Source organism: Mus musculus, chromosome 14 (genome assembly GCF_000001635.26).
Source record: "Mus musculus strain C57BL/6J chromosome 14, GRCm38.p6 C57BL/6J".
NCBI classification, from domain to species: Eukaryota; Metazoa; Chordata; class Mammalia; order Rodentia; family Muridae; genus Mus; species Mus musculus.
Window position 1 is genome coordinate 46,465,241 of NC_000080.6, and position 64,007 is coordinate 46,529,247.

A 64,007-nucleotide genomic window follows, 5' to 3' on the forward strand; every position below is an offset into this window, starting at 1 on the left:
CTTTGGCCATTGGCTGACTGGACATTCACTCTGTGCTCTCTCTGAGATTAACATAAAAACAAGCGGTCTCTGCACAAGCACATAGAGCTGGCATCTATGAACAACAAAGCAATTTAGATAAGACAGCAATGGGTTCTTGCAGAGGCATGCATACAACTGATATTTCTTATTTTGGCTTCTTTGTAAAGACTTATTTATTTATGTATATGAGTGCCCTATTTGCACGTATGTCTGCATGACAGAAGATCCCATTACAGATGGTTGTGAGCCCACATGTAGTTCCTGGGAATTGAACTTAGGACCTCTGGGAGAGTGGTCAGTACTCTTAACCACTGAGCCATCTCTCCAGCACCTTATTTTGACTTCTTCAGTTCTTGCCCTTGGATGTTCTTATATTCATAAGTTTGCGTGAGTCATCTTGTTACCCAAGCCCCTATCTGGGAATTAGCTGTCAGGCTCCACAGGAACAAGCCAGGAGACACACATTTGTTGTGACACTCTATTTATAAGCAGCAGAAACCCTAACTGAAGAAGAAAGTGGTCTCATTGGCTTTGCCAGAGATGGGCTGGACATATCCATGCAGTCTTTGTTCAGTTGTCACTTGGTCTCCAGCTGTACATGTCAAATCACCTAAACACACAATTTGGCACACAACCTCAGCACAACACACAATGGCAAAAGAATCACTTCTTTAGCATAAAAGCCACATTTATTAGACTCGTGGCATTGGTGGCTTCTCTTAAGTGCACAGACATTTTTTCTTTTCTTTTTTTTTTTAAAAGAAAAGTCGACTCCTCTCATGGGTCTTCGTCTTGCTTTTCCCCACATGCTCAAGATCCATAGGTGACAGAACAGTAAATCCCCAGATGTGAGCACCACCCTGGAATAGAGAACCTCACTAGGAATGTCCGCTGCTCCACTCTAGCCAGATCTGCCTGTTCACACCCTGGCTTCCCCAGGCTTTCCAAATACCAGCTGAGTTTCCTATCACTTTACTTTTACCCTGGTGAGCTAATTTAGATACTCCGTTTCCCCTCTTGTTTTGTTTTCCAAACATTACCAGGTTTTCACCTACTCCTCCTTGGATGAGCAATTCTTTCCAGGTTCCATTTGTCAGCGAGATGTTTTTCTTACATACTAAGTTGATTTTCCATTTTTATCTATCTGATATGAGAAGCCAGACAGGATTGTCACCTGTTTCCTAAAAAAAAAAAAAAAAAAATCCTTCTTTTCATTCTGTTTTGTATTATTAACTAGAAGTAAGACTGAACTAGAAAGCTATTTACATTTGAATGCAGATAGAGGGATATAGCTGTATGTGTAAGCATGGCTCAGACAGAACTAGGAAAAGAATGTTCTATTTGTGCTGCTCCTGTAAAAATTAGCTAGTACTCTGTCATGAGTATTATTCAGATTGTTCACCCATTTATTTTTTTGTGGATAGCTACTGCTATTTGCCATGTGCTACCCCTTTTTCTAATGGAGTTAGTGGGCAATGAATAATGAATTTAGGGGAGCCAGCTTGTTGTCACACACACCTGTAATCCCATCACTTGAGGGGGAGGAGCATCATTGTTCTGAGATTTAGGCCAGCCTGGGCAATATAGCAATATCCAGTCTTACAACAAAGTAAAAACAAGAAAATGAACAAAAAAACTCGGGGGTGGGGGATGTTGAAGGTTTTGCTGAGATTGGCACAAGCTGGTCAGCGGGTCCTCTGTCACGGACGCTGTCTAAAGTTCCAGGCTCTGAAGCAATACTGGAAATAGCTCCTACTAGTCTCAGAAAGGACCTGCCTCACATCAAAGTGCCCCCAAGAGGAAGAGCTTCCTAGTGGAATCTTAGCTGCTTCTGAGGAGCACGGTACTTCAGGGCTGGGCAGCTGCAGGTGGATGTGTGACAAACCCAGCTGAGGCTACCAGTAAGTGGGGTTTATCAAATTTACTGTTTTTAATTTGTTAGTTGACCTGAATCTTTAGAATATTTTTTCTCGTCTACGACAGGATCAAGTCTGGGGTCTGATTTTTATCTACATTTTCTAGTTATTGTCAACCTTTCCCTTTCTAGCTTCCTTTGATCTGGAACATTCTACAGCTTCTTTGTTTATGACACTGACATTGTTGAAGAATGCACTCCTCACTCGCCGCTGATTGTAGTAAAATTCTGTTTTGTTGTTGTTGTTGTTGTTTGTGGGGGGGTGTTTGTCTTGTTTGTTTGGTTTGGGTTGGGTTTTTGTTTGTTTTGCTTTGGTTTGATTTGGTATGTCTGAAAGTCCTTGTAGTTGGGCTAAGTTTTGCCTCTTGTGGCCCAGAACTGCACGGACCACTAGTGCTGTCTGCTTCTCTTATACTGTGCCTGGACTGCACTGGTAATGTTTGTTTTGATGACTTGATGACAGCTGTTCCACACTCTCAATTACATAGTTTTCGTGTGTCCCTTTTACTTTTGGAACACAAAAGCAGTCCATGGGAAGATGAAGATACACTAAAATGACACAGATCCCCTTAGTCTCATAAAAACAACCTCCTGTAGAGGTAGCTTGGCTGATAAGTTTTATCTGGGCCAGTCTTCACTAGCATGATTGTAATATCCTTATTTACGCAAAATGCCAGGTAAATGCAGCTTTGTGTAGTTCAGCCACATCTGATCAAACTGTGCCCCAAAGCACTTCCTATGTGAAAGGATATTAGTACCCTGTGTTTGCAGCATATATGGCTATACTTCTATACGTATAGATCATAGCACAGGAGACTAATGATCGTAAAGTCTGTCTTGAGAGAAAGTGACTGGGGAGCAGATGCTTGAGAAAGTTAAATGTTCACGTCTGTAACCTTTGCAAGTTCTAGGACAAACGGGTACCTGTGACAAATCATTAGCAAATAAAGGAAAGCATTTCTTGTAGAACTTGATCAGTTAACCCAGATCAATTAGGGACACAGCTTGGTTTCCCACCCATTAGGCTTCTACGCCCCATTTGAAAGCTTTGTAGGCAGCTGGCATACCCTTGAGCAGTGAAAGTTCTGGGTGATCATCATTACTTTGGCTCCTTTTGGCATTCGGGCTTCTGAGTGGGGCTGTAACTTCTGAGCCCTAACTCTCCATCTCATCTCCAATGCTAGTGTTAACATTGTAGCACCTTGAGGATGCAGTGTTGCCCCATCCTTTCCACTCATATGGTTAAGGCTACAAAGTAGCAATGAGATGTTGTAAACTAGAGCATCAGATCAGTCTCTTCTGTTTCTCAGTCTTATGTTCATGTGACAATGATGGTTTATTCGGTCCCATGATGGTATTTTGCATCCTAAAAAATTATTGCCTCGCCTACTATTGAATACTTCTCTTATTTAAAGAGCTGAGAATAAATGACTATTGAATGCTCAGCCATAGATCTTTATTACCCCCACCCCTCGCAAGGCTCGTGGAATACACGGACAGAAAGACTGGAAGAGCCAGAGGAGGGTGGGGAGCTGAGCAGTGTGAAAAAGGAACTCTGTCTTCCAGATACAACATGGCTGTTGAACTATTAAACCCTCAACAGCTTTGATTTCCAGCACTAGATCTATACAAGAGTGGGCCTGTCAACATTCTCTCATGAAGGTGGGAATGGCTCACAGGACCCTACCCTGCCTGAGTATGTATAGGCAGCTAATGGTTAATAGAGGAAAGGCGACATTTACTTCTGAGGCATAGCTACTGGTAAGATACTGGTACTTCAGAATCGTCTCCCATATTCTTGTTACTAGGCCTACTGAAAACTCATGGGGACATCTCCCACCACACACATACACACAGGGAGAGACACACCCAGACATACAGAGAGAGACTCACACACACACACACAGACACACAAACACATAAACACAATGCCCATACACAGAAAGAAACTCATACATGCACAAACAGTCATACACATACAAGCACACAGGCACACACACAAACATAAACACAAGGTACATACATGCAGAGACTCTCACACACAAACATGCACAATACAAACACACAGGCACAAATATTCTCACACACATACAAACACACAGATGCACAAATTTTCACTCACATATACAAACACACAGATACACAGACACAGACATACACAATGCACATAAACAAGGAAGTAGTGGCAGAACTAGCTGAAAGGGGAACCGTAGGAGTGGAGGGGGCAAGAAAGAGTAGCAGGTGGTTGCACATGAGTAATTTACATTGTGCAGACGTACGGAAAGGTCATGATGAAACCTATGACTATGAATAATTGACATAAAGCCCTTCAACATTCTCTGTAAATACAAAACATCTTACGTTTACTTCTTTTAGGAGAGACCCAAGCTAGCTATCATTGTATTCCGGAACCTTGAAATGCCGTGTTGTTCTGGTTAGCACAGAGCATCTTAGAACCCACAACCCATAGGGAAACTTCATGGACAACCACAAGCTGCCCCACTAAAATTCCTCTGCCGGCCTCCACATTCATCCCCAGGGGTAGACCTCAAATTCCAACACTCATGAGTTATATGGCCACCCTGTTAAAAGATCCTATGCTTATCCAAGAGGTGTATGGGAAGCCCTGACTGTCTCATCTCTGATGAGTCCCAGGGATGTGCTGCGCTGGCTGTCCCTGGACATATAGATCTTAAGCTAGTCACTGGTGGCCTCAAGGGCGGCAAGGGAGTGTGATGTTGCCACTTATTTCTCAGAGTTATTATACAGTACAGGCGTGCAGCTGGCAGTTGTAAATGCTTGTCTATTCTGTCCTGCCGACTGCATAGAATTACCTTGTTAACCCTCCCTGAACCTCAAGTGTCTGCCTATGGATGGATTCAGCCATATGGCAGTTTCAGGATTTTATTGGAGCTGCAGAGATGGCTCAGTGGGTAAGAGTTCTGCTACATAAGCCTACTGACCTGAGTTCAAATCCTCATCTGAAAAACCATTTGTGTTCTCATGTATGCCTATGACCCCAGGGCACTAACGAGTGGAGGCAGGAGGATTGCCAAGGCTTGTTAGCTGCCAGCCGAACCAGATTCAATAGAGGACTCTGTCTCAAAAGAAGGGAGACAGGAAAAGAGCAGAACTTCCAACAATCCTCTGGCCTCTGAATGTGTATGCATGCCCCCTATCACACATACAAGAAGTGAATTTGATTAATTCAATAAGTCACCATATACTATAGGCTATCCCCAGTAAGACTATATATTTATACAAAGCCACCTGTTTACCCTAGAGCAGAGTAAATTTATGAATTGGTTTCCTTTGATTGGAATTTGATTCATATTGGGTTAACAACATAGTATAAGTTATCTATGCATCAGCAACTCCCAGAAAGAGAGAACAACACAGGACACTCCTAAGAGAGGGTGCCTTGTTTGATTTACTCTGTACACGTAGCAAACACTTACTGAGTATCTCACATAGGCAAAGCTTTCACTGTTGTCCCACCCCTGCAGGTTCAGGACCACCCATGTTTTCTGCTACTATTTCTGAAAAGCAAAGCATGCAATGTACTTTCTCTTTCATTTAGCTCATGTATGTCAGTTTTCTGTAACTATAGCAAAATGGTTAAGGTTGGATAACTTGTAAAGAAAGGAAGATGGTGTTTAGCTTACATCTTTGGAGGCTGATGGTTCAAGCATCGTGGGGTCCCACATTGTGATGAATGTGTGTGAACATCAGGGTCAGGACATGTGCAGAAGGAAGAGATTTCATGACCGACTAAGAAGCCAGAGGATCATATTCAGGAGGTTAGGGAGGGCCCCACAAAAAGTCTGGGCATTCCTTCTGAGGGTATGCCCTCTGTGATCTAAGGCCTCCGATTAAATCCTACTACCTCTTAACAGTTCCATATTAACAACCACGTTTCCAACACAGGAACTCGGGAGAACACACATAAGCCACATCCAATCCCAGCACAGGGTAAAAGAAGAATGTTAAAAATCTCTGTTCTCTCATTATGGTTTTGGGGTTTTAATGAGTTTTGTGCTTTGAAGTAATATTCCAAAAGAGATAAAGGTAATCTCTCCGAAGCTCAGAACTCAGAAAGGGCTGCTGGTGATGCTACCTGGATGCTTCCTGCAAGGCTGGCTTGGATTAAGTGCTTCATGTGGCTTAAGTCATTTAAACCTTGCAGAAACCCTGTAATATCAGTATTATTAGCCTCATTTTGCTAAAGGGGAAACTGAGACTTCAAAAGATAAAGCTATAGCCAAGCCCCAGTTAGTAACGGTGGAGCCGAGGCTCAGCCCCAGGGCCTTCTAGAGAGCTGGCTTTCTCCCTGTGCAGTGCTACACCCAGGGCCCACTCCAGAGTCCGCCCAGGCTTGTGGAGGCACGACCTCTGCATTAACTCATACCAGCCTCGCTTTTGCAGAGATGTCTGGCAATCAACGACTTTCTCCGGTCTCTAATGGAATCTTATACAGTCCCTGGCTTCTAGCTAGCAGGGACCTAGATTTTTTTTTTTAAAGGAATTTTCAAAAGGAATTTATCTTCAAACTTCAATCTTACGTTTACTATCTGCAGCCTATCCCATGTTTAAACTGCTTCTCTCTTGCATGTATATGTCGTCGTGATGATTAATTATGACTGTCAGCTGGATAGGATTTAGAATCACCATAAAGCCAAGTCTCTGGGCACAGCCGTGAGAGATGTAGATTAGGTTAACTGAGGTAGGAAGATGCATCCTGAACATGGGCTGTACCCTTCCACATGCTGGGCATCCAGAATGGAATAAAATGGAGAAGTCACACCGAGGAAGTGGGCATCATTCTCGGCTTCCTGATGGGATGGAATGTGACGAAGTATGCCCCCGCCTCCCGTTGCCGCACCTCTTCTACCATGATGGACCACAGACCCTAGAAGACCCATGATGGCCTGTGAGCCCTGTAGACCTTGTCTGCTGAAGTTGCTTTTGTCTTGTTGCAGCAACAGAAAGCACAGCTAAGATGTGTGGTGCCATGGCATGGTTGGCTTGCTTGTGTTTGTTTGGACATCTGCTTTCATCGCCTAGTACCTGAAGCTGCTTACCTACCTTTGAAAAACGCCCCTTGTGTCACACATACCCCAAAGACCAGATGGTTGCTGGCTCTCCTCTTGTCTAAATTAGACATGTGACCTTGACTTCAGCCAGGCAGACACTCCTGTCTAAAGACAAGAAGTGAGGTAAGTATGTGGGTGGGAGTGGGCGGGGGTTGTCATCCTGAAGACAGTGTGGGGGCAGAGGGGGCAGTCATGGTGTCCTCCTCAGATGTGACTAGGTGGCACTTTGAGCTACCTCAGCAGACTGTCACAAACTGAGTATTGCCAAAGAACAAAAGTTGACTTGCTTCTAGATGCTAGAACATCCGAAATTCAGTGGGCAGGCCCATGTCCTCGCTGAAAGCTCTATGCCGTAGGCTGCTTCTGCTCTTTCTGGTTTCTAGCCATCAGTATGTGCATGGCAATGCCAATCTCTGCCACCATCTCCTTGGGAGAGTAAGTCTCTGCTGCTTTTCCTTATAGACAGCAGCCACGCTACATTTTAACCAGGGCACACTGTCAAATGCCCACTTTTCTCAGCCCCTCACCTTCACAGGTTCAGGTTGAAGACTCAGTGTCCGGGGGTGGGGGCAGGATCATCCAACCCATAATCTGTGCATTCATTACATTTCTCTCAGCTCTGGAAGCATACCTGGAAGAAGATAACGTAAAGGAGGATTCATCTTGTTCCACAGTTTCAGAGGATTTCAGCCCCTTGTGGCAAGAAAGAGATGGATGCAGGAGGGGTTCCATCAGTGGCTAGTGGCTCTGTCAGTGTTTAGTGGTGACCAGACCATGAGGGAAGCAGACACCACTGACTAGAACAGGAAGTGAATAAACACCTTTAAAAGCCTGCTCCAAGAAGCAGGTGTGGTGGCTCAGGCTTTTAATCCCAGCGCTTGGGAGGCAGAGGCAGACAGTGCTCTGTGAGTTCGAGGCCAGCCTGGTCTATGAAGGGAGTCCAGGATAGCCAGAGCTACACAGAGTAAAGCCTATCTGGGGGTATTGGGTACTCCAAGTGACTTACTTCTTCCAGTCAGGCACTATCACCAAAGACCTCACGGCTTTCAAAAACATCACAAAGTGGGGACATTCCATGTTCAAACCATAACATCTGATGCCCTGACAGTGTCCTGGCAATGCCATTCACCTCAGCACTCTCATAAGCAACCTTACTGTTTTCCTCACAAACCTTTTACTGCCTAAGTCAGCAGAATTTGTTTTTCTGCTGATGGCTGTAACCCCTCGTGAATTGTCTCTACTTCCATAAGTCCCTTAGCGTTTCCATCTAGACCTCACTGGGAAAAACAGAAAAGTGAGTTTCTACTGACAATGACCCGTTTTCCTCAAAGAATAAGGTCAAGATTCCTCTCCTGCTCCCTGGATCCAACAGACTGAGGGGACAATGCCTCAGACCTACATACCGGCCAAGGACTCGTGCCAACTGGTCTCAAACCTCATTACTAAAATGCAGGGGGAGCCTTTTGATACCCTAAGTTATGAGTTTGTTCTCAAGCTGTGTCACACTCTGGAGTAGAATCCTATTAATTTTTGCCTTTGGCCAAAGGATGGTGTGAGGCCTGTTTGGAGGGAAGACCACACTGCTTGCATCAGACCCTCGTCTGCACAGTTTTCAGCAACCCATGACAGAACCACCAAAGGGGCTAACCAGCATTTCAATTGTGTTTGGTCTAAGGTTTCCAAAGCCTCATCAATGCTATTAGGAACAATAACAGTATGAAAGCGTTGCAGAGGAAATAAAACATTATGGGCTTCTAAGAAATGTGGTAATAGAAGCCAGCTGGGTTTACAAAGACAAGTCTATGTCATTGGCTTCAAGGGAATAAAAACACATTTCAAATTTTTGAATAAGTCAACCTCCCAAATGGCCATCAGGAGAAGAGCAGCAATGTTAATTTTGCATTTCTTGGCCTGGATCCCTTTGGTAACTTTTCCCTTGCTACCTTAAGGCAATTAGGAAAGGGATACGACCCACATTAGTTCAGCACCACCTGAAGCTATCTTTGCTGTCTTTGGCAGAGAGTATATTTTAAAATAAAGCCAACCCAGGAAAGACAAATGTGAGTGACACATACCAAGTCATTTCACCTGAGTTGCCCAGTTGTCCCTGTCCATTTGCCTCCCAAGTGCTTAATCCCAGGGTTTTTTGTTTTTTCTTTCTTTCTTATTTTCTTAGGCTAGTTTGACCAGACTTTTGTCTTATAAACAATAATGTGCTACCAAATGTCCAGTTCTATATTGTCCTCCTGTCCCTGGACTGTCATTGATAAGAAAATATTATAATGGGTACACAGATTTCAATTGGGATGGTGGTTTCCAGATTTCTCTCATCTGATATTGGAAATGTGTACATCTCAGAAACCATCTTTAGGCATGTGTGCACAGGGTAAATTATACACAAGGCAGGGTATGCAAACTATCTGACTGGAGTAGGAGAGTCTTGCATCTGACAGAAGCCCTGTGCATCATTGCTTCCCTACAGCAACATGAGAATTTACCTCCTTGAGTTACAGCACTGTCTAGACTCCCATCAAAGCTGGGCTGTCCCTGTGGTTCTGTATATTCACAAAACAGGGAACATGGCTCCCAGCTAAACCAAACAAACCACTGATCCTCTCTTCTGCTTTACCCAATCCAGCCTTGCTTGATTCCCACTAGAATGGTCTAAACAACCTCATTTGTTACTTGTTTGTTTCACAAATACATGTAGGCACTCCACTATACATTAAACCCAAGAGCAGACACTGGGAACTTAGCAATGAAGATCACAGAGACAGGCCTCTGGTGGAGAAGGGTTGTCTGTGATCTGCATGACTTTGGGATTGGGTTGGGACATCAGGAAATGAAGAAACTACAGACACATGAATAGAAAAGCTGGGATCACATAGGGCATTCAGACTGATAGAGATACCCCAGTGCCAACCTGAAAATTCAGTGAATTTATTATATACAGAGTGACAGAGGAAGCCGCTTAATTAATCTCAGTGGGGGAACAGTCTCAGGCTACAGTCATCCTAGAGATGAAAGCTGTGGTTGATGCTTCCTTCATGTACTGATGTTGGCTAATGGTCAAAGGTTTATCAACATCTGTCTTGGACCAAGGGAAGGTCTTGCTGTTCCCATGATCTGAGGGTTTGGGGTCTTTGACATGGCCACATCCATGCTAGCCACATATATTAACTCAGGACCTTCATTTGCTCCTTGCATCCATCTCTGCCTTTGTGAAGCTTCTCCACTGGGAAGGCATTGGTGGGAAAAAGAGAAATGGTGGGAAAAAATTAAAGTAGGCATGTGTCAGGTAAGAATAAATACTATAGAGAAAGGTTAATTGGAATGTAAAAGATGGGCGCACCAGGCTAGTGATTACTTCATCCATGGTGAAGTAAAGAGCCATTCAGGAAGAGCATGCTCAGCCAGAGGAACAGTACACTCAAAGGTTAGTGCCAAGGTCAGCCTAGCTCCTGGGAGGGAAGGGGAACAATGTGGTGAATTTCAAGAATTACTAAGAGCAAAACATGCTGGAAAATGTTTAGAATACTTGTACATCATCACCAAAACTTGGAACTTGATTCTGGAGCCAGAATTTAAAAGCTCTAGAGGGTAGCTGAAAAGGATGCCCAAATTTGGCTTATGGTTTTAAAGGCCATGCTGTCTGCTGTGTTGACTCTATCACTGGTGGTAAGGCAAGAAGCAGACACCACGAAAACCATGACCACAGCAGTAGAGGTGGAAAGAAATGGTATATTCTGGATATATTCTGAAGGTGAAGATATCAGCAACAGAGGATGTGAGTAAAAGTTCCTACAGATCTCTCCAAGAGAAGGGCTGGTATGGAAATGAGGAAGTCAGGCATAGAGCACAGAGCTTGAGGTGATAAGATAACTGTGTTGATGGGTGGCTACTTTAGTGAGTCTGGAGGTAAGGGAACCATCTTGTACTGGAGACATATACTTGGATATCCCTGGAGTGTAGATGAGATAAAGTTTGTGAAGCTGGGTGCTGTCATTCAGGAAGTGGCTTCAGTGGAAGAGAAGTGGTCCAAGGACAGTGCCCTGGTATAGTCTGGGGTGCAGACTCTGGGAAGATAAGGAGGAACTAGAGAAGGAGAAGGACCTGTTAACACAGTAGGGCGACAGTAGAAAACAAAGGTCATTGTCATTTCATAGGACAGTTAGTAGCATCATACCAAGTGGCAGACCTGCGACAATCAGGGTTCACAACTCTCCAGTTCTGAAAGTTCTTGGCATGGATTCAGGAAGCACAGCACGGCAGTGAGTTGGGGAAACTCTTCTGTGTCCTCCACACCCCAGCAGAGAAGGAGCACAGATGCCATCATCCTGAAGAGCCAGAGAGGAGCTTTCAATACGATCATGGACGATGACATCAGGGCTTAGCATCCTTCTGACCTTGAAAGTTATAGGGAGGAGGTGGCAGAAAGGCAACTAAAGGGATAATGTCTTTAGCTTCTTAAAAATGAGAAGACGGATATGGCTGTCTCTTGTGAGACTATGCTGGGGCCTGGCAAACACAGAAGTGGATGCTCACAGTCATCTATTGGATGGATCACAGGGCCCCCAATGGAGGAGCTAGAGAAAGTACCCAAGGAGCTGAAGGGATCTGCAATCCTATAGGTGGAACAACAATATGAACTAACCAATACCCCCCCCCCCGACCCCAGCTCGTGTCTCTAGCTGCATATGAATCAGAAGATGGCCTAGTCGGCCATCGGTAGAAAGAGAGGCCCATTGGTTGTGCAAACTTTATATGCCTCAGTACAGGGGAACGCCAGGGCCAAAACGTGTGAGTGGGTGGGTAGGGGAGTGAGTGGGGGAGTGTGTGGGGAACTTTTGGGATAGCATTGGAAATGTAAATGAAATAAATACCCAATTAAAAAAAATGAGAAGACAGAAGGGATCCAGGAGTAAATGAAGGTATGAGTAAAAGGGGAAGTGAATAGGCACTGTGTAACCCCTGGGCCATTTGAAGGCCATGGAAGAATCAATTGGTCGCCATCTAACTGTGGACATTGTGGAGAAGGATAGCTCAAGAGTGAGCAGTCACATAGAGTCATTTAAAACCCAGAAGATACAGCTCACAGTTTGAGCAAGAAGATCACACACACACACACACACACACACACACACACACACACACACACACACAATATAGTTGTAACATAAATTTCAAATAAAATCATGGATCTTTGGACTTTGAAGTAGAAATGATTCTCTGGACTCTTATATCATCCCTACATTCATCAACACTGAAAATCAGGGCCCTGGAAAAGTAAATCAATTGTTCAAGTTCACACACCTAATTAGTGGCAGACATGTCTAGACTTCATCTTTCCTTGATCCTTACCCTATCCACTTCCTTCCCCACGTCCTGGCTGTTGACTCTCCCTCCTTCTGTATACTCACCTTTGAGTCTCCTCGCACAGAACCAGTTTCATTGCTTGCTTTCTGTGATCAAGACCTCCGTTATCTCTGTGAGTGCCAGCATCTCCCCAGGGCCTCAGCCGAGCATGAAGTTCAGTGAAGCCTTAGGGCTGGTGCAGTGGGATGCATCCAGACCCAGGCAGGGAGTGTGAACTCGACTCATCCTGCAGGAAGAAAGAGGGGCCCAATTATGGAAGTACTGTGGATGATCTCCCAAGACTCGGTGGTCAGCAAGCAGCAAGGGCTTAAGGGCTTGGTGACAAGGGACTAATGTTCGGGAGGGCACTCTGCTTTTCTCCTGGCAAGCCACCGTTTGGGTCTGTTCATTGGGCAAATGAACATCAAGTCTTTGCCTTCAGATGAAAATGGATCTGAACCAATAAGCTTAAGGAGAGCTTGAAGCCTGGGTCCCATCTGAAGACCATTTGGACACAAGTGGTTAAAGTTCTTCCAGCAATGGCTTTTGTTATCTATAAAATTAAGACTAAGCCAGAGATCAAGGAATTTCAACTGGAAGCCATATCCTGTCTCCAGCCTCCCATCTTGGTGTAATTTAAGTGAGTTACAGGCCCCTTTAAATGCCCTTATTTGAAACAGATATTCATCCAAAGAGGCAGTCTATAAACATTTGGCACATCTTGATGAGCACTTCAGCTGTCCTTCAGAGGCAGTGGGAGCAACCTCAAAACCAATTACTATGCTCTCCTCCAAGATGTCCGTTAATTGGAAAGAGGGCCCTGCCTCTGGCTTAGTATGCCTTCTTTTCTTTCATGTCCCACAGTTGTCCTTTCTGGGGGAGCAGTAGTAGAGTTCCAGGCAATGATTTTAAATTTGGAAATTATTTAAATACAGAGGTACAGGGTATCAACAGGAACTAGAAATTACACACACACATACACACACACACACACACACACACACACAATGTTTCTGTATCTACATATAGCAAAGCTATAGAAAGGTAATATGCCCATAGCTTTTGATCAAATTCTATACTTGTAAGTAAAACAAAATAAAACCCACAAATGGGCAAGATTTAGCTACATGAACAAATTGCTGTATTTTGGATATTAAACATTTACATACATAAAAGTCTTGGTCACAAGTGTGACAGTATTGGGAAGTGTTTTTGGCCTTTCAAAGAGACCCACAGCAGACCAAAAGCTTGACAAAAAGGACTATGGGGCTTCATCCTATGCAGTCTTGTCCTTTGCCCTGTCCTATGGTGTGGGCAGTTTAGTGTCATCTGTGCCACTCATACCAGAGGCCCACAGTCATTGGATTGGAATCTCCAAGACCATAAACCCAAACAAATCTTTTCCACTAGTAAGTGAATTGCATCAAGTATTTTGTTAAATAGCCACGTGAATATGATATAATAACAATTACAGCATTGCCTACAGTACCAAAAATGTTGGAAACCACACAACAGAACATTGGTATGGCATATTATGGATTGTACAGCAATATAAAGAGAAATGAGTAAAATATTCACAATATATGAAATTTAAAAGTAAGGTATAAAATGATACACACAACAAAATTATATAGTATGTACATGTACAATCATATGAAAGGGGCTGAAAGGATAATGAGTTATTAATAGATCAATGATAAATTACAGACACTTCTTTTGTTTATCAATTCTTCTTTTTCCTATCTTTGTTTCTCACCTGAATATTTCTCGTAACAACTTTCATAAAGAACAGCTTTCAGAAACAACATTTCTAGGCATCTGGAGTGGAGCAGAATCAAGCAGACAGGACATCAATATAGTTCCTATAAAGAACTCTGGACCTGGGACAGTCTTTGGTTGCTTTCTCTGAGATGAGGTAGAAAATTGTGCCTTTGTACCCCCATAATGACAAGTCACTGAATGTGAAGTACCCCAGGGAAAGAGCTTACTCTAAAATGTACCTCTATTCTGCTGAGAAAAATTCACCTGTGACCTCTATTTGCAAGAGGTGTTGGAGCATCTGGGGAAATGAGTGCCTACCTTCAAGAAGGTAGTTAGTGCACTATTTAATTTGTAGAATGCATTCTAACGCACTTTCTTTACTAATATACCCCACATGGGAAAAGCTCCTTTATTTTTATATGGAAACTTACAGTACAAAACTTGATAAGACAAATAGCTCAAGTCATGACTTTCTAGCCCATGGTTGTTTAATTTCTTGCCTGCCTCTCCTGCAATTAACCATACTGGACAGGAGAATACCAACAGATGACTCCGAAGACCCGAAGTACTTCTCCTTGCAGCTCGTCTACTTTATTCCTAAGGTCAACTAGTCCTACTCTTGGTGATTCTATTCTTTGTCTCATTGTTTCTTGGTAGTGAGATTCCATAGTGACCAGACAGCAATAATAACTTAAATATAATGACATCTTTTTCTGTGTCTTTTTGTAGAAGCATTCTTCTCTGAGTATCAGAACCTCTAGATTACAACATCTAGAATTGTGGAGATTAGGAATACTGATTCTCCAAGAGGCATCATGGTGTTTGGGGCCATCCTATTACTACTGAGCCCTGTGTATTATTCCCCTTGAGAGCATAGCACCATGTGGTAGGTCACTGCACATTAAGTATGTCCCGTATCCTAGAAGATGGCATCTCATCCTTGTTAGAGGACTCCAGGGTTGACATCTGAATTACACTTTTTAAAAGTTCTTTTATCCAGCTGCTCAACTAGAGGCTACTGGATGCTGCAGGATGTGATGGGGCCAGCGCCCCTTGTGGTATCACTGTTAAGCTTTCGGTATTGTAATTTGTTCCCTAGTCTAACTCCTAGTGTGTTAGGAATGATCCCATATTTGTAAGTCAAACCGTATTTGAATCAAGATAAAGCCCACTCTAAAGAGACTAGCCAACTTGCATCAAGTGACTCGTTTTCTTGAGGCAGGCTTTGTGTACTTTATTTAATGGCACCTAGAACCAGTAGTAAATGCTAAATCAGTCTTGAGGAGGAGAAACTCACGTCGTAGTGTCCATTCTGAGAATTGCCGCTCAGGAATACACTGTGCTTTCCCTGGGAGAATGGGTAACAGAAGCTGAGGGACCATCACTGGCAAAGGAGTCCACTAATTGGGTTCCTCCCATTTTTTGTTTGTTTGTTTATTTTTAATTGTTTTTATGGTTAATGTTCAGGAATACTAAAACATAGCACAAACCCTTTCACACTTGCTCATTGCAAACGTCCACTACTGTTCCCCTTCCCTGTGTCTGCTGGTCCAGTGATTCCAATCATTTCTCCAGACCCCTGGCTGATTAACCCACTTGCAACTGCCCATGAGTCGGTATATATTCTTCCCTTGGACAATTCACTTACCACCCAAAGAGAAAGCTACATGACACTATCCAAAACCGTGTTCTCCAGAAAGACCCCTCCCCCATAGACCTGTATTTTAAGTCATCCACAAGCAAGCTTGGAGTTTGCTTTCTGTGTCAACTGGTCATAACGAGTCATAATAGACCATGTATGAGACCACAGGTGCAAGGTGAGAAAAGTAAAAGGGTTGTGATAGATGATGTGGGAGTTGTTTACAGCCCAATTGTGCCCTCTTATCTTCCTCAATATCAGCTCTTACCTATTCATCTGGAGGGGTGTTACCATGTCCCGATTTAAGACTTGGTGAGTCTGGTAGAAACTAGATAAGCTGATAATTTTACCCACACATTCTTGCTTTGAAGGGATTGGGCATGTAAATTATACAAGGATCACTGGAGACCATGATCTGGAGCCTTACAATGACACCAATCTCTACTATTCTCTCTGACCCAAAATTCTGTTTTCCCTTGGTGACTTGGCTAGGAGCAGGGGTTTCAGGGGCCTCTACTGGATTATTCCCAGTTCAATTCTTCTTACCAGGGAGGTCAAGAAGCTTAATATGGGGCTCAGCCAAATACCATGTCATTCTACTCCAAGTATACATCCAAGAATTGAACAAGTGGCTACTGTGTAGATTTCTGAGTCCAGTGAGTCCAGGAAGGTAGCATAGGTCACAGCTCCAAGATTGCCTGGTCTCCAGACTCTGCCTCTCTAACAGGGCAGTCATAATAGTCTTGCAGATCTCAGCTAGTTCCAGTTTACTGCATACCATGTCTAACAGCTTTGCAATGCTCACAAGATTTTTTTCTTCATTCACGAAGAAATCGCTTATGAAGAAACTCACTTTTGCTGAGTATGTAAAGGGTCTGCTTCTCCCTGGGGACCTGGCTGTGGCTTCTGGCTATGAAGTTTAGTTCAGCCGTATACTGGCTTCATAAATTTTTAGATTTGTACGGATTTTAGATTTTAATTGACATTGAGATCTAACTTATACAATGATCTTTACTCCCTTCTTAATATACAGTATGTTTTTGTAGGTCCCAACATGAAAATACCACTAAGATTTAGATCATTTCTATCATCCCCCAAAGTTCCTTTGCACCCTTAGTGGTCAATTCCTTCCCATATAGTCTTCACTTTTCTGCTATTAGGACAAAACACTCGAGAAAATCAACCAGGGAAAGAAAAAGGTTGTTGGTGTGTTTTGTTTTTTTATTAGATCACAAATTTTGATGTTCCAATCTGTGATCCTTTGGTTCCGTTGTTTCTGGGCATACAGTAAATGGAAGTATCATGGCAAAAAGTGGGTGTTGCCATACAAATGTTGTCTTTGATGAAGAATCTGTTCCAATCTTCTGTCCACTTTTTACTGAGAGTTTGTCCTCTTGTGAGCCAGCGTTCCTCAGATCCCCTGGGTACAAGTCCTTTACCAGACAGCTGCTGTCCAGGTGTTTCCTCTCAGTCTGGTTTCTCTTTGTTGTTTCATACAGTGTTGCTAGATTTTTAGGTTTTGAGAAAAAGACCTTTAAATTTGATAACATCTAATTTATAACCACTTTTCTATTTAAATCAATACTTTTTATATTCTACCTAAAAAAAAACAATCTTTGCCCAATTGAAAGTCACAAGGAATCTTTTGTTTTGTACTGTGTGTGCATAGCAATTTTGTAGCTGCATGTTAAACTTCTTAAGATCTATTTATTAAATCCTTACATGTGTTTTGCACATAAGCATGCATGTCTGTGTACCATGTTCGAGCCTGGTGCTCCGAGGTCAGAAGAGAGAATCAGAACTCCTAGAGTTAGAGTTTAAGTATGGTTATGAGCTGCTATGTGGGTGCTAGGAACTGAACCTAGGTCCTCTGGAAGAGCAACAAGTACTTTTAACCGCTTAGCCGCCTTGCCAGTCTCTACAGTTGTAGCGTTTATGTTTAGATCTATGATCCCATTTCAACTTAACTCTTATATATAACATGAGACAAAGGCCAAATTTTCTTTTCTCTTCAATGTTTGCATTACATCCTACAATCCCCACCTAGGTGTTACACCAAGCATCACAGAGAGGTCCTTTTGCTTAGGCATCCAGCAATGGCTTTAGTAGAGAGGCCCCATGGGCTAAAAGGGGTCTCAGCTGTCAAGAATCTCGACTCTGTAAATCTAGAGTCTTACTCCACTGACCTGTGAGATGGAAATTCCAACCTACTCTGGAGCTCTTTTGAAGTGGTTCTTGAGTCCTGAACCCTTGCTCAGTGTTTCCCACGCACTAGCTACATTCTATAACCTTCACCCTACCTCAACATTCCACTGGCTTTAGCAAGATGTTCAACTCCTTTGCTCTCATCTCTGGTCTCCCCTTTTCTCCGAACTTCTTAGACATCAGAGACATCACTACACCACTACACTGTCATTTACAATTAATGAGAGTCTCAGAAGAGCATCCCAGGGACCAGCTGCCTCCACCTGCTACCAATGGAGATCCCACAAATGGAGTCTCATTACTAGCCAGGCCATGCCGATCATACTCTCAAATCTTATTTGTAGAGAGTGCTTACTAACCAATCCTGATGCCATCTGCCAGAGTCCAGGCTTCGTAGAAGACAGATTCTGAGAGATTTCTGTGAAGGAAGTTCACTATAGAACACTTTCAGTGACTCACGGGAATATGTTGTTGGCAGAGAAAAAGGTGGAACCTTTAGGCCTTCGACAAGGTTGGCAAGGATTCCGCATTAGCCCTTTAGAGATGTTCTAAAGAGAAGTTAGTGTTTAAGGCCTTGGAATCTCCACTGGACCAGTCACCAGATGCAGGTTGCCCCTTATGACGTAGTTCTGTAATCGTTCTCTAGGGCAGCCATCCCAAAACACTACAATCTCAGTGGTCCAAACATCAACTTATTTTCTCAGAGCTCTGAAGTCTAGAAGTCAAAGGTCAAGAAATCAGTTGGATTGCTATCTTCTGAAGCCTCTCTCCTTGGCTTGCATATGGCCTCTAATATGTAGCCTCTTTACAAAGATGTTCTCTCTACAGATATATCCTCATGTCTTTATGTATCCCAAACTACCCCTCCTATAAGAGCACTGGCTATATTGAGGCAAGGTCTTCCAACCTCATTTAACCTTAATTACATCTTTAAAGGATCTGTGGCTAAATGCTGTATTTGTTTTTGAGGTACCGGGAATTAGGGTTCTTAACATGAATTTGGGGAGACAGACATGGGGCACAGTTGAGCTCATCAGAAGCTCCTACTAGGCAAGGGTAACATCTGGAGCCAGCATTGAACAGACCATGACCATTACCACCCCCGAGAGCTGTGGGGCTGTATATACTATCTCAAAAGACAGCATCTTAGAAAGCTGTGCATTTCAGGCTGAAGGAATTGAAGAAACTGTAAGTGTATGGATCTGACCTTCCCCAAGGAATCACACGAGACTCTTCTGCAAGGAGTACATACTTCTTATACCCATGAGAAAGGAGCATCCTAACCAATGAAGTTGAGGGATTCTCAGATGTATCTGAATGAACAGGCCTTGAAAAGACGTCCTCAGTTTGCCGCTTCAGCTCATGCCTTCTCCACCCATCACGTCCCCATGACTTCCTACTTGGCATCCAGCCTAGTGTAAAAACCTAAGGCTTAACAACTTAGGTCTTCATTTCCTTGTGAAAGGCTCTTATGTGGTACAAATTTCATATTAATACATTTTATGATTTTTCTATTGTTACATTTTCTTTTATTATAGTGGCTCCGGCTGAGAACATAGTAGTGTAAGAGGAAAAGGATCTTTACTTCTCTCATTCGCAATAGAAATGTAGGTAGTGTGCAAACACAAAGTGATATAATTCTCACTAGTAAGAAACCCAAACCCAAACCCAAGCAGCCATGGTGTGCCAGGCTCAGGATGGTGTGCCAGGCCCTGGGCTAATTCTGCTGTATGCCTAACTGAATCTTGATCTAGACAAACTTTGTGTCTGCTTTCCTGAAATCTCTTCAGTACAAAACAACAATTTCAGAGACCTCAAAATACAGTACTGTCCCTATAACAAGTATTTCCAATCCCCTAAAGCACACCACTTGTCCCTGCTTGAGTCACAATGACCTTATAAAGTATCTGATGAGATGTCTTCACTCTTTTACTACACAGGAATTATTCCTCTATAACAGTGGTTCTCAACCTGTGGGCCACGACTCCAGCAAAGGTAGCATACATCCTGTAAAGCAGATATTTACATTGTGATTCTTAACAGTAGCAAAATTACAGCTATTCAGTAGCAACAAAATAATTTTATGGTTGGGGATCACTACAGCATGAGCAACTGTATTAAAGCGTCACTGCATTAGGAAGGCTGAGAACCACTGCTCTCTAGAGTATAGACCATTCCCAGAGACACCATTCCAGTAGCATTGATGATCAGAGAACTATACACTTGAGTGAGTTCCTAGGCAGATGGCAAATAATAGTTGGGGACAGTGCCTTGCAAAGTTCTGAGGGTGCTAGGGTTTGTTGGGAAAAAATATCTTTTCAGTTGATTAATGGAGTGAGTTCTTATCAGGCCTATCTGGGCTATAACATAGCTTTAAACCTAAGAAGTCTTTGTATTTGTGTTTGATTCATGTCTATATTATTTTTTGTTAGTTTTTGAAGACATTTTTATTTTATGTATGTATTTGTCTACACATATGTATGTTCCTGGTGTCCATAGAAACCACTGTGTTGAATACCCTATAACTAGAGTTACAAATGGTTGTAAGCTGCTATGTCGTGCTGAGAACTGAACCCAGGTCCTCTGGAAGAGTATCAAGTTCTCTTAACCTCTGAACCAGCTCTGAAGTGCACCCCTGCCCCAGTTCTGTCTCTCTATATTAATGATGCTGTGGTGGTTTGAATAGATTTAGCCCCCATAGACTCATGTGTTTCAATACTTGACTACAGAGAGTGACACTATTAGGTGGGTGTGGTTTTATTGGAATAGGTGAGGCCTTCTTGGAAGGAGTGTGTAGCTTTTTGTAGGTGGGCTTTGAGGTCTCTTATGTCCATTATGGGAGATAGTCTCTTCTTGGCTGCCTTTGGATCATAATGGAGAGATCTTGGCTCTTTCAGCACTAAGGCTGCCTGCACAATGCCATGCTTCCCACCATGATACTAATGGACTGAACCTCTGAAACTGTAAGCCAACTCCAATTAAATGTTTGGTTCTATAAGAGTTGCTTTGGTCATGGTGTCTCTTCACAGCAATGAAGCCCTATCTAAGACAGATTCTTATTAATCAGCTACTATATGCTTAGCATTCGAGACAATATAGTGGATGAAAAATGTACAAAACACTAAATGAATCAACAGAGGTGCTCATCGGACTCACAGTTCCATCTAGGGCCAAAATAGAAATGATAAAAGCACATGTAAAACAATGCTCAATTAGGCTGGTGAGATGGTTTTGTCAGCAAAGCACTTGCCATTGAGTCTGATGACCCAAGTGTGATCCCCATAGTAGGAAGAGAGAGCTGACTCTTGCTAGTTGTCCTCTGACCATCACATGCAGCATGGCACACCTCTGGCCCCTTAAATAAGTAAATGAATGCCCTTAAAATATATTACTAAACTGAAAATTCAATTTGACTCTCACGGTTTTATATATCCTCCTATACTGCATTCTGGGAATTCTGGAACCTCTTATTAGTCATTTGCTGGGTAGGGTGTGTCCATAAAGGCTGTCCATTTTCTTGAAGCAAAGGCATAGGGTGGTGGCTAGGTTAAGGCATCTTTTCCAGCTTGTTTAAACCCAACCAATATGCTGGAAGATGTGATCTTGCCTGTTAAGCTAGATGTTGCAAACACCAAGCCAAGCCAGAAGGTGGTAGAAACCTAAGCTGTTCCAGGTATTCTCAGAAAGTATACACCAATTCACCAATTATAGAGTAACCATGGTGGCAAATCACCATAATCATTACCTGAGCCATATACCTACCACTCAAATCCTTTCATTATTCAGTCTGCATAGTAGCATTATGACGTCAGTATCACTTTCCTCCTCTCTATAAATACAGAAAGCTAAATCTTCAATAACTTATACAAGCCACACAGAAAAAAATAATGTAGTAGGAAATGAAGTACAAACTCATCTGCCTGCTTTTAAAGTCAGAGTCTTTCTCCCAGCACCATTCTTCTCTAATTATTAAATACCTGATTAATATTGCTATTAATTCTTTCTTATCTTCTAGGGATAGGTCCAAGCAAGGTTCTGGTCCTTGGAAGATTAAGGTAAGTTATGTAAAACAGTTAATGTTTCTTTATAGTATATTCAGGTTAGATCAATTTGTGATATTCAAAGTTTTCTTCTAGCCAATGACATTTGGTGGTCAGATCTTGCTTGGCAGGATAACACGGTGATATCTTCTGAATGAATAGTATAATTTTGATGTAAAAATGGGTGTTATTGTGCATATACTGTATTAGCTAAAGTATGAGTCAGGATAAGCTAACTGCTATAACAACAGATGATCCCCAAATCTCAGTGGCTCAACATTATAAAAGTTTAATTTTTATCCATGTGGTCTCATTAGGATATTCATTAATGGCCATTTGTTCTGAGTAGCTCTCTAAAAAGTGATGACTCAGGGATCCCGTCTCCTTTCATCTTCTGAAGGCATAATTGTCACAAGGCTTTCCCTAAGGCTGCCATGAAAGATGAGGAGAGCACAACCAAGGCATAGTCTCTCAGAGTACAAAGTGCAACTAACAGAGTAGTTAATATGCAACACTGGCATCCACAGGCCATCCTCTGAAGCTTAGTAATGGCCACACCAAAATTCAAAGGAGTCAGGAAGTGGAAGTTCCCAGATAGGAGGCTCCAACCTTGCACAACTTGACATTACAGAAAAAGGGACATATGTATTTGAAGGCCAACTAGCTATTTCTACCAAAGCTGGTATGAGATGATTTGAATATAGGAAAAGCTTATAAAAAAGCAAAATTCCCCTCATAGTGTCATGGACACTAATAACTGTGAATCTTGTCTTGTTTATTTTATTAGATGAACTCATAAGCCTGTCATAGGTTGAACTGTGCTTTCCTCCCCTCATCCCCTAAAAAGAGATGGCTACTAGGAACTTGCAAATGTTGTCTTTTGTGGGGTTGGGAGGGTGTCTTTGTGGATACTAAGGACCATCAAGTAAGGTCATCATGATGTAACCGAGCATGCTGTAAGTCCAGTGACTCCTGCCTTCAAAAGTCACAAGAAAGGCCAGAAGATGAAAGGAAAAGTCTCAGATACATTGCCACAAGCCAAGCATTACCTGGGGCTACCACAGGCTGGAGAGAAACCTTTCTTCCCCTTAGCCTTCTGGGCTCTAATGACATCTGATGTTGAATTCTTGACCTGGAGAACCACCAGAGAAGAGATTTCTGATGCTTCAAGTTACACATTTGTTATGGTAGACACACACACACACACACACACACACACACACACACACACACACACACACAGCAAAGAATAACCAAATACATAGCCTAAAAAGGTTTGATAGTAATTGGAATTGTGTTTCTTCAAAGTTCACATTTTAGAGGACTCATCTAGCAGAATTGATATCTGTGATCGCTATTTTTCCTTGTTAACTTGACTACCACTGGAATTAACTAAAACCTCAGAAGGAACTTTGTTCATGATGCCTTGTGACCTCAGATTTTCAGCCTGCAGAACTATTGGAAGTAAATTTTTATTGTAAAAAGCATCCATCTGTCTCTGGTACTGTTATGATAGCCTTGGGAGACTAACATGGCATGGCAGAGAGACTTTCTGAACGTAAACTGAAGGTGTCCAGGGTATCAGCCATCGAGAGAGCACATCTCAATGAGCTGATGAGCTAAGAGCTGCAGCTTCCTACCTGCACACTAGGGGAGGGTTTAGAACATAAAACCCTATTTGCTCAGAAACAAGGTGGGATTTTCAATTCTATTTCTGAAGTAGTGAATATAACCAGTAAATGTATTTTTCCTTAAAAATCTCATTCTGAAATGATGCTTTTTAATATAATTGATATATCTTATAATCAAGGAGACCAAGTACATTGCAGTGTATACTACTAAGCACTTCACATACTCCAATAACCTAGAAGTGGGGTGCTATTTGTGGACTGTTGGGGCCCACCTGTGCCAGTTCATAAAAGCTAATTGTGCTCATTTTTACTCCAGTCCAGCTACATCTTGAGGTTAGCACAGCTGGGTATTACATCATTGAAAGTGTTAGTTACCAACCAACCTATAGCCAGACTAGGCAACATGGCCATGCCTTCCACATAAAAGAGGCTAAAGAGATGATTACAGTCCTTTAATCCCAGAACTTGGGAGCCAGAGGAAGGTTGATTTGAGTCTGAGGCCAACCTGGTCCAGAGAGCTATTTCCAGGGTAGCCTAGGCAACAAAGATAAACCCTGTCTCAAAAAAGAAAAAGAAAAAAATCAGGGGTGGGGGGAGGCTCAACAGTTTGCTCTCATTAGTACAAAGCCTTGATCCAAGATTTCAACAAAGACCCATCCCAAGTACGGGTTCTCAATACTTGTTCAGAATGCCAGCCAATCAATTAGCATTTAAGGTCACAGCTCAGAAGCCATTCTGAACCTTTTTTAGTAACCATAGTAACAAGGTTTTCCTCACAATTCATTAGATTTTATATATCCAACTGTTACTCTCCTGTCTAGAAAACATGTCAAAATGTAAAGTTGTCACCATGTGAAATGAAAACCATTTACAAGTTATATGGGACTCTCATTGTCACATGGTTAGTAATTGTTAGTGGACATTTTGAGTTCTCAATTAATAGTACCAAAGATTCATTCTATCAGAATTTGGTAACTCAGCAACGTTAACCACTTAGATCTCCACATAAGGAGCTGTTGCAGTTTAGAACACACACACAGCACGCAAGCTGTAGCATGTTATACTTTAAACGAGATATTCCTTACCACTCTCCTACAGTCTTGTCTTGAGGATGGTGTCAACAATGGGCCATCTGACCTTGTGACAAGAGAGACAGGATGTAATCTACCTTTATTTCTACTTCAAAAAAATGAGCAAGTATGCACCCATGGACGAAAGGCATTGCCAGCACTTAAAATGCCTAGAAGTGCTCATTTAACTAAGCTAAGGAGAAAAGGCTGTCTTAAGGATTATTACTTCCCAAAGCCAGAAAGTCAATAGCATTTACTCTTCTGACAATTCACAAATATTCATTATTTAGGAATATTTGACAAAGGGATGGGGAGCAGGGAGACTAGGATATCCCTATTGTCTAAAGTCAATGGAATAAATAATTTTTAGTCACTCACGTTTAAAACTAAGAAGAAGAAAAACAAAACAAAACAAAACAAAACAAAGCAATAAAGTCCTTAGAAGAAAGGAGAATGATTGTTCTGTCCCCAAACCCTGAGCAAGCATACTTGCTGCCTTCCAGGTTCCTGCTAGTGGACAGGAAAGAAAATAGATTCTCTCTTTCTTTTCCTTAAAAAATAAAAAAAAAATAAATTTTAAAAAATTACAGAATCTGGAACATGGGGAAGCTTGGGAATAAAGCCAAGTATCATCAAGTAAGTGGTCTAAGAAGTGCTAGAACCTGGGTAGAGAAAACTTGGCATCAGTCTTATACACACACACACACACACACACACACACACACACACACACACACACCACCCCATTCTGTATTCCTAAAGTTCTCTTGAAATGAAAACAAAGAAATCCATCTAAAACCAACCTTATGATGAGCAAAGTGTAAACGAATGAGAAACAGATGGCTTGGGATTTCCATGGGGCAGGGGCAAGGGGTCTCTAAATGAAGGGCAAGGTGTTTGGGGCACCAATGCACTCGGGGCTTGACTGGCAAATCCTTTGTACCCAGAATGCAAGCAAAGTTGGTGCACCCACATCTCCACACGTTGGCAAGACTAGATTTGAAAGGGTTCTGGTGCCAAAAGAGCAGGCTCTGGAGACCCCCCGGACATTGTTCAGCACCTCACAAATCGCATTTTATAGGTGCCAAGGGCACTTGCAAATCTCACATGTGCAGCCAGAAGTTTTCATTCAAGGACCCAACTGTTTTGGCTTTGATCAGAAACCACAGCTTGGTGTAAACATGTCTCCTGCCACATTTTATGATATTTACACATTGCATGAATCCTGCTGGTCTAAGGATCACAAAGTGTTCTGTAGGCAAAGGCCACTGAGACATATTCTTCTAATCTCTGGGTGGAGGAGCTAGGCTGGGGCAGGAAGGGTAACATGGCGAAGGTCATTCCCTAAAGGAGAGGGGCTAAGCTCTTCTCTGTGCTGTGCCCAGATAAGCCTGAGCCCCTGCTTCTCCCATGCTCTTTCCTCATCCTGCTTAGGATCAGTGTCTCCCACTGTCTTCAAATCATTTACATATCAAGTTACAGCTCAGAAGGAACATACTCAGGATTTTATCATTTGGGGAAAGTATAGTTCCCCCCACCCCCACCCCCACCCCCAACCCAAGACCACGGTTATTTGAAAACCATCCAGGCTGACTTTAAGGTTTTGAAAAATAATTTATTTGGCAGTCTTGAGGACTAGGGTTTGCCCATTTGGCCAAAGTCACATTCCTTTCGGTGCAAATGCTGCCATTAATGGGCCACATCATCCTCCACTCTGAAGCAACAGAAGCGGCCAGCTGCTGGCCAGCGAATGAGCGCTGTCTCCAGTGTAAACGTGGCTGATATCATCGCCATCAGAAGGTCATAAAACTGATTGATTATAAACACAGCTCTCATTTGTTTACAGTTGACATTTTTGGGTTTGGGGTAATTAGCTCATTAGCCATCCGTCTCTGGGGGTGAGGGCTCACAGGTGCTGGCAAGAGCCTTGCAAGGGAAACCAAGCCAGGAGGGCTCCCGAAGCCTCGGCAAGCAAGCAGAGACCTCAGCAGAAAGAGGCTGTGGAAAATGCTGGTCCAGTGAGGGCCAGGTGTCCTTATGATAAAAACTTACGTGCCTCCATGGGGTCACCCGTGTAGGAGGCTTTGACTCTAAGGCGGCTTCTTCTAACACAAGGTAAAAGTGAAAAAAAATCTGAGATATGTCAGAAATGTACCAGAGAGAGGCCTTCTGTGAGGAGTCTACATCTGGTGTGGGACTTTTAAGATCCCTCCCTTTCTATAGGCCAGTGAATCAGATAAAGACCATCCTTGCTGTGGTAATCAGTACTTGGGGTATGGTGTTTGTTTGGTTGTTTGGTTGTTTGGTTTGGTTTTTTTTTTACTTATAGTTAAAAGAAACTCTTTAGTCTTTGGAAGAAGTTGCTTCTCAGACACTCACTCACTTATGGAAAGTGGGGTGAGTCCGGCTGGACCTTTTCCCACAGACCAGATTCTCATTCTGCTTTGAGCTGTCCACCATCAAGGTGGGTTCTGTCTGGACAACTGAGTTAGTGAAGACTGGCTAATTAGTCAAGCAAGCCTCTTATAAGAGCTTCCCCTTAGCACCAGTGAGAACTCTAGAAATCCCCAAAGCCCGGAAACCTCCATAGGGCTATCCCTTTAAATACACACCTTGAAGAAAGGACTAGGCTTTGGTTTTGGTTTTTAATGTGGTTTTAAGTGATCTCTAAATCAATTTACCAGTATGAGATTCGTTTGATATTTGAAGTGTAAACTGTTAAACATCCAATAGTCCAGAGTTTGAATTCTATTTTCTCTTCATAACACTTTAACAAGTAACAGCCATATCACCACCTGTCCTTACTTTTTATTAGTTTTTAAAGTTTTCTGCCACTTTATTATAACAGAGATTTCTTTTTTAATTAATTAATTTGCTTTTAATTAGACATTTTCTTTATTTACATTTCAAATGTTATCCCCTTTCCTAGTTTCCCCTCCGAAAATCCTCTCCCCCACTCCCCCTGACCCCCAGCCCACCCACTCCCATTTCGTGGCCCAGGCATTCCCCTATACTGGGACATAGAACCTTCACAGGACCAAGGGCCTCTCTTCCCATTGATGACCAACTAGGCCATCCTCTGCTACATATGCAGCTAGAGCCATGGGTCCCTTCATGTGTACTCTTTGGTTGGTGGTTTAGTCCCTGGGAGCTCTGGGGGTACTGGTTAGTTCATATTGTTGTTCCTCCTAGAGGGCTGCAAACCCCTTCAGCTCCTTGGGTACTTTCTCTAGCTCCTTCATTGGGAGTCCTGTGCTTCGTCTAATGGATGACTGTGAGCATCCACTTCTGTATTAGTCAGGCACGGGCAAAGCCTCTCAGGAGACAGCTATATCAGTCTCCTGTCAGCAAGCTGTCCTTACTTTTTAAAACTTAGTTTCCCAGTTGCCTCATTTGCATGATCTCTTCCTGCCTTCACAGGGAGAGCTGGCATCAGGAGATCTGCATTTCATAGGTTCAGAACCAAGCCCAGGAAGACGGACTGCTTTACCCAACCTCTGAACGACATCACTCTCTTGGTGGAAGTTCTGAGATGAAGTCCACTCCTGTAAACTCTTGTCTCTTTCCCAAACTTTGATGCCTGCCGCAGGAGGTTTGGGAGCTAATTCCTTCCTGGCAGACAGAAGTAGCTGCATATAGCAATGAAGTGACCTCCGAATGTTTGGTTTTGACTATCATTAAACCCAGGAAAGAGCACTAGAGCTCTATCCTGGAAGGCTAGGGTCAGAGCAGTTACCTGTTTCATTGTGTTGTTAAGGCTCAGCTCCCATTATCGGGTAGCACTGTGTTGATTGTTTCAATATGCTTAGTCCTTCCTGATGGTTCAGTGACTTCATTTGCTAAATGGATTCACTGGGAGTTCACACAAAATCTTTGGTATTTAGGAAACCTTAAGCACAAGTGGATTGATTACTGTTTTCCAGATAAATTGATTCTTTTCTCCTAAGGGACCTGTACAAATCAAAGAAGAGAATTTGAGAACTCCCTCTGACACTGTTCATGTCTTTCCTTCTTTCCCTCCCTCCGGTCTTTCATTCCTCCCCACCCCCTTCCTTCTTTGATTTCAAGAAAGCTGTCTTTCCCAGGCTGATCTCATGCTTCTTCCACTTGACCCTTCCTAGAGGCTGAATTCACAGGCAGGCATTCACCACACCAGGCTGGATTTGATGTCCTTCTTTGTTCTAATGACATGGGTGCATAGCATTTTCTTCCACTCTACCAAAGAAGTCTGTGAACTTAGTCAACGGTCCCTCTTTGCTGTGTCCTTGGCACATGGATTGGCACACAGTAGATTTAATACATATTTGGATCAATCTTACTAGACTTATTGGATTAGAGACCCAGGTCAAATAAGAAAAGTAAAGGGACCTTATTACATAACCCAGGGGATGGCCCTTAGCAGAAAAGCCCCCTGGTCAAATCCGATGCTCAGAATCACAAGTATGATGGTTTGTATACGCTTGGCCCAGGAAGTGACACTATTAGGAGGTGAGGCCTTGTTGGAGTAGGTGTGTCTATGGGCATGGGCTCATTCTAGCTACCTGGAAGCCAGTCTTCTAGCAGCCTTCAGATGAAGATGTAGAACTCTTAGCTCCTCCTGCACCATGCCTGCCTGGATGCTTCCATGTTCCCACCTTCATGATAATGGGCTGAACCTCTCAATCTGAAAGCCAGCCCCAATTAAATGTTATCTTTATAAGAGTTGCCTTGGTCATGGTGTCTGTTCACAGCAGTAAAACCATAACTAAGACAACAGGCATGGACAGATATACTTTGTAGTTGTAATTGGGGGGAAACTGGACATTTTTACAACTATTTGACACCCCCGTTTCCTAAGTTCCTGGCAACTGCCCTACATGCGCCTCTTTTCAGCATCAGCATCTCTTCATTTGTTTCATGTTACTCTCCAACTACCTTTCACCCATTGCTAAATATCAAATCCCTGGGTTCATGTGCTTATTCCCATCCTTCCCTCATTATCCTTTTAATGCCTCTTCACACTCCATTTTATCTCTGAGGGAACTAATATTCAACAGCAAGTACTAGAGAGGCACCACTCTCCCCCTGCCTGGAAGCACCTCCCAGGGAGATCAGAGATAATCCAATTATATAATATTAGGGGGAAGTCAAACAAGCCCTAGGCTTCCCTGCTTAGTTCTTTGATGAAAACACATTATAAATGCTTTTCTTAGCAAGTCCCACAAAGAGCATGAGGTGTGGCTTGGGTTTGAGGCAATTCAGTAAGGAGACAGGCAAGGTTGACAGAACTTCCTCCAGGTCTCTATCTCAGCTCTGGTGACCAGACCAGGGTTATCAGGACATCTTGGGATGATAAGACGTTAGGAAGTCAACCACTTCTAAACATGCCCCAAGGGATTAAATGGCAATTGCTTCCTTTACAATGAGAATCACTTCTCAAAGGCTGGGCTCTCCATTCTGTTTTCTCCCTTTGGCAGAAATACTTCAGAAGCTAAGTAATACCAATCTACTTACTCAGCCCAGAACTAGAGCAAGAGTAGCTGATTGGATTCAAGACGTCTTTATCTATTTTGCTTGGAAAATCTAGAGATAAAAGCAAAAACATAGAGGAGATACTAATTTTATAGATGCTGTCACCTATGACTTCTTCTGCCACCACAATCTTCTTCCACGTGAGGACCATACGTTAATTCTTAATTGGGGTGTTCTACTTTAATAGCTTTAGATTTGCTGCACAGATGGCTAACTTGCACCTACTAAGGACTAGGTACTATGATAGGATCTGGGGCTATAAAAACAATTGAGACAAGATACAGATCATGAATCCAGAAGAGGGAAATGGCTGTACAAACAAATACTTTGTTAAGGGAACTAATGACCTATTATTTATGACAAAAATAATACATACTAGAGATACTTTCAAGAAAGTTCATGCCAGATACAGGATTGACTTGCAACTAGCTCAGGATGGAGTTTGGATGCTGAAAAGAGGTTCTTATTGACAAAGGCTTGGGTTGGATGCACTAACCATAGTAAGATAAAAGGACCAAGAACACTGAAGCCAGAGCCAGAGGGAACACCGAAGGCAATGGTTATCACTAAACAGCCTTCAACATTTGAGGACTGCTTAGTGATTTGTTCAGAAGTCCAGAAACTGATGCAGGGTTGACACGGAAAGAAACAATGAGCTAAGTTTTCCAGATCTTAGTGCTAGAAAAAAATGATTTGGAAACCTCCTCGTGCATGTTGAGTCGCCTTGGTAGTAAATAGCCTGAATGAGCAGGCACAGAGGAAACCAAGGGAAGCCATGGGAAATGGTGTAAAAAGTGACAACTGGAAAAGAATTTAAGAAGTGAACAGAAAAAGGGACAGCCTGGAGGGATGCCAAAGGAAATTAATGACCAGAGACCCACAAAGTGGAAAGGAGAGAGCTGTAAGGTCATTGAGAAATGCAAGGAATGGTCAAGAAGAGCAGGAACTGGAAAAGATTCTTGGACTTCTGCTGTACACAGTAGTAGGTCATTAGTACCCTTAACAAAGTGGTTCTTCCAGAGTACTATAGACAAAACCAAACCAGCAGGTTAAAGGTAGATGGAGGAACACAGTTAAGCAGACAATATAGAGCTAGTCTTTGAGGGACTCGACTTTAAGGGAGAGAAGGAACTAGCCAAGGAGTTAACATAGCTTCTCTCATTCATAAATTTCCATTCACCACGGAACTGAACACACAAGCATCATGGAGCTGTGTGAGGAAAGTCCAGCTAACCATAAATTGGCCATGAAGCAATCACTGTCGGCCCTGGTTTCAATACAAGCAAAAATACCTGATGGATTTTAAATCACAAATAAGCATTTAAATAAGCCGGGCGGTGGTGGCGCATGCCTTTAATCCCAGCACTTGGGAGGCAGAGGCAGGTGGATTTCTGAGTTCAAGGCCAGCCTGGTCTACAAAGTAAGTTCCAGGACAGCCAGGGCTATAGAGAGAAACCCTGTCTCAAAAAAGAAAAAAAGAATTAAATAAGAGGCTTCAGGAAGACCCAGAGTTCTCAGTGGCTTCAACAGAAGCTGTGCACCCAGGGTGGGGACCAGATTTGACTCTAGATTAGGCCCATAGGCATTTGGGAAGTTCTATATCACCCCGGAAGGAGCTCCAGTGTTTCCTACAGATCCCAGGAGTGGCCCAACCCTGAATTAGAGTCCATTGGTGCTTGAGGAGTTTTATATCTCAGCAAGCATCTTCAGAGGAAACAGGGGGCCCACGACGAGGCTCAGATTCAACTCTTAGTTAAACTCACATGTTCACAGGAAGTTCCACATCTCCTAGCAGCTCCAGCAGTAGCTGAAAAATCAGGATAAGGAGCAGATGTGACTCTGAGTAAGGCCCACGGGCCTGTGGAAGGTTTCACAATACATAGAGAAAGTTTAGAGACCCAGGTAGGAGGCCTTTGCTAACACAGGACTATACCTGACCCAAGAAGAAGACTTGAGATAGAGTCTCCAGTAAGAAATACCAGCCCCACAGAAGGAAAGGACATCTGAGCCCCTCTAGGACCTAATGTTTGACTAAGCAATGCAAATACTACCATTGGAAGAAAAAAAGTGACTAGAATTTTAAAAATAAAGAATACAAAAGAAAGGAAAAAAACCTTAATAATAGAAGTAACTCCAGTACAGACACAGAAACAATATGAAAAACAAAGACAGGTTTCCCCCTCACATTGCTGATCACACAACAGCACCTAAGGAAAATGGCTTGGAAGAACTACCAGACAAAGAATTCAAAAGAACGACTGTAAGTATGCTCAAATATCTCAAAGAAGCCATAAATACACCCCAAGAGAACAAAAAACAAAAACAAAGATTATGGGCAGGGAAGCAGGCAACACCATAATGAATACATGGAGAATATTTTCAATAAAATCCTAGAAGAAAAATTTCTTAAACCTAGAGAAAGAGATGGTCATCTAAGTGCAAAAAGCCAACAGAACTCCAAATAGACAGGGCCATAAATGTAACTCCTTGCAACCTAATATAGTTAAAGCATTAAAAAAACAAAACAGAACAAAAACAGAATAAAGAAAAGCTATTAGAAGCTGCAAAGGAGAAAGGTGAAATCACTTATAAAGCCAGGTCCATCAGAATAACACCTGACTGTTTGACAGAAACTTTTAAAGCCAGAAACCTCTGGAAAGATAAATTCCATGTTCTGAAAACAACAGTTAACAACTTAGAATATTATACACAACAAAACTATCTATTAAAACTGAAGAAGAAATAAAGCACTTTCCACAATTAAAACATATGAAAATGGGGCAGGAGAGATGACTCAGATGTTTAATTCACTTGCAGCTCTAGCAGAGGACTCAGGTTCAATTCCTAGCACTCCCCCAGTAGGTCACAACCATCCATCCATAAGTCCAGCTTCAGGGTATCTGATGCCCTCTTATGACCTCCACAGGCAGCAGGTAGACATGTAGTGTACACATACTTGCAAGCAAAACACTCATATGCATAAATAAATAAATAAATACTATTTTTTAAAAATAAAAGAAGTTATAACATTAAATCAGCTCTACAGAAGGTCCTGAAAGAATCGTTGGCTCTGAAGACATGAATACACATGTGGGAGAGATCACAAAGAATAAGTAAATGATTCCAGAACATTTAATCAAAAGAGATCGAAGAAAACACTGCAAAACCCAAAAAGACAGGAATCAATACACATGTGTTGAAAATGAATCTGAATATTAAAGTCTCAATTTCCCAATAAAGAAACATGGACTAGAATATTGGATTAGAAAACAGGATCCATCTTTTTGTAACTCCAATGTACTATATGAGTTCTTGGTACCTGGAGGTCAGGAGAGGGGGTTGGAACCCTGCAATGGGAGTTACAGATGGTTGGGAGTCACCTTGTGTGTTCTGGGAATCAGATCAAGGTCTTTTGGAAGAACAAGTAACTAGGGCTCTTAATTGCTGAGCTACCTTTCCAGTCCCTCCATGCGACTTCTTCAAACACACTTAGTCACCCCTTCCACCCCCTTCTCAGCTCTTCCTTCCTGTCCCTCTCTCTATGTAAGCTTTCCCATTACCCACTTTCTAACTACACATAACCTGTGTTCTACTCTTGCCCCTTCCATTAGGTTCTTTAATCCTTGCCACAGTTCCTTCCTAGTCTCCTGCAATCTATAGGTATTCCCAAAACTTGTGCATCTAAAGATTTAACACTAAACTCCACACATGAGTTAGAATCTGTGCCATTTGTCTTCCTGGGTGTTGCAAAACCTCACTCATGTTTTCCAGCTTCATCCATTTATCTGAAAATTGCACAATTTCATCTCTCTTTACAGCAGATTAAAATTTCATTGTACATAGGCACCACATTTTCATCATCCATTTGGAGGTTCATTGACAACCAGGCGGTTTCCATGTTCTACCTTTTGTGTACAGAACAGGTACGAACATGGATGAATACGCATTTCTTTAGTGGGAATTCAAGTCCTTTGATTAGGAGAAAGATAAATAAATCATACAGTATAGCTATTTCTATTTTGGGGGGAACTACCACACTGATTCAAATGTAGGATTTTAAAAAAAAAGGCATTCCAAGTGAATGAAACCAAGAAGCAAGCAGGCAAAATTTTTCTAATATCTGATGAGACATCAAATTAAAACTAGTCAGAAAAGACTAAAGGTTCATTTCATAATCCTTAGAGGAATAACCTGCCAAGAGGATATTTTAGTTCTAAACATATGTGCACCAAACACAGGTGTACTCAGTTCCATAAAAAAAAAATACTGCTAGATTTAAAATCACAGATTAAACCAGCACAATAATTGTTGTAGAGACTTGAATAAGAATGAGCCCCACCATCCATGGGCTAATATATTCGAATGCTTAGTTATCAGTGACTGACATATTGGAGAAGGTTTAGGAGGTGTGGCCTAGTTGGCATAGGTATGGTCTTCCTGAAGAAAGTATGTCCTTGAACGCGTGGACTTTGAGGTTTCAAAAACCCATGCCAGATACAATTTGTTAAACGCATGAAACTCAAGAAGAACGAAGACCAAAGTGTGGACACTGTGTCCCTTCTTAGAATTGGGAACAAAACACCCATGGAAAGAGTTACAGAGATAAAGTTTGGAGCTGTGAAGAAAGGATGGACCATCTAAAGTCTGCCATATCCAGGGATCCATCCCATAATCAGCCTCCAAATGCTGACACCACTGCATACAGTGGCAAGATTTTGCTGAAAGGACCCAGATATAGCTGTCTCTTGTGAGACTAGGCCGGGGCCTAACAAACACAGAAGTGGATGCTCACAGTCGGCTATTGGATGGATCACAGGGTCCCCAATGGAGGAGTTAGAGAAAGTACCCAAGGAGCTAAAGGGATCTGCAACCCTATAGGTGGAACAACAATATGAACTAACCAGTACCCCCTGGAGCTCGTGTCTCTAGCTGCATATGTATCAGAAGATGGCCTAGTTGGCCATCACTGGAAAGAGAGGCCCATTGGACTTGCAAACTTTATATGCCCCAGTACAGGGGAACGCCAGGGCCAAAAAGTGGGAGTGGGTGGGTAAGGGAGTGGGGGGGGTGTATTGGGGACTTTTTGGATAGCATTGGAAATGTAAATGAGGAAAATACCTAATAAAAAAATTAATTCTAAAAAAAAAAAACCATGCCAGACCCAGACCCAGACCAAGACCCAGTCTTCTCCTCTCTCTCTCTCTCTCTCTCTCTCTCTCTCTCTCTCTCTCTCTCTCTCTCTCTCTCTCTCTCTCTCTCTCTCTCTTTGCTTATATATTTGGCTGTAATTCTCAGCTACTGTTCCAGTGCCATCATGCACGCTATCATTCTCCCTGCCATGATGATAATGAACTAAACCTCTGAAACTGTAAGCCAGCCCCCAATCAAATGTTCTTTTCTAACAATAAGAATTGCCTTGGTCATAGTGTCTCATCACCTCAATAGAACAGTGACTAAGATTCCTCAACTTCAATAATGACTCGCCAGTCAAGCCAACAGGTGCGGCAGTGGCACAAATGTCTTATGACCTCCTTCACAGGATGGGAATGCGTATCTAGAATTGTGATCCTTGGAAAAACCCTAAGGTTGGTGAGCTCATTAGACCCACAGATGAGCCGACTGCTTGATTTTTAAAAAAAATGGATATAGTATCAAATTGCTCTCTGTGCTCATAAATCAGTGCAGCTTGGACCTCCTTAGATAAGCAGCTTGGCATAGTAGATGATTGTGCAGAAAAAAAGTGACTGTCGAGGAACTAATCATGAATGGGCTATCGATATCACACTCTGAGCAGAAAAGGCTCAGGGACCATCATCGAAGAGGAGGGACAGAAAGATCATAAAACCAGAGGTCAGGAAAGACAAGAGGTAAGCATTGTTTCCTGGACACTGCACCCATGAACTCACAGCAGCCGAGGCTGCCTATGCAGGACATGCACACCGCCAAGCTGGTCAGCAGCATCCTAGCATAAAGTGGGGGAAGGACTGGTGCGCCTCCACCCCTCACTGAAGAGCTTTTGTCAATTCATGGCTTCCGGGATAAGGGTCTGTCTTCCCTATGGATGTGGATCCTGGTAGGTCAGCCATGTTCCAGTGGATGACTCAGCACCCAGAAGTGTATACACAGCACCAACTAGAGTCAATAGATTATCAAGTTTTTAAAAAGAACGGCACGAAGTTTGGGGGTGGGGAGGTGGGGGCAAGCTGGGAGGAGGAAGAGGAGGAGCTGGAAGTGAGTGTGATTAAAATACATCTTCTGAAATCCTCAAAGACTTATTCACGCATTTTTAAAAATTAAATGAAATGGTCTAAGATATAATATGTATTCAGTATTACTGATTCTTTTTCTTTATTTCTTTTTTCTTTTGAGATGAGAGTCTTCCATATTGGGTACAAGTCATCCTACTGCCTCCGTCACCCAAGGGGCTGGGACCACAGGACTGTGCTACCCCTGTGAGCTGACTTCGTACTTTGTTATAAGCTATATGTGAGCAATGGCTGTCCCAAAGTAACTCTGTCCTTGGGCAACTTGCATTTGGTTAGCCTTCAAGGTAAAAGCAGAAATCAGTCACTTAAGCCTTTACCCGGGGTCTAAGATCCGACAGTTCACTGAACCTTTATCATCAACTGCTTTCCAATGCTCCACACCAGCCTCCCTCTCTTCTCCAACAGACTCTACCCTGCAATTGTAGCTTCACACAGTTTTCACAAGGCATGATTTTTTTAGAACATTTAATGCACTTCATTCATTCATTTATCATTCCTTCTTCATCCATCCATCCATCCATTCATTATTCATTCATCCATTCATTCATTCTTCATTCATCTATTCATTCATTCGTTCTTCATTCCAAACCTAAGGGGACATCTATCATCATTGCCTCGGTTCGCTTGTGTTCTGCTTGTTGTCTCTGTTGCTCACTGACAGTTCCAGGTGTGTCTTATTCACTGCTATGTCCCCAGCTTCCCCTCACAGCATAAGGTGCACTAAACAAACTGAGAGAATGAGGAAGGGAGTTAAAGGCCTCAGAGAGCCACTCCCCAGTCTGCACAGGAGATTATAGTTAGGAGACTTAAGCTGATGGGGGGGGGATGACACCCAGAAAGCCAAGAACCCTTTATTCAAGAAAACCTCCATCATTAGGTAAGAACTGAAGAGTCTGTGGACAGGAAGGACTATAGAATCCTAGGTGGTATGGTAACTATAGGGTGAGTACTGCCAGAACACTGGCTCTCTCTTTCCGAGCTCCTGGTCAGAAGTTGTCTCCTTAGGAAGGGTAGAAAATTTGCAACTCCCCCACCCTCCCATTCCCCATACCTGTAGTCTAGGCTATGTTCTGGAGACTGTAGCTGGGAAGTGGAAGGTCCCATTTTCTACCCAACCACAGTCATAGAATGAAGAGCATGGTGCATTTGAAGATACTAGGTCCCTGACTCTCCTACTTGTAGTTCAGAGGACAGGGGTTTAATGCCAGTGAGGTAAGCTGCAGACTGCCAGAGCTGTTGTTTCCACACACCTCCTTAAGGAAGACTGTCACTCAGAGAAGATTATGGAGTTCCCTTCCCAGCCTACTGTAGTGCCATCAGTCAGAGATTTTGCCTATGAAGAGAACTAAGCTTTGAATAAAGAATTTTACATCTCTTCCCCAAGGAATTTACTATTTGCAGTACTTCGGGATAGGGGTAGGGGAGCAAGGAATCTACACACACTCTGGAAAATAGTGGTACTGCCAGATGTGACAGTGCACATCTGTAATCTGAGCACTTGGGAAGCAGAGGCTGGAAGGCCTGGAGATGGAATGCAACCTGGGCTACAAAGGGAGCCGCCAGGCCAGCCTCCATTACAGAGTGAGATCCTTTCTCAGAAGCTACTACCACTCCAGCAATCCTAGCATTTGGGAAATGGGAACAGGAGGACCGGAAGAACTTCTGGCTAGATACTGAGTGTAAGACCAACCTAGGCTACATAAGTCTCTGTCTCAAAATAGAACACAATATGAACAACAACAACAACAACGAAAATAAGATAAAAAGAGTAAATGTAATGAGAGGAAGTTGTGAGAGGGTGACTGAACTCACTGGGGGTATAGGCTGACGACGTGCAAGGTGGCTAACCTACTGGAGAGCTCTGAGGAGCCCTGGGAAGAACAGAGCACCTCTCCAACACAGAGCTCGACAGCGGCAGCTCCAAGGAAATGAGGTTTGATTGGATTTATTGTCAATATTTTACAGAAAAAAAGTAGAGCAATCAGCAGGCAATTAGCATTACTTAGTAGTAGCTGGGTAGGTCAGGCCAAGAGATGGTTCGAGAAAACCCCAAATCCACCTTGGGTCCTGGTGAGAGTGGCGCCCAAGGCTGGGTTCCATCGGGAGCTTCATACTGTAGCAGGAAACAGCAGATACTGAGCAAATCAACAAACAATAATAAGACCACCATGAGGCACCAGAACCCAGAGCTGACCCACCATCTAATGATAATGATATCAAACATCCATTTCCTTCAGAAATATGAGATATGCAAAGACATAAAAAATATTATGAATAAACTGGAAAGAAAGCTATCTGTGAGATCAATCAGATTTTAGATTTAATAGACAGTAACTTCAAAGCAGTTATAAATATGTTCAAAGAGCAAAATGATTACAATGAAAGTAATCTAGGAGGATGCCACGATTGTGCATCTAACAGAACATTAACAGTGTAGGAGAAAATACAAGAAAAACAGAATCCTGGAGTTGAAAATACAATAACTTAAAATCTACAAATTCATCAAACAGTGCCTTTGAACTAGTAGAGGAAGAAAAGTCAGTGAAGTTGAGATAGAGACAATATATTCTAATGAACAAAGAGAACAAAAGGGAGTAAGAGACAGTGAATGGAGACTCAGAGGACGTGGGCTTTGGGTAAGGAGATCAACCAGCCATGACTATCGGAAAGAAGATGGAAAGGCAAAAAAATATCAAAGAGATAATGGAGGCAAACTTCCCAAATTTGTTTGAAAACATAATCTACACATCAAGGAAGCCAATAAACTCTGAGGAAATTAATACAAAGGGGGCTTCAGAGTGACAAAACACAGTTGTGCTAACAGCCAGAGACAAGGAGAAAACTCTGGGAGCAGAAAGGAAAAAGGAACTCATTTATAAACAAGATGCCTTAAGAAGAAACAAGAAACCCGCCAGCTGAGAGTCCTACAAAACTGATCTTCAAAAGTGAAGGCAGAATAGATTCCCAGGAAAATGAAAACTGAGAGAATCTGTTATAAGCAGTCAGGACTATAGAAAAATTAAAAAGATTTCTGTAAGTTGAGAGCTCTAGGCAGTCATTAGAACACACACACACACACACACACACACACACACACACACACACACACACACACTGTAAGAGCACTAGCAATTTTTTAAATTAATAATTACAAACAATGCTGTAAATATGTGCTTTCTCCTTCTGAAAACTGATTTTTAAAAAAATCATGTAGAACAGTTATGTGTTAATTTCTCCTTGCATTCACAATGCACATAGAAATGCAGCATTATGGAAGCAATGTCCTGTTAGAGCAAGGGAAGGAGGACAGATGGTAACAAATGAAACAGGCAGAAACAAGGGAGAAAAATTCCAAAGCAGTAGATAGGCCTACTTCCCTCAGCATCTTAAAAAGCCACAAAGTTATAGAAAATAAAGCCTAGTAATGTATTACTGCATTTGTAACATTTACAGACTTACATGTGCAACAGAATGTATATATTCTACATAATGTGCACATTTACATGTATGCATAAATATGTATAAGAACAAATGTACTATGTATAACATATATCTCAAACATAACACATTATAATACAAAAACAAATAATATGTTTAAGAAAAGGGATGTGGGGCTGGAGAGGTGGCTCAGTGGTTAAAAGTATTGGCTACTCTTACAGAGGATCTGGGTTCTGTTTGAAGCACACATATGATGGCTCACAACTACCTGTTCCAGAGAGTCTGATGCCCTCTTCTGGCGTCTGTGGGCACTGCATGCACGTGGTGCACATACGAACCTGCAGGCAACACACTCATGTCCATGAAATAAAAATAAGAAAATCTTACAACAACAAAAAGACAAAAAGGGAACAGAGTAAAGTTACATAGAAAATAAGTTTTTGTTTTGTTATATTTTTGTTTGTTTTATTTTTTAGTTTTTGAGACAGGGTTTCCCTGTATAGCCCTGGCTGTCCCTGAACTTAGAAACTTGCTTTTGGCTGCCCTTGAATTTAGAAATCTATCTGCCTCTGCCTCCAGGGGGAAAAGTTTTTATATCTCACTGAAATTATTGCTATAACCCCGAAAAAATTTCTGGTAAATGCTAGAGTAATCCTAGAGAAAATAATGCAAAAAGTAGTGGAAATATTCAAGAGTTAGCATGCTAAATTAGCATTCATTTAACCCATAAGCAAGTCGCAAAAGGAAAAATGGAGGTAAGAATGTGGCTGCAAATGTCTGCATGGGAAATAAACCAGAAAAGTATGTCAGTCCCTGAGGTACTCGCCTATAATCTGGGTAAGCTGAGACAAAAGTGTCTGAAAGTTCAAGGCCAGCCTGGGCTGCACCATAAAACAAGGTCTCAAACACAAAAACTAGGGTGGAAGGGAGGGTCTCGTATTAGCAGTTTAACTTTATGATTTTTAGACATTTAGAAACCAAAGAAGAAATTAACCCAATACAAGTACAAAGGGCACAGGAAGGATTAAAGCAGAACTCAGTGAAACAGGGACTCAAGAGACACCAAAGATATCCACGCTGGCTTGGGTCTTTGGAAAAATGAACAAGATTGACAAAGCTTTAGCTAGAGTGACTGAGAAGGAGCTAGAGAAAACTCAGGATCTCACAGTCAGAAATGAAAAGGGAAAATTGCCATGGAATTAAAGATGCTAAAAGGGTTATGAAGGGGCACTAAGAATAATTATACTGTATGTGAATAGTCAGAGAATACAAAGAAAATGGACAAATCCCGAAAAAGATGCACAGCTCTGATACTGTCCCAAGAAGCAGTGAAGGACTGTGTATTACTGTAAAGGGTAACCAGTTCAAACTTATAAAGAAGGATTCATAGACAAACAGAAGTCCCCTCCACGGGTGGATCCCACCAAACACAGAAGAATTCACCTATATTTAAAAACTATTCTAAAAGCCACAGGAGGGAACACTTTTCAAGTCCCTTTATAACTAGAATACTACCCTGAAATGTGAAGCAGACAAATACTTTGCAAAATATTACAAACCCGTATCTTTTATGAATGGGACCATAGAAATTCTCATCACATTTCTGGTGAATGGAATGTAGCACCATACAAAAAGAATTAGAAACCATGGCTCATTGGGGCTTATCCCAGGATGCAAGGTTGGTTTAACATCTGAAAATCAATTAAGGTAATACACCATATCAGCAAAGCAAGACGCAAGACTGAAAGAAAGATCACCCCCTTTTATGATTAAAATAACCAGTCATCAGACTGGGAATAGAAAAAGAAAAAACCTTTCCCAATGGGATAAAAGATAGATAAGTAGAAATACATACACATATCCATACCAAACATCATACTGAATAGTAAAATACTACGTGCTTTCTTTTCTAATTCAAGGATCAAATAAGGACCATCATTTACTTTAAATGATGTATGTGTGTATGTATGTATGTATTATGTATGTATGCTATGTGTATGTATGTACCTTAGCGTGTGTCTGTGCATGTACCTGCAGGCAAGAACCCCAGAAGAGAGATTCAGATCCTCTGCAGCTAGAATTGCAAGAGGTTATGAGCTGCCGTGGGTGATGGGATCCAGTGTGTGGTCTTCTGGAAGGGATTTAACAGCTTAGCCATCTCCCCAGCTCCAATCCTCACTTTTCACAGCTGGCATTCAACAATGTACCAAAAGCTTGGACTCGTGTATTTAGGCAAGGGGGGAAGAACATCTAGACAGAACGGGACAAAGTCAAATTATCTCTATTTTATGAAGACATAATCTTATACATGGAAACTCCTAAAGTATACACACACACACACACACACACACACACACACACATACACACACACACACATTTGACTATGATTTCAGAAAGGTAATAAGAACAAAATCATTATTCAAAATCAACTATAGTTTTATACACTTGTATTGAACAATTTAAAACATTTACAACAATGTCAAAATGCTTAGGATAAATTTAGCAAGAGAAGTATAAAACACATACTTTAACACCACAGATCATTGTTAAGAAAAACTAGAGATGATATAAATAAATGGAAAATGTCTTGTTTGTGATGGAAACATATCTTGTTAATGGACAGAAGACTTCTTGTTAAGTCACTGTCCTCCCTGAGTCAGTCTATCTATTCAATATAATGCTCACCACCTAGACTCTCGAGTGTCTGACTTGTATAAATTGGCAATCCGATGCTAAAGCTGGCACAAAATTGCAAGAGATCTAAACTAGTCAAAGCAATCTTGCAAAGAATGAGCAAGTGGATTGTGATTTGGAGAATTCACACTTCCTGATGTCAAATCCTACTACACAGAAGCAGTTATCAATGGAGGGCTGGCATGAGGACATGTATAGAACAATGGAACAAGACACAGCCCAAAAACGAGCCCATAGGCTATGGTATGTGGTATAGTTGCCAAAACCATTGCGTGGAGAAAGAACAATCTTCCAACAAATGCTACTGGGCATCTTGATGTCTCTGGATAGCAAGATACCGCAGATTAAGTAACCTACAAGGAACAGAAATGTTTCTTAGAGATTCCGAAGCCAAGAAGTACAAGATAAAAGGTTTCTGCATGCCTGACTGTGGAGATCCAGCCTCTCCTTCCAAGATGGTGCTTAGCATGATACCTCCTGCGTGATAGCAAGATTGAACTCATGGACGTAGGGCCTCCGTGAACTTAAAACCCTTCAAAGGGCATCTCCCTAAGCTACTGCATTGGGGATTAGGTTTCTAAACATGAATTGTAAGAAACGCATTCAGACCACGGCACTAGGACAACTGGGCGGATCTTTTCAGGTGGCGTATCTTAACAAAGACTTGTACCTAGACTACAGGAAGGACTCTTAAATTCCAGCAATAGAGAAGTAATTTGTCTTCAAACTGGTTGCAAAACATCTGACCAGATAGCTCTCCAAAGAAGATGCCCCAGGGGTTAAGAAACATATAAAGAGATGGCTCTGATTATTACTCACCAGGCATACAAACCTGAAGCAGGATGAAATGGCACTTCACTCCCACAAGGAGAATAATAAAAAACAAGTGTTGTCAAAGCCTCCAGTGCTCCTGGAAGGTATAGAAAATGGTACATCCCCCTCAGGAAGCAGCAGGCCACATCCTTAACTGCTAAACATGGAAGTACCCTGAGACTTCAAAATTCCACTTCTGAGAGTCAAGCAAGTGAGAGAAGAACATGTCTACAAAGGGATGTTTACAGAAGCAGAGTTCTTAGCTGCCAAGATGCAGAAAGAGTGCAGATGCCCATCATAGGAGTGGATTGGCAAAGGTAGCATGTCCATGTGCTAGTGTACTCTCCAGCCATCAAAAGGAATGGAGTGCTGATACACGCTGAAGCGTGAATGGATCCTGGCAACATGACACGAAGTGAAAGAAGCCAGATACAAAGACCACATGAGATTCCATTTACGTGAAATTTATAGAATAGACAAACTCACAGAGACAAAGTGTTTTTGTTATGGCTTAAGGTTCAGGACCACAGAGACGGAAGTTTACTAACTGAAGGATACAAGTTTACTTCCAAACAGTGAAAATGCTATAAAACAGAATCATTTTGTAGTACTAATAGTTGTGCACATTGGTGAATGTACTAAAAAACATTGTGGTCAAATGGTATGTATATTACAGCTCCTTAAAGATGCCGTGAAATACTGTGTTATTTTTATTTAGGCTCATGAATAAGAGATTTAAAATGTTTCTATCTTTAAAACTTTTAAATAAAGGTCTATATCCTGGATCCTTATAAAAATTGAAATTGGAAGTGCAAACTAAGCATGCCTTGGATAAATTAAAATGAGGTAGAAATTTCACTACTAACAGGTTTTCCTGAACCTGCTCCCTTTTATATAACAAGGGTCTCATCGTGGAGGCCTCCCAGACATGCTGTGTAGGAGGCAGAAGCCCTGAGTGCTGCTGGCCTAGGTAAGGCCATGTCAAGCATTCCAATGCCTTAGCCCACATGAATGGCAAAGTCTTCCCCACATGAGGCTGCGAGAGATGGCAAAGCCTTCCTTGGGGCTCTGAGTGTGGATGTTGACAATATGTGCAGAAAGTGTCTGTCCCCCTCGGATGTTTTCTGGCTGAAGACTGCTCCCCTACAGAACTGCTCCAAGGGAGATTATCTAAAGCTGCCTCCTTGGCTCAGCCTCTCCATCTGAGAGCCCAGATCACCCAATCCCAGCCTCTCTGTGCATCTGTGAGTCTGTATTTTCCTCACTTTCTCATGACTCCTAGTCACAGTACCAAGAGCCAAGCTCTGCCCAGGATCCATGATACATTATCACCTGCTACTCTCACATAGCTTAGCAATGCTCATTAATACCTCAGATTATCTCACTGAGTTTTTCTGTTTGTTTGGTTGGTTGGTTGGTTGATTGGTTGCTTGCTTGCTTGCTTGCTTGCTTGCTTGCTTGGGCTGGTTTGGTTTGGTTTGGTTTGGTTTGGTTTGGTTTGGTTTGGTTTGGTTTGGTTTGGTTTTTCAAAACAGAGTTTCTCTGGATAATAGTTCCGGCTATCCTGAAACTCACTTTGTAGACTAGGCTGGCCTTGAACTCACACAGATCTACCTGCCTCCACCTCCCTAGTGCTGGAATTAAAGGTGTGCACCACTATACCCAGCCTCATTAGTTCTTTATTCTATTTTTTCATTCATGAAAACAAAAGTACAGTGTTTACTGGTGATCTAACCCCAGCCTATGGAGCTCTGTGTTCTAAAGGTTACCAGAATTACTTTCACTGCATAGTGAGCCAAGGAAAGAAGAGCAAACACCCACTGGACCAATGGACGAGCCAATGTCACAGCAAGATGAGCAATTGGAGCAGGTTGTGCCCCTAAAGCAGACATGGGACAAGTGTCAGTCAACCAACTGTTGCTTGCCTGTTTGTGAGATATTAAAAAGCATACACCAGGGCTGGTGAGATGGCTCAGTAAGTAAGAGCACCCGACTGCTCTTCCGAAGGTCCGGAGTTCAAATCCCAGCAACCACATGGTGGCTCACAACCATCCTAACGAGATCTGACTCCCTCTTCTGGAGTGTCTGAAGACTGCTACAGTGTACTTACATATAAATAAATAAATCTTTTAAAAAAAAAAAAAAAAAGTATACACCAGATTAGAAATCAAACTCCCTACCAAAAATGTAGTGAGGTCAGCAATGTATTTATCTTGCCGTGGAAGCCAAATAGCTATGGAACAGCATGGGCCCACTGAACTGAAGGACAGAACATAAAGAATTAAATACAAGCCAGAAAGTAGCCAATGGTTTAGCTGAGTAACTGCATCGATACATGCAGCACAGCACACCACTGTGCCACGGTGTTAGAAGCTACAAACGCATGTGATGTTTTGCTCGTCTGTATTCATTCTCTTCGTCGTGGAACTGTGACAAATATCTGATATGAACAACTTTTGTAAAGGAAAGATCTGCTCATAATTGCAGAGGGTACAGTCAGGATAGTCTCTTGGTCCATGTACTTGGTGGGAGAACATCATGGCAGTGGAAGAAGAGAGCTAGTACCTCCTTCTTCAGACAGAGAGGGGAGGGGGAAGGCACAAAGGAATAGAGAGGGGGAGGAGGGAAGGAAGGAGGGAGGGAGGGAGGGAGGGAGGGAGGGAGGGAGGGAGGGAGGGAGGGACGGAGGGAGGGAGAGTGAATAAGAACAAACCAAGGACAAGATAGCACCCAGGGTCTGTCTCTGATTACCTAGTTTTTCCACCTAAGGCCAACCTCCTACAATTTCCAGAACCCCTCAACAAAAGTGCCTCCAGACCTCAGGCTTGGCAAAGGACTCTGCAGGGGACATTTCAGTACATGTCAGGCTTGGCAAAGGACTCTGCAGGGGACATTTCAGTACACTCCAAGCAGGATGAGGTTGCTGTGGTTTTGTTTTTGGACAGTGCTGGACCAACAGGCAGAAGGCCTCAGCCATGCTAGACCATGTTCTGTTATTGAACTATCTCCCCAGCCCACAACGCACCATTTAATTATGTGTCGGCACATCTATTATTTAATCTTCATTATAATCCCATGGACTGGGAAAACATCGCTCTTCATCTATTATTACAAATTAAAAGGCCAACGGTAGCTCAGTATTGAGACTAGGAGACAAGATAGGTAATTAGTGACAAGGTTTCCATATAAACACTGAACATTAAGGGAAAAGTTGGGGACTGACTGACAAACTTGGAAGAGCTTTTTCCAGTCTGTTTTTGCTCATTTAGTCAAGGTACGGTGGCAAACCAAGACAACAAAACTATTGGCCTTCCTTGTAGAGATGTGTACCTGTTCTGTTGAAAATGTGATGGCTTATATTTGTCCAGAGCTTCTGCCTAAAAGAATAATTTGAGCAAACACAAATTACCTTTTATTCCCAAACTGACCTTCTTGCGATGCATACTAACTGACCAGGATTGAGAAGCCATTGTCCCATTTCAATTCATTTCTTTCTTAAGTTGTCATTTAGCCTTCAGTCTATGAACTCAGAAATGGCTCATGACCTGTTGCCAGGTTGCCAGAGCAAACACATACCAATGATTAGCTTGCTCAGACAGCTCCAGGGCCACTCACACCACATACTTGCCAGCTGGGAGCTTCATGTTTTCAGAGTTTTGCAATCTTTGGTAAATGTGCTAAAATCCATTATTTATGATGACAAGCCCTTCCCTCTGACCCTGTCTAGCATAGACATTCCAGGGATGAAGGAGGATCCATTTATACAGATAAGTCTCTAACACATAAATGGTCCTTAAAACTGACCTTCTCTCAAAGGCCCCAAGATCTCCTTCCCCCCAAAAATCTCCATTTCTAGAACTAGTGGCTGCCCTCAGATTAGACAAGTGATTCTACACTTTGTGCTGTCCGTCCTACAATTTCTTAAAGACTAGAAGAGAAGGCAACAACATTGGCTTATTTTATTGTGTTGATTTTCTTTTGAAAACAGCATCTCCTAGCTACCCTAGGCTGAGCTAAATTCACCATATCCTTACCTCAGCTTTCCTGGGCCTTGGATTGCAGGTGTGTACCACAACCCTGGTCTCTGCAACACACACATTTATTCTTTTCTTCAGTCATTCAACCATGCAACACACTGATGGTGAAAAACATGAGGGTGGGGTGCCCTCTTGGGAATCCCACTCAGCGAAGCACTAACAGCCTTTCAGACCTCTCTGCCCCAGCAAAGTCCATGGGATGGCACAAAGAGGAGGCTTTACCAAGCATTCAGAGACAGGGGGACTGATCAAAGTGTTAGAAAAGACTTCAGGAAAGTGAATGGGGATTTGTGAGCTGGGCTTTGGAGAACAAGGAAGGACTTTCCTCCAGGAGAGATCGGAGGAAGTGGCAGTGCAGGCAGAGAGAATGGTCTAAGCCAAGGACAAGGAAGCAGAAGTGGGGCTGAGAGGTAAGGAGCGCAAATGCGCTGTGTGGTCAGAACACACAACAGAGGCCAAGGATATAATTTGGAACCAAACATCCAAGTCCTTGACCACTTGGATGAATTTCTGCCACCTTACTGAGTCAACAGGAGAGCCATTAAAAGTTTAGACGGAGAAGCAATAGGTGCCAAACAGTGAAACAAAGAGGTTGCTTTGGGGAAAGGTATCAAGTGACCTTTAATTCCTAAAGGTTGGAGTCCAGGGGATGATGGGTAAGGAGTCTTTTACCATAGACTAACTGAGGCAATTAGGTCTTACAGTGAAGCCACAAGAGTGGGAGAGAGGGAATAACAAACAGGATTTGGTATGGAAAGGGGGAGAAATGAAAGGCTAAACTCCCAGGTCTTGAGTCAGTGCCTGGAAAAATTTATATTGTGGATAAAAATGTTTAGACTCAAATTTATACAAAGATTTAGAGATCTTAAAGATTTATTTCAGGACTGCCTGTGGGGTTATCCTTTCCTACCTCTCTAAAAAAATAAAATAAGAAAGAGAGAATGAAAGAACGAAAGAACAAAAGGAAGGAGGGAGGGAGGGAGGGAGGGAGGGAGGAAGGAAGGAAGGAAGGAAGGAAGGAAGGAAGGAAGGAAGGAAGGAAGGAAGGAAGGAAGGAAGGAAGGAAAAGGAAGACTATTATTTTCGAGAATGGGCCCGGACAGCTGGTGGCTTTCACCACATTCTTCCATAAGGCCTCTTTTTCCATGGGATTAGCTGTTTTGGAGTGGAGTGTTGGAAAGAAAAACAGACAGTTCTCACTATGATCAGTCTAATGTCTACCTTGCTGCCATTCCTACTTTGACAGTCTATACAACATGCATGGGTCTTCCCAAGGTCCACTGAGATCTAGGCAATGAAAAACTCCTTCTGAGGGAGAGAGACATAGAGGCACTCCATTGAGAGTGTCACAGACACATGGGTCAGTTCTGACAGCACTCACTATGGAGCACTGAGGTATGGAAGGGAACCTCTTTAATCCCCCTCAACCACAGGAACCAAGGTGGCTCTGGGAACAGCAGGTCCCTCAGTTCAAATGACATGGGAAATACTCCATCTCCCCAATGTCCCAGCATGGATGGTGACATTCTGCATGAAGGAGCAGGCCTATGGGAAAGTCAGGGATATCCTCCTCACCTCCGGTGGATGAGGCCAAGAGAAAGAGAACAGGTACCATTCTCAGCATTGGGAAACCTAACCTGTCTACACAAACAATTAACCTAAAAGGCCACTCTGTACTCTCCCAGTGGGCCCAGATGTTGCACTTCACTGTAGGTAAACGTTATTTTTAGAGACATAAGAATCCAGCATCCAAAATTTATCACCCATCTGAGTGGGAGACATAGAGCCCAGAACAGATTTATATGTTTAGGGGGTAGGAGTGGAGTTTAAGCTCAATAAAATCTTAACTATGCTTTACTTTTTAATTTAACTTTCAAACATTGCTTTCCTGTTTTGTGACTGAGACTCTTGCACATGTCACCCTTTTAGTGAAGTATCACAGGAAAGACATTTTTGTGGTGTTTAATGGAAATAATTTTTCTTGCGGTGTTGCTCTGATACCCTGGGAAACTGGCTGTAGGAGCCGTCTTGGGCTAATTTATTAAGCAGTCACTAGTTTAAAACAACTTACCCTGTTTCAGCTCACTGGAGATCTGTTACTGGCTCTTGGGAAGACAAAAAAGAGCTGAAGACTGATAAATTTTGTAGATCATCTTGATACAGACAAAAGGAAGTGCTGGTGTTGTGTATTTCAAGGCCAGGCAGGGGCAGAACACACTGGCATGAGTCTATGGATGAAGGCTTAAATACCAGCGGCAATTCATTCGAATAACAGTGGACTGGGCTGGAGCTCCGACAGTGTGGCTGAACACTCTAAAGAAATGTTCAGACTCTCTCTCTGGAACACATTTTCATAAGAAATGCCTTCTAAACCATGCATATAGCCCTAACCATAGGAAATGAAGAGTTCTGTCTGCAGAGAAAGCCACTGATGATCCCTACAGATGTTAGAATCTGTGCTTTCTCCAGATGCCCTAGGACCGAAGGAAGGCCTTGGCCTTGATGGTACATTGGAATCACCAGGGAGCGTCACAAAGCTCAGAGGCCTGGATCCTGTCTTGTAGGTTTAATGACTTTGGTCTGGAGTTTAGCCTGAGATGGAGGAGTTCTAAATCCACGAGATTCTACCATGCAGTTAAAAGTCCAAGAACCACTGCCCTGGAAAGTAGACATAGATCTGCCTGATATCCCAGAGCTGTCAGGCAACTGTGCTGACCGAATGTAGGAGCTCTTCTTAAAATGTAACTCATGGTCGCCGAGCATCAGCAGAGGATCCACAGTAAACTGCTTCAGGGTGGACCCTCAATTCCAAATGCTGTGCCATGTGAAGGAAGCTTTGGGACAGAGCAAACAAAACGAGAGACATTGAGGAGATGGAAAAATCACTTTCACTGGGTTTTAAACTGGGCTGCCCACCTCCCAAGACAACTTGGCCCTGACCCTTTCATCAGAGTTAGAGGGACTCCTGAGCAAAAGCACTTTTGTTTGTTAATTTGTTCATTTTAAATTTCTTTTATTTATTTTTATGTTATTTATTACTTATCCTTCAAAAATTACATATATATATATATATATAAAATCCCTCTCACATCTTACATCCCTCACACTCCCATAGAACCTCTTTGTCTCCCCAACAAGTTAGCCCTCCTACCCATGTCTCTCTGTGTGCACCCCACTGTATTGAATTAAAATTGCTCCTCTCTGTGTGTACCCCACTGTATTGAATTAAAATCGCTCACATAAGCTTGACTGAGAGGTTATTTTTCACGAGCAAAGGCAACTTACTCTACATCACCGAGGACTCTCTTCCCTCCCAGCATCTATTAACTAACTGCCTGTGGCTCCTTAGGAAGGACTGAGGGCCTCATGAGTCTCCCTCCTCAGGCTCAATGGGAAGTTAGCGGTCCTAGGCTTAAGCAGGTCTTGTGCAGGTAAGCATCCATTCTGTGAGAATCCATGCCCACATGTCCAGAAGGCAGCATCTCACGACATCCCTCTCCATCTTCTGACTTTCATATTCTCCCATCCTTCCTCCCACTGATACTCCTCTCCGAACCTTGGAGGTGGGTGATGTAGCTACCTCACCCAAGATCAAGCACTGATTGCTGATTTGAAGAATCATGCCCCCTTACATATGAAGATACATAGGAACCACCTGCAGGACTCACTAAACACACAGCTTCCTCGTTGTGGTCCTGAGGCTCCTGAGTCACAGGGTTGGAGTAGGGCCCAGGAATCTAAAGTCTTCAGAACTCTCCAGGTGACTGTGACTAAGGTTCTCTGAACCCCGCCTTGGAGAAACTGAATCATCCCATCACCAGGCAACTGAATTGTTCTTCTTTGGTTAAATATATTATCAGTCAAAGAAAACAAAACAATAGCTCTTAGTGAAGTGGGTTGTGGTAATTTTCCCCCAAAGCACTTAACTAAAATTCTTATCGAAAAAACCTCCAAAAATATCCTTTTTGGGGAGGGCCATGTTTACTCCTATTTTCAGTTTATCTACCAAAAAGAATGAAGATGGATGGCTATAAACACGAAGCAGATGCAGCCATTCCCACAGCTGTGAGCCAATAGAGTTCTTGGGAATCGTGGGGCACCTTTCAAAATCAAAACTCCTCTCATGTTTCAAAGGATCACAAATGTGGATGGAGCCCAAACAACCACCATGACAATACTCGTTCCCAGGATAAGGAAATGTGTGGACGGGAATGGCTATGTTTCTCTAGGTTCAGAATTTCCGAGAGTGATTGGAAAGGCTGTTTGCATTTATTTTTTAAATATAACAAACTTTCATTATGGAGGTTTATCCCACCTGGAATCCAGGAAAATGGAAAGAGATGATAGTGTCATTTTGAGTTTGGAGTTGAAATATCAACAAACTATTTATCCAGTATCTTTTTCTGGTTCTCTCTCTGTGTGTGTGTGTGTGTGTGTGTGTGTGTGTGTGTGTGTGTGTGTGTGTATACTTTTTGCAAGATGCAGCTCTAATCATTTAGCACCAAATTTTGGGGATTTATAGCTGATGAATCTAAAAACTAATTCAACCCACACTTAAACCCCCAAAGAGGGAAGCTTTCGTGTGTGGGAGGTAGGGTACACTCTTCACTACTTGTTTTTTTTTTTTATTCAAAATTTCCCTGGTCCTCTTAATCTCTCCAGCCTTGGCCATTGTTTCTATGCTGTGCCCACATTCCCCTGGCACAGGCATGGAATGGCATGCTTGGAATGTCTCCGCCCTGCATAATAGTTTTGGACCGAGCTTATCCCTTTTTCCTTGAAAAACCTCTGTGGTACAAGCTTTTGCTATGCTTTTATGATTCTGTGTATTGTTGAACGTGGACCAAATAGTGAGAACTTCTGTTCCATCAAGCCACTGACACCCAGAGACTTCCCACAGAAAGGAAACCTAGGCTCTTCTGCCTAGGCTCCAGGTCTCTATTATTTTTGTCTTTACTTCCGGCTCCTTTCTAGTTCCTCTTCAGAATGTACAGGTTATCTCCAAGACTTCTATCCTCACTACCATTCAACTTACCTGAAGATAATAATGACTTCATCTCCTGCTTGTCTTCAGACACTCGAGTTTTTCCCCAGTGTTAACTGACAATCCCAACCAGACACCAACACCTCATCAAAACTTCAAACAGGATTGCTTTTCTTCTGAGTCAAGAAGCACCAGAACATTTAATGATTTTGTTTGTTTGTTTGTTTGTTTGTTTGTTTGTTTGTTTGGGGGAGGTTGAATCCCAATCAACAAATAGTACTGTCTGCAATAATAATGACACAATCTGACATGTCATCATCAGGGAAGACTGTCACATACATTGTTTTACTTAGTTGTCTTGGCAGTCGTAGATGACAGGTATCAGAACCTCATTTCAGTCAAAACTAGGGTCACAAAGGCAGTGACTTTGTCACAATTTTGTCAGTTGCCATAGTACATTTATAAGAGAAAATTGATACTGAAAAGATTTCACAGACCCTCAAGAAAACCATGATTAAAAATGAAAATCAAACAGGTTTCCCAATGAGACTCTGACAGCAAAGTATTCTGGGGTCAGTTAAATGGCCAGAGAAACTTTCGGGGGGGGGGATTTCCTTTTCAAATCTTACTGGCATTTAAGTGACATTTTGGTGAAACTCCATGGAAACATCTGGCCACATCCTCTCAAACCTAATTTCTTCCCTAAATGTTGTTTTTAATATGTCACAGTTGTTAAATTTGTAACGAGCAATGCCTCTGAGACTAAACAACAGCACTTTCGGTATTCGAAAAATGAACAATACAGTTACAGCAGTAGAAACCAAAAGAAAATTTTAAATAAACATTTAATTGAGTACAAATAGTTTGAAAGTTATTTTGGTGGAACTTGCCCAATCTGTGAGCTCACATTAGCATCGGAGGCTTCAAATAAACTCCATTAAAGAAAATGCACTTCTCTTCCTTCAGGGCAGAGCTGATCAGATTCGTTCTTCTAGCAGATTATAGATGAAGAAGCAACACTTGTTAGAATCTGTCTATCCATAACTATTCCCGAATAAATGTGTTAGCATCACCTAAGGAAAATGGAGCTGGCTATTTGGAAACTGAAAATGGCTTCAAAGTAGACAACCAACAGCCACCCATGTTTATATATCATGTAAGTTAGTTAGCCAAGGTTGATCAGGCCTGATTCACTTCCTCTCTAATTCTAAAAGGATTTTTCCTGCTAGATAAAGCCGGGAATACTTGAATCTAATCCAATGCATGCACTGGTCTCAGGCTATATTTTGTTCTTGCAGTGTCTTAGCTGTGTGGGGTAGAAAGGTTTATAAAGAATCTCCTTGGAAAAAAATTAAGAACATGGTTGTAGTCAGGGAATTAGGGATGCAACTGAGAATGAGGAGCCGGAAAACGCTGTGTTTCCGTTTTCTGTGTCACCTTTTCTCTCATATGGCAGGCCAGTGACGTTCAGCGGAGATACTTTTCCACTGATGCAGAATTCCTAAGGAAACTGTGTTGGTTTTGATGTGACTCAGAAGTTGTGACATTCACCAACGTGGTTTTAAAAAAATGTTTGCAACCATTGGGTAGGTCAATTTGGAGATAAATACAGATGGTTCTTGGTAGAACAAACCATTTTCCATGTCAGACTTAACCATGCAACATGGGACATATAGCTTTGTATTTATCACTACATTTGACTTGCATAAAAGCAGTTGGAATGGATGTAAGTCAGACTTCCCTCCCATTTTGATATATATCTTTAAATATTTTTAGGCATATGAAAGAGTTACACATGCATCACAAAGAACTTACAAGTTTGACCATTTAAAAGTATGTTGCATGCATACTACCCCATCAACCCTGAATAATTTATTGTATACCTTTTACAAATGGTGTCATGGGAAGGGAGAAATTAACACTAATTTATTATCACTATTATCTACTTCATAGAAATTGCCCCAACCATGTGCTTTATAGCAATATATCTCAAGCTTCTTGGTATGGGAATTAATTCAAAGGCTCAAGAAACATCTTACTAGGTCTTTAATTCAGTCAATGTCTCTACTTCAGTAGCTTGGTTCTGGGGTCCAGTATTTATCTTCCTCAACACATCTTTGGGTAAAGCTGAAGATTTTAGTCCTCAGACTGACTTTGAGATTCAATTTTTTTACAGCAAAATATTTGATAATATTCTGTTTTCTTTGTACCTCCCCTTTGGCTATGAGCCAAAGGAAAGAGTACACTAACACATTGGGAAGCTGTTTGAGGCTTCCTTTGCAAAGTTTTGTGTCATCCATAAGTATCCCAAGAACTCTTTACCCACTGAGATCCAGAGAAGACTTTCCATTTTGTTCGACGTTAGAAGAACTTTTGTAGCCAAGGTATAGAAACTAAATTAGTATATAGCCATCTGCAAAGTATCTACTTTGTGCCACACACTGAGATAAGCACTAGAGTTTATGAAGTGAAATGGCCAGACAAGATCTCTTCCCTTACAGAGAATACCGTCTAGTATGTTCTCTGGAACCATTTCAAATTTTCATATTGTTCTGAGGTTCCTCCTTGGCATACTCTTAGACAGCTTTCAAGCAATCTTGCTTGTAGATTGGACCATATGATCCTCGGTCAATGTGATGGGAGATCTAATGCAGAAGATACATGAGATCTGGGTCCTGAGAACTGGATACTTCTGTAAACCCAGAGGCCCACTGGAGAGCCAGAACATGGCTTCAGGCATCTGGCATTAAGAAAAAGGATATCTTGGAGAAAAGAGTGAACCCTTAAGGAATAGGGTAGGTGATGGTGAAGAACCATTTTTACTTTTTTTTTCTTTTTAAATATTTTTATTAGGTATTTTCCTCATTTACATTTCCAATGCTATCCCAAAAGTCCCCATACCCCCCCCCCATTCCCCTACCCACCCACTCCCTTATTTTGGCCCTGGCGTTTGCCTGAACTGGGGCATATAAAGTTTGCATGAACAATGGGCCTCTCTTTCCAGTGATGGCCGACTAGGCCATCTTTTGATACATATGCAGCTAGAGACAAGAGCTCCGGGGTACTGGTTAGTTCATATTGTTGTTCCACCTACAGGGTTGCAGTTCCCTTTAGCTCCTTGAGTACTTTCTCTAGCTCCTCCATTGGAGGTCCTGTGATCCATCCAATAGCTGACTGTGAGCATTCATTTCTGTGTTTGCTAGGCCCTGGCATAGTCTCACAAGAGACAGTTATATCAGGGTCCTTTCAGCAAAATCTTGCTAGTGTATACAATGGTGTCAGCGTTTGGATGCTGATTATGGGGTGGATCCCTGGATATGGCAGTCTCTAGATGGTCCATCCTTTTGTCTCAGCTCTAAACTTTGTCTCTGTAACTCCTTCCATGGGTGTTTTGCTCCTAATTCTAAGAAGGGGCAAAGTGTCCATGCTTTGGTCTTCATTCTTCTTGAGTTTCATGTGTTTTGCAAATTGTAACTTATATCTTGGGTATTCTAAGTTTCTGGGCTAATATCCACTTATCAGTGAGAACATAGCATTTGAATTCTTTTGTGATTGGGTTACCTCACTCAGGATGATGCCCTCCAGGTCCAACCATTTGCCTAGGAATTTCATAAATTCATTCTTTTTAATAGCTGAGTAGTACTCCATTGTGTAAATGTACCACATTTTTTGTATCCATTCCTCTGTTGTGGGGCATCTGGATTCTTTCCAGCTTCTGGTTATTATAAATAAGGCTGCTATGAACAGAGTGGAGCATGTGTCTTTCTTACCAGTTGGAATATCTTCTGGATATATGCCCAGGAGAGGTATTGTGGGATCCTCCGGTAGTACTATGTCCAATTTTCTGAGGAACCGCCAGACTGATTTCCAGAGTGGTTGTACAAGCTTGCAATCCCAACAACCATGGAGGAGTGTTCCTCTTTCTTCACATCCTCGCCAGCATCTGCTGTCACCTGAATTTTTGATCTTAGCCATTCTGACTGGTGTGAGATGGAATCTCAGGGTTGTTTTGATTTGCATTTCCCTGATGATTAAGGATGCTGAACATTTTTTCAGGTGCTTCTCAGCCATTTGGTATTCCTCAGGTGAGAATTCTTTGTTTAGCTCTGAGCCCCATCTATTAATGGGGTTATTTGATTTTCTGGAGTCCACCTTCTTGAGTTCTTTATATATATTGGATATTAGTCCCCTCTCTGATTTAGGATAGGGAAAGATCCTTTCCCAATCTGTTGGTGGCCTTTTTGTCTTATTGACGGTGTCTTTTGCCTTGCAGAAGCTTTCATGAGGTCCCATTTGTCAATTCTTGATCTTACAGCACAAACCATTGCTGTTCTATTCAGGAATTTTTCCCCTGTGCCCATATCTTCGAGGCTTTTCCCTACTTTCTCCTCTTTAAGTTTCAGTGTCTCTGGTTTTATGTGGAGTTCCTTGATCCACTTAGATTTGACCTTAGTACAAGGAGATAGGAATGGATCGATTCGAATTCTTCTACATGATAACCACCAGTTGTGCCAGCACCATTTGTTGAAAATGCTGTCTTTTTCCCACTGGATGGCTTTAGCTCCCTTGTCAAAGATCAAGTGACCATAGGTGTGTGGGTTCATTTCTGAGTCTTCAATTCTATTCCATTGGTCTACTTTTCTGTCGCTATACCAGTACCATGCAGTTTTTATCCCAATTGCTCTGAAGTACAGCTTTAGGTCAGGCATGGTGATTCCACCAGAGGTTCTTTTATCCTTGAGAAGAGTTTTTGCTATCCTCGGTTTTTTGTTATTCCAGATGAATCTGCCAATTGCCCTTTCTAATTCGTTGAAGAATTGAGTTGGAATTTTGATGGGGATTGCATTGAATCTGTAGATTGCTTTTGGCAAGATAGCCATTTTTACAATGTTGATCCTGCCAATCCATGAGCATGGGAGATCTTTCCATCTTCTGAGATCTTCTTTAATTTCTTTCTTCAGAAACTTGAAGTTCTTATCATACATATCTTTCACTTCCTTAGTTAGAGTCACGCCAAGGTATTTTATATTATTTGTGACTATTGAGAAGGGTGTTGTTTCCCTAATTTCTTTCTCAGCCTGTTTCTTCTTTGTGTACAGAAAGGCCATTGACTTGTTTGAGTTAATTTTATATCCAGCTACTTCATCGAAGCTGTTTATCAGGTTTAGGAGTTCTCTGGTGAAATTTTTAGGGTCACTTATATATACTATCATATCATCTGCAAAAAGTGATATTTTGACTTCTTCCTTTCAAATTTGTATCCCCTTGATCTCCTTTTGTTGTCGAATTGCTCTGGCAAGGACTTCAAGTACAATGTTGAATAGATAGGGAGAAAGTGGACAGCCTTGTCTAGTCTCTGATTTTAGTGGGATTGCTTCCAGCTTCTCCCCATTTACTTTTATGTTGGCTACTGGTTTGCTGTAGATTGCTTTTATCATGTTTAGGTATGGGCCTTGAATTCCTGATCTTTCCAAGTCTTTTATCATGAATGGGTGTTGGATTTTGTCAAATGCTTTCTCTACATCTAACGAGATGATCATGTGGTTTTTGTCTTTGAGTTTGTTCATATAATGGATTATGTTGATGGATTTCTATATATTAAACAATCCCTGCATCCCTGGAATAAAACCTACTTGGTCAGGATGGATGATTGTTTTAATGTGTTCTTGGATTCGGATAGCGAGAATTTTATTGAGTATTTTTGCATTGATATTCATAAGGGAAATTGGTCTGAAGTTCTCTATCTTTGTTGGATCTTTCTGTGGTTTAGGTATCAGAGTAATTGTGGCTTCATAGAATGAGTTGGGTAGAGTACCTTATACTTCTATTTTGTGGAATAGTTTGTGCAGAACTGGAATTAGATCTTCTTTGAAGGTCTGATAGAACTCTGCACTAAACCCATCTATCTGGTCCTGGGCTTTTTTTGGTTGGGAGACTATTAATGACTGCTTCTATTTCTTTAGGGGATATGGGATTGTTTAGATTGTTAACTTGATCCTGATTTAACTTTGTTACCTGGTATCTGTCTAAAAATTTGTCCATTTCATCCAGGTTTGGTAACCTGTTCCTCTGCGAACCTCAAGTCTTTCCCTAATTTTTCCCAACTGGGCACCGTAAAATGTCCTGACTTGGAAAACCATGGAGCAACTTGGTCCACAGATTTTACAAAATTCTCCAAGGGTTCTTTCTTCAACCCTATTCCTTTTACTTTCAATAAGTCCTTAAGGGTTTGGCAAACAGTCTGAACTGAGGTTGAATTTCCCATGGTGCTTGGTGCAACTTGTCCCCAAACCGGGAACCTTATAGTCTCAATCCGAGAATTTAACTTGTCCCACTTACCTGAGAACTTACCAGCTAGCTGCCCTGATTGCTATGAGTTCTGAACGAAGAGAAGGATCCCCATACGGGCCACCACTTGTCGCTTCTGTCTCTGACCAGCAGAAAAGAGCGACTACACAGCGTTCTTCTCAAAGCACTTTATTCAGGAACCTTTAAACATGCAAGCAGGAATCTCCTTTTAGCCCCCAATCGCAATCCCTTATATAACCCCTCAACCATGCCCCATCAGCCCAGTCCGCGTAATCTCAGTTCATTGGCCTTCATCAAATGGCATGATCTTGCGTCATGGTGCACCTGCGCAGCTCTCACGATGGATGTGGCTTATTTTCAGGTGTATGAGGAAGTCAGGTGCAAGTCATAAGACTCGGCTGCAGTCCCAGGCACCATCTTGGGACTACCACCACACCCGCTCCCCACACAATCTGAACTCTATAAGCACCAGTTTCCAAAAGCTGTTCTTTGGGATTGTCATTCCTGCCAGGCCTGTGGGTGCAGAGGAAACTGATTTAGAACTTGGTTTATCAACTCTCAACCAAATGAAAGACAACCTAGAACAATGTCTGAGACAACCTAGAACAATGGGTCTCAGTCTTCCTAAGGCTGTGACTCTTTAATACAGGTCCTCACGCTGAGCTGACCCTGTACTATAAAATTATATTGTTGCTACATCACTACTGTAATTATGCCAGTTATGAATTGTAAAATAAATATCTGATATGCAGAATGTCTGATATGTGGCCTCCTGAGGGGTTACAACCCACAAGTTGAGATCTTAGGTGAAACTGGCTTTGGATCAGGCTATGTTTCACACAAATCATTGAGAGAGAATTACTGAATTCCCAGGTACTAAATTTTTAGCCCTCTGGGAAAGTCTGTCGCTGTATAGTTTGGTTGCCATTTTTCTAAACAAATCAGCCCCTTCTCTTTGGGAGATGGGTTGTTTTGTGGGCAAAGGTCACAGCTATGGGTTCTGGGCCTACAGAACCAGAGACTCATAAGAAATCAAAGACCCCTATGTGACCCATCTCCTAATTCAAGTCCAATTTAAGTTCACAGTAGAAAAAAAAAAAGGATTCTTAAAAATAGAAGGGTCAAGAAAGCAATGCAAAACTGTCTCACTTCTAAAAAGCCGGCATGGCTGATATCTGATTTCTGTTCAAAAGAAACAAAGTCAAAGGGAGAGTGTTTTAATAATCAGTTCTCAGGAACTGACAGCAATGGAAATGAAAGCTTAGACCTTGACATGAGAGCTCAGTGGCATTGCATTCAGTTTCCTTTCCATAGTGCACGTGGCTGACTAAATCTCTTCCAGGAGATGTTCCTACAGGAGTCACGGTTCCTGTCTTGTGTCTGATGGCCCCTCCTTGCTGACCGTCACTGCCGCCACCTGAATCTGAACATAAACTAAAGCTAGGTTGCCAAGCCATCCTAGGGCAACAGCGGGGAGGAACTGGCTCTTGGGGCTGGTCTGTGAGCACCTGGTACAGTTTTTAGCTGCTGTGTTTTTCTATTTAAAATTAAAATTCTGACTTTTGGGTACTATTTTCACACTATAGCTCTATATTCAGAGGACTGGGGAGGGGGTCCTCTCTTTGATTAGTGTGTTGCACTCTGGAAGTTATTGCTTTTCACAAACACTTGCCTCCAGCGAGTAGGATGGCATGCTCACAATGTTAATAAAGAAACCTGTGAGGAAGAGTGAACAAAGCCATGGCCTGTGGCTCATCTGAGGCTCCTCATCACACTTCCACTTCTCATTCAACTCCCCTTCTAGGAACTACTTTGCTAATCACACCCAGCTTTCTGCTGATTAATATTGCTACTATTTGGTCCTTAGCAGTACTGATACTAACAGAAGTGGCTGGCCTCAGTGTTAGAGATTCCTGAAACATGAAAGGGCTCCCCGCCACCTTGTCATTTATATATTTAGTGTTTTTAAAAGCTCCTTGACTTTTAATAGAATCAAGGAACAACCCCCTCCCCCACTCATTGTTTTATTATCTTGTGCCTCATTCACTCAGTCACTGGATAAATATATTTTAAAAAACGTACCATCCAGAAAGGTTTGTTCAAAAAGGTCTGCTCCTAAAACCATGCTAAACTAATGTTTGCACATCAATAAGGGGGGTTTGTTCTATTAGAGATTAAAAGGCAAGTTAACTTCTCCAGTCCAGGTCAGCATAGACTATGAGAAGCTTACATGAGTGGCGGGCAGCAGGGTTACCTGCCTCTATTCCTATAGCTAAATTGTAATAAAGATGGATCCTTAACAGTGTTAGAGATGAAGCGCTCACTTCAAAAGAAGTTGACTACATCTGCCTCTCAATAAAAGAAATCTTTTGGAATGTCAGCACCAGCTGCCGGCAAAGGGTTTCCTGCTTTTTGTTTTGTTTTGTTGTTTTTAAAGGATTCGTGTGGATATCACACATATCCTCTAGACAGGATGAAACTGATCAAATAGCTACTAGTAGCTAGCCATAAAAATTCTGTTGTGATGTCTTTAATCTGGAACTGCTTATGGGCTTATAAAATACTGATTCAGAGATCTTTTGTGATATATGCTGATAAGTATTGAGCAAATAAGTCAGTGCTATGGAACGGACGTTTACTCGGCTCTGGGGATATGACTCCAAGGAGGATAAATATTCACTGTGCCTTCACAGGACCTGGAATTCTGTGGGTTGTAAGCACAACTTTCTTTTTCACTTTTTTAAAAAAATATCTTTATTAGGTATTTTCCTCAATTACATTTCCAATGCTATCCCAAAAGTCCCCCATACCCTCCCCCCCACTGCCCTACCCACCCACTCCCACTTTTTGGCCCTGGCATTCCCCTGTACTGGGGCATATAAAGTTTGCAAGTCCAATGGGCCTCTCTTTCCAGTGATGGCCGACTAGGCCATCTTTTGATACATATGCAGCTAGAGTCAAGAGCTCCCGGGTACTGGTTAGTTCATAATGTTGTTCCACCTATAGGGTTGCAGATCCCTTTAGCTCCTTGGGTACTTTCTCTAGCTCCTCCATTGGAGGACCTGTGATCCATCCAATAGCTGACTGTGAGCATCCACTTCTGTGTTTGCTAGGCCCTGGCATAGTCTCACAAGAGAGAGCTCTATCTGGGTCCTTTCAGCAAAATCTTGCTAGTGTGTGCAATGGTGTCGGCATTTGGAAGCTGATTATGGGATGGATCCCCGGATATGGCAGTGTCTAGATGGTCCATCCTTTCGTCACAGCTCCAAACTTTGTCTCTGTAACTCCTTCCATGGGTGTTTTCTTCCCAGTTCTAAGAAGGGGCAAAGTGTCCACACTTTTTTCACTTTTACTCACATTAAAAAAAAAAATCCCACAGACTGTTTCCTTTCCAAGCCATCAGCAACTCTGAAAGTCACTTGCAACTTACTTAGATCTTCTCAGTTTGGGATTTCCATATTGGAGATATTACTTATAGCTTCCTGCGTGGTGTTAATGTATTTGAATGGCATTCACTAACAGATTTGTTATGGCAAATTCAGTCATGCAGATGATATACTTTGATCGTATCCGTCCCTGGTACCATGGCTTCTCATCTCTAATCCTTCCTTTTACACTTTTCCTTCTTCTTATTAGTCCTCCCACGATTTCTGTTTCTCACTAGATTCCACTCATGAGGGACAGTACTGAAGCTTGTCTTCTAAATTTGCCGCATTTTACTTAACATGGTGATCTCTAATGCTATTCATTTTCTTGCAGGTAACATGATTTTGTTCTTCCTACTGGCCGACTGCCACTCCATTTAGGATATGTACTTTTTTTTCTTTATCCATCAAGGGCGATTTCATGACTATTGTGAATTAGACTTGAGTAAACATGGGCATGCAGGTATCTCTCTTGCACATTAGCTCTGATTGTTTGGAGTAGAGCTCCATAAACGTTGGAGCAGGATTCTATAATAGTCTTCTTTTCCATTTGGGGACCTTCACACTGATATCCATGGTGACTGTACTAATTTACATTCCCACCAGCAGCTTCTGCATGTTTGTCCTCTCACCCCCAAGCTCTGTCTTCTTGCTAACATGTTTGTTTTCTTGATGTTAATTATGCTGACGGTGGTGAATTGGAATCTCGGTTTAGTTTGGATTCACTTTTCTTTGTGGCTAAGAACGTTGAATATTTGTCCACCTGGGAATTCCATGACAGTGGGGGATTCCATGACAGTGGGGGAAGAAAAATCCACAAAGCAACAACCCTGGCACTTCAACCAAAACAAAACTTTCTCATCCACACTCTTGTATAGTGTAAAGGACACCAGGTTTGAAGTCAGTCCCCTTTACCTCCAACTCCACCTTCCTTTGTGGACCCCTAGGAGCTCATTGTTTTGAATGTTGCTTGTCTGTTTTAACTTTCAGGAGCATTCCTGCTGTGTCTCAGTATAGCCCTTCTTTTAGCTACTTGCAGAATCCTACACTTTTGACCTAAGAAGCCAGACTGAACTTTGGATATACATCAATTTTAAATAACTGAGTAGAAAAACAAAACAAAGCAAAAAAACCCAGTAAGACTAAAGTTCTTCATTAGAATTGGTTAAGATTTAGATTCTTTTAAAGAATAGGTAACAAAACAGAGAGTCAGAAGATGTTGATGGGAGAGGCCACAGTTCAGATAGAGAAACAAAGGGGTTTCATAGCACAAGAGCTTGGAGATAGCTGTAGGAACTGAGCAGGGTCAGAGGACTCTGAAGGCAGGGTTCTCAGTCATGCCAGTCCTACCCACAGCCTGGAAGAGGCCCTGATCTCTCATACACAAGTTCCTGGAAGGAAAGAAATACAAGAAATTAATTTTATAAAGACTAGAAAACACATCATTTCACAAGGGCCACTCAAATCAACTGTATGGCCAGCTCACTCCGCTAGGACTGAGCTTAACAGTAACTAAGCATAAACACCTATTGAGGTAGAAAATGATCAGTTTCCCTTCAGCAAAATGGTCTTACTTAGTCTAATTATCTGAATATGTTACCCATCTCTCTATAAGATGCTCAGCCACCATAGAGAGCTCAGTTGAAGCATACGTCTCAATCTTACTTCCCAGAAATGGAAGAAGGGCGAGGTTGACCAGATGCTCTTTGGCCTCCTACCATATGCTGAACACGCTGTCTATCAGTGCTCATCCTGTCCTGCTCACAAGGCAGCTCTGGGAGCCCCAGATTCCAAGCTG

At 42.2% G+C, this 64,007-nt stretch overlaps 1 long non-coding RNA gene across 1 annotated transcript; it reads left to right on the top strand.

The window, feature by feature from the left end:
* Positions 1-15,987: 15,987 nt before the first annotated feature.
* Positions 15,988-28,450, top strand: Gm34756. The gene is made up of 3 exons (XR_383403.2): positions 15,988-16,096; positions 22,005-22,044; positions 28,151-28,450. It is a non-coding gene; the product is annotated as a predicted gene, 34756 (long non-coding RNA).
* The last annotated feature ends 35,557 nt before the right edge of the window (positions 28,451-64,007 follow it).